General features: G+C 39.5%; 3 protein-coding genes across 3 annotated transcripts; 1 reads left to right on the forward strand and 2 right to left on the reverse strand.

Moving 5' to 3' along the window:
* Positions 1-10251: 10251 nt before the first annotated feature.
* mcl1b (MCL1 apoptosis regulator, BCL2 family member b) lies at positions 10252-12872 on the reverse strand. The gene is made up of 3 exons (XM_053326294.1): positions 12267-12872; positions 11335-11585; positions 10252-11156 (listed from the first exon to the last, which is right to left on the reverse strand). The coding sequence occupies exons 1-3, from the start codon at positions 12727-12729 to the stop codon at positions 11040-11042; spliced, it is 831 nt and encodes a 276-aa protein (XP_053182269.1). The 5' UTR covers positions 12730-12872; the 3' UTR covers positions 10252-11039.
* Positions 12873-19205: 6333 nt separating this feature from the next.
* Positions 19206-31790, reverse strand: ensab (endosulfine alpha b). Its single transcript, XM_053326302.1, has 3 exons — positions 31610-31790; positions 25725-25847; positions 19206-19984 (listed from the first exon to the last, which is right to left on the reverse strand). Exons 1-3 carry the CDS (start codon positions 31664-31666, stop codon positions 19814-19816), a joined length of 351 nt encoding a protein of 116 aa, XP_053182277.1. The 5' UTR covers positions 31667-31790; the 3' UTR covers positions 19206-19813.
* A 785-nt stretch (positions 31791-32575) lies between these two features.
* hormad1 (HORMA domain containing 1) lies at positions 32576-48031 on the forward strand. The gene is made up of 15 exons (XM_053327655.1): positions 32576-32608; positions 33924-34068; positions 34241-34304; positions 37143-37179; positions 37313-37333; positions 37446-37472; positions 37576-37643; positions 38729-38880; positions 39622-39779; positions 42590-42658; positions 43534-43594; positions 44540-44592; positions 45489-45572; positions 46455-46508; positions 47930-48031. Exons 1-15 carry the CDS (start codon positions 32576-32578, stop codon positions 48029-48031), a joined length of 1128 nt encoding a protein of 375 aa, XP_053183630.1.
* The last annotated feature ends 24058 nt before the right edge of the window (positions 48032-72089 follow it).

Raw genomic sequence — 72089 nt, forward strand, 5'->3', positions numbered from 1 at the left:
CATATTTAAGAGTTAAAGAACATTTTTCTAGTCCTGTGAAAACCTTTATATGGATGAGTTTATATAATATACTTTAATTAAGAAGGTGTTTTCGATTTTACTGTTTCACTATTGTTTCTTTCATCTTATTTTAGTTTCGGGTTTTAGTGTCTACGGTGCTAGGAAACCCCCTGAATTCCTACACACACACACACACACACACACACACACACACACACACACACACACACACACACTCTTATGAAATGTACAAAAATATTATGTCAATTTGTGAAATGGTAAAGAAAGGAAAAGAAATTGCGGAAAAAGACTCACATTTTTTTGTCAAATAATGGATTGTGTAATTTCAGATTTTACGCTCTTGCTATAAGCCAACTTTCTGTCACTTCATTCATGCTCACATTAAGTCCATTGACCGTAACTGGCTATGAATAGAAAACTAGACCAGGAAGAGGGAAATGAAAATCTTTAGACATCAACTCATCAGAACAAATGGTGCCCAGGAACTAAGAAGCCCAGTGTAGTATAGCCTCTATGTCTACAGGCACATTCCTGCTTGTGTTTCCACCTTTCCTGTAAAAACGATGAGTAAGCTGTGTAGGGGTAGACAACACGTATTCACGCTGCCTTTTAATCAAGATGAGACTGAAAACCAATGCACATTTACTCTGTGAAGGCTATCCACAGGTTGCAGCAGCCTTAAGGCTTGTGTCTAGCCCAATCAGTGACACTCAGTATAGCAAAGTCCACCACCAACACTTCAATCAATCAATCAATCTCAATCAATCAATCTTTATTTGTATAGCGCCAAATCACAACAAAGTTATCTCAAGGCACTTTACACATAGAGCAGGTTCTAAACCGAACTCTTCAGGTTTTAACTTTAAAGAGACCCAACATTCCCACATGAGCAACAGTAGCAAGAAAAAAACTCCCTTTTAACAGGAAGAACCCTCAGAACCAGACTCAGAGTGGGAGAACATCTTCCTCGACCGGTTGGGGTTGAGAGGAGAGAGAGGAAGGATAGAAGAAAGAAGCACTTGTCAACACTATCAGAAAGTAGTAACAGCAAGACAACTACTTTTTAGGGGACAGAAACTAAAGTTGGACCCTTGATTCTCTGATAATGGTAGAAACATGGGTAACGTTCCTGGTTTTCCTGGCTTGTAAAGCTCCTGCAGAAAAAGACTCCAACTCTCTGATCAGTCTTGTTGATGCCAAGTCATCACATTCACTCCTCACACTGCTCTGATATGTGCATGATCGCCTAAAAATGTGTGGTTTTGCTTGGGTTGCCACTTTCAACTTGAAACACTGGAAGATTCACAGTCATCATTCATTTCCTGAGCGTCTGTGTTCACTTTTTATTGCTGACCAAGCGCTGATCCAAGCTTCAGATCAGAGAAGAAGAAGAAGAGGGGGGGTATGTAATTAGATGAGGTCATCTATTGAACTTCTCCTCCAGTCTTCCTCCAGCTAAAACAAGGATTTCAACACACTCATCCATTCAGCCGCTGCAGTGCCAACAAAACTTGTGACTAAAAGATGCATGACTCCACGACTGCCGTGGCTAACTGATAATCGGTCATATGAATTACGGCACAGCCACGTGCTGAGCTTCTCCAAATGACCGCATAAACGGATGACTGTCAGCAGCACTGTTGTTTGTTTAGTTGGGTTTTTTTTAAATAAGAGGAAAACACAATGTCGTCCATTCAACTGGGTTCAATAGCTTTCGCACACAGATTGTTGTGAGGAATGTTTCAGCCTGCAGACGCCAACAAACCATCATCATCAATGCTCGGCAAACATTTGGTCTCTAACACAAAAGGTGAAGACGGGCGGGGGGTTGGGAGTTAGGGGGGGCAGACAGGCTGTAACTGACACTGACCATTTGACCCTCCACCTTACCTGCTGCTTTAACCAGACATAACAACAACATCACACCTAGGAGCATCTGGGTCAAACAAGCCTGGGCCTGTCCATGCTTGACCCTGAAACACCACCAAGTAGGAAAAGAGACGCCAACGCTGAAGTTTCGGTGCCTCTGCAAACACGATGCAGAAGGGGCTGCGGGGGCCATATGCCTTCCGTCACAGTTCATATAGGTTCAGTGACTAAAAAAGGAAGTGGGTGACCTACTTCTCATGTGTTTGTCACCCAGTTTCACAGTTCTCTAGCAACTGCGTCACCAACAAAAAGAGCACAGTGGTTATATTAGCATCATTACTTTGGTTGCCGGGCACTCACACTGCATTTGCGTTTTCAGATCCTTTTTAAATATCAAATGAGAAAAATGAGAAGAGATGCTCGTCATTGGCAGAGAGCAGGTTAAAGGAAGGAAATCAGTATAGTGCAAAAAAAAAACCCTGGTTACTGTAAAGCAGGCGGTTATGCTATATGCACCTGGCAAGTGATGAGACGGCACAATTCAGTGTCGCCAGTTAACCTACATGTTTTTTTGGGCGTGTGGGAGGATGCCAGAGAGAACCCACGCATGCACGATGGAGAACATGCAAACCTCACAGAGAAAAAGGTCGAACCTATAGAAGCTTCTTGTTCCTGAAACATCTTTTTTTTAAATTTTGCTGCTGGAGCATTTAGACAGTGTGCTGCATTGTTAGATTTGACAGTAAGGCTTTTTCTGTGGTGCAAAAGTCTGCCATTCAACTGACTTAAGACTTAAAGTTTTGGTTTCAGTATGATTCTGACTTTGGCCATCATCACAGCTGTGAGCGATGATGTTACCCTCATCCTCGCCAAACTGCTGGTACACTGATACATTCTCTGTTTGAGGTCTTCGTCATGCACATGTGCAAAGTGCTAACGTGCCAAAATCCTGTTGGAAAGCAAAAAAAAAAGAAAAAGAAAAACAGCCAAGGAATCAAGTTTCTTCAGCCAAAGTTTAGCTGCAGTAAACAGGGCTGTCTTATTCCCTAATCCATATTACTATAAACCCAGATTACACTGTAATACAACACATTTAAGAAATCATGCTACTACAGAAACAGTCATAGACTAGACAAAAACTTAATTGAAGAGTCCATTTACATGTTTTTTCTATTGCTTTCCCCTCACATTTAATAATCTTGGCTTGATCAATTTTATTATCCAAAAAAAAGGAAATTAGAGCGAGCACAAAATTGAACATACACACAAAAATATGTTGAACCTTTAGATTCCTCCGCACAAAGCTGCAGAAGAAGCTTCTGACTTTGACTCTTCCGATTCCATCACAGACACCTTTTCAATTGTTTCTGAACTGGATCAAACCCTAAAAACCTTCTGCTCGATTCCAGCTGCAAAGTAGATCCAAAGAATTAAAACAAGCACAAATGTACAATGGATGAATACACAGCCATTCATACGGTTTGTATTGGGCTCCCTTTGACTCTATGTAAAAGAGTAAAGGAGTGTCTTCTCTGCGGTTAGTTTATGTTTTGCTTCAGCATTTTGATTCTCATCCAACAAACTGGAATAGACAGTAAAGAAGAAGAACAAACAGGAGGAATGAAGAAGGAAAAGATCGGCATGTTGAATCTTGATCGGGTGGAAAAAATAACTGAGCCTGTGCCAATTCAGGAGTGTCTGTATACATCAACTGTGGCTCAGTATTTATTCTTGGACTGAATGTCCTGTGCTACTTCCTTCTTCTATATAGACCAAGTTAGGAATTTTTTCTGGGAACATCACGCCCTCCTTTCAACACAGAATGCTTTCCTTGTTACTAAACTGCTCTTTCCTGTGTGAATAAAACAAAACATGGAAAGCCTCCAATGACCTAATGTGGGGTCAATGACCTGCTGTAAAGTACACAGTGTACTGAGAAGGAGCAGCAGACGGTTACAGCAACTTCTGCTTGAGCAAAGAAGTTGCACGTAGATGTCAGAGTGATTTGACGTAGAGTAGGAGTAGATACACAAACATATTCATGCATATTGATTAAAACTGTGGCATCACAACAGAGGAAGAAGAACAGGTAAAGTTGTTTAGATAAAGTGAATTAAAGATGTATTTCAAGTCGTTTCAATTATTTTTATATATATATATATATATATATATATATATATAAAAAAACACCATTTGCCACCTTTAATCTCACAGATAATCACAAGAATCTATGAATAAATGTTTCCTTTATGTTTCAGAGTTCAACTTTTGCACAGATATCAGACATCCTTTTTATAAATAATGATAAAATAATCCTTGCACAGAGGTCTGCAAAGAAGAGTCAAAGAACATTTCTAGGTGGGGGCTGAATCCCAAACATGCACAATTTTCTCAGGAATGTTTGACAGTAATTAGTTTTTTCCTGTAAATTGAATTTCTCAGCATGCTGGACAATGAAAGGGTCCAATCTGCAGATGACATCATCGATAGCACTCGTGTTTTGTCCGTATCGTCTCAGGTTTTAGTAAAGCTTTTGGTTTATGTCGGAAAATAAATGAACTGTTGCGTAGAGGAGCAGTAACCATAAAAACATAGACACCTTAAATGAGCTACTATATATTTTTATGTTATATAGGTCAGTATTTCTCATTTACGACCACATTTTAAACACACACAGGCTGAATGACACCAACACTTTATGAGAGTCAGGAGCTGCAGGATGCTGTAAGAGATGATAGTGGGGCAGCTTAAGTACGTCACCGCCACTTCCAACACACAGCTGTCTATTAATACTGCTCTGCGGTCATCAGTCAGACATCAGAGTGTCAAAAGACGGGATGACTCCGCTCAGAGAGGAACACGACCTGTCACCCAATGGATTACATTTGATCTGTGATAAGTGTCTACAAACCACGGAGAGCTTAATGTCCAGAGTTCAGACCTTGGGGTTGATGAATTGGAAGCTCTCAGATATATGATCTATGACTGTCTTTAAAACTTTACTCTTCTGAAGCTGAGGCTCCTGAATCTATGTGAACAATCACTAAACAACACACAGAGTCTGGTATTTAGTGAGTAATTAATGAAAAGGTCAAAGCAGAAATGTCTTTGCAATGACACTTTCTTTTGTAAATTATTGCCAATCAATCTCTGTGATTCATTAATTAATCATTAGTTTATAAAATGCACACTGCAATGAGAGCTTTCACTATCTGATGTTTTACCCTTTTCCATAACTTCTTTAATAATAAAGTAGTTTCTTTAAGTAGCATAGATGAAAAAGATGAACAGCTGATCTGTTTTAGTGCTTTTTGATGACAGATGTGCACACTATAACATTTACAGACTTGTGAACATCGATTTTCAAGAAGCTTGACTTGATATTAAAGTTGATATGTTTACATCTCGACTTAGATGCACCTCTAATGCACATCTAATCATCACAGTTATGACTCACACTAGAAACTGAGACCAAGCTTCCAACAAACCACAAGTAGTTGTTTTATTTCTAAAAATCATATAAAAGATCTCTGATGAGCAGAAAAGCTTAAATGCACCATTTGCTCAGACTTTAAAGCTGAAAGGAAAAAAAAGGGGAAGACAAAAACCAAAAAAAAAAACCCTGACACTAAGCAACAAGCAATGTTTGGGAAGTGTAGTGCAGAAAACATTGCAGCAATAAGTTGCCTGGAATCAAACACTGAGGCAACATGATGATAATAAAAAAAAATAAAAAAAACCCTCATTTGCAGAAAGGCCTTGAGACACATTTAGATACGTGTGGGTTTTTTCTCTGGAGGCTCTACTGATAGGAGGAAAGAGCCAAACAACCTCTGTGCACATTATTATAAACAGGTTCTGCAGAGTAGGCTCACATAATTAAAGAGTATCTAAAGCTCAAAATAAGAATACAAGTCTCTAATTCTTTGCCAGTGAAGCAGCTCTGAACACTCTTGTGATGTTTTGTGCTGCAAAAAAAGAACTAAATGTGCAAGCTCTTGCTCAACTTTTAAACTTTATATCTAGTATCCCTCCAAAAAACACACAGTCACTGTCAAAACTGCGTAAAAATGGGCCTATCTTAATATCTCAAGAGCTTCAATTCTCAGTATTTGCAGCGTCTAACAAGTAACTCCGCGGCAAAGTAGTTCTGTTAAAGATAAACTTGTGCGTCAGCTGACTTCCCAGAAACTGTTGCTTTTTTTAAAGTGAAGGGGGCGGGCTGTTGCTACGGGGAAGTGGAGAGGCTCATGAACCAATGCTCTGACTGTCTGGGGAGGCCGTTCCTCAAAGCTCAAGTTACTAAATGGTAAATAAAAAACTGCAGCAGACCGGTTTGTATGGGAAGGTCCTGTGTGGAGAAACAGTTGAGTGCAGAGAAATGGTGAAATGGGAGTTTATCTTATTGTAAAACTGTCTTTCAACTCTTTCAGGGCAGGTTTGGTTTGGGATTTCTCAAATGGGTGTCAAGGTATTACTTCCTCATTGGTTACAACCCTAAAAAAAAAGTCTGCAGAGAAAAGACTTTGCATATAAAATCATAAAGAGAGGCCCTCAGTATGTTACCTAAAGTATAGTCCTGAATAATACTTGTTAGTTTCTTCTGGGTTGGGCAGTCAGTGGAAACTAATTAATACTCCCTTTCTTCTGTAATGTTAAGTATGTGTGGACAATAGTTTCACAACCACTCCTTAAAAACTATCCCATGATAGGAATGTGTACCTGCAGAAGCTCTCACAGAGTAGAGTCCAACACTTAACACATATTTAAGTCTTACCAGCTAGAAAATGGTGAAAACTTGCAGCATATTGTAAAAAAAGGAAATTAAAAAAAAAAAAACATACTAGTGAGCTCTGCAGTTTTCTGACATACTTAATCAAGTAGTTTCTCTTCACTGTGAATGATAGAAACAACCACAATGAGACGCCCTGAAAAATATGCTGTGTTAATAGCTGTGTTGACATATCTCAAACCGCACTTCGGTTTCGCTTTGACGCATTTCGCAGGCTTAAACATTGACGAATTTGAGGTACTTTACATGTTATACTTCAATTTAAAAAAAAAAAAAAACGAAGTCTAGCTAAAGCCTAGTTATGATTATCCTTCCAGTGTTGTGCCACACACACTCATTTAAGGTCCATGTTTGGTAACCTGATCTTCATCTGTTAGGTTTGCACTCAAGTTTCACATCATTCTACTGTTATTTGCATATTTCGACACATTGAACCATAATAGACTCAAACTGCCATTAATAGACAAGGTAGCACTAATGATTTACTTTAATACTATTATTAGGTAGAGAGGATACTGTATGCATATTGTTTAATGTAATGCCCTGGTAAGCTGGTAACTAGCATCAAGGCTGTTCAAAGACTTGGTGTGCTTTACAGATCAGCCCCAAGACACTGCTGCATCGTCTGTTTTCTACCCTACCCCCCCCCCCCCCCCCTCCTCCCCTCAATCCACTTGAGTATAGTGCAAACCGCTCTATGAAATTGCCTCAGCCTCAATTCCCCATTGTACAGCAGCCCTGTTCTTCACAATGAACCGTGCAGTGAGTAACCAGGGTGGTGGCTACCATCACTAGACGCAGGAGAGGAATATTAAAAAAAAAAACAAAAGAGGTCTGCTGTGGATCATCACCATGGAGAGACTCTACTCGATTTCCTCCTAAGACCTGGGATGAGTGTGTTGTGCTGTTTGTCCTGTAACCCGAGACAACGGGGAGGATCTGAACAAACAAGGGCACAGCTAGCTACTCATCATGACCAAAGGATTCCCTCCTGCTTCAGGACTGAGTCATTTAGGGGGTTTAGATGGCATTTTCTAAATTATGGGTGTAGAAGTATTTCTGAATCATGTAGACTAGCCGGCACCAACCCTCAGATCTACTACCCTGCATGTTTTTGGGGTATCTCCCCACGCTAAACACACCTGATTCTAATAAGAAACTCGATATATGAGCCCAGCAGGTGTGCTAGCGTGGGAAAATACCTAAAAACATGAAGGACAACGGGGACCGCCAGGGGCAGGGTTGGGGACTACTGGTCTACGTAAACTTTACATCCAACTAGAATGTGAATGATTGATTTCACCGATTGATGCAGAAACGCAGAAGACGAGGGTCGTGCAGTGTCACTAGGTGGAGTCTCTTGCTCTTTAATTAGTTTGGGTTACAGGTGCGTTTGGCGACCGTCCCACTATAGTTGTATAAACAGATGCACCACCCTTCCTTCCAAGTTGTAAAAAGCTCACTGTGTGCCTTAATCTGCTGACACTGTCCAGTTGATGAGCTCCTAAAAAAGATAAAGTTGTAAAAATTTGGCGCTTTGGAGTTTGGCGCTAATGCTAAAGTAGCATCTTGAATGGAAAGCAGCGCTGCAATGCTAACATCCAGGACTAATAACGAATTTCCGAACAAAATCAACACAGAAGTGATGAACTGTCCAAGCGACACTCTCCTTCTCTGAGTATAAGAGCATCTTTAGTGGCAGCAGTAAAGTTGGAGCGCCAGTACTTGTGGGTCTGTTGCAGCTACAGTGACCAACACACCCTAAACCTCCATCATGCAGATTATTTTATATAAAACCAGTCAAGTAGAAGCAGAGTAGAGGGTTCTGGCACCTACTTCTAAATAAAAAAGGCTAAAAAAGTCATATCTCCAGTAACATTTGTTGTATATTGAACAATTTTATTGTTAGAGCAATGCATTGTGGGCTTGCAGACTTCATTGGGTTCAACCTCCAACAATAAAGATGTTTATGTACTACAAATGTAGCTGGAGCTTTGGACTTTACGGACAGTCACACTGATGTCTGTCTTTAGAGAGGGGGGAGGGGGAGGAAGGGGTAACCTGTGTTATTTAGTATTGTATTGAATGTTACAGCAATTTTGATTAAAAGTTAGTCATATACAGCCACTGGTCTCTTTATTAGGTTCACCTGTGCACTCTAATTCAATCCAATACAACAGCTCTGCTTTAAATGCTACTTTTATAAAGTTTATACATTATCAATGGAGGTGATAAATCTGCTTAATGTTTATTATTGAGATCATACTAAGCTGTGGTGGAGTACTGAAATGCATTATATTGACTGGTAATCCTATTTTGCCCCTCTCATGCATGTTAATAGGGTGGACAAAATATTAGGAACACCAGTCAATATAATGCACCCTAGTACTCTACCATCACTTAGTATGACCTCAATAATAAACAAAGTAGATTTATCACCTCATTGATAATGTATGAACATCATAAATGTAGAATTATAGAGCAGAGCTGCTGCATTGGATTTAATTAAGATTGCACAGATGAACCTAATGAAGAAGCCAGTGACTGCATGTCCACACATCTAGTCTGATGCAAGTATGTCTTCTAATGAAGCTAGAAGTTGTGCAACAGTTTGCTGTGTTGCATACTTCTCTCATTTACTCTGACCAGTTGTTGAATAGACAGCAACATACTGTCCTTTTGTGTCATTTAATTTGACATTAAACTAATTTGTTGTTTATTTAATCTGTTTTTTGTGTCAAACATGGGTTATATGTGTGGTTTAGATGGTTTTATAATGCAAAACTGTCCAGTGTATAGGATCAATTGTTACTAATTACAAGATAATTGTTTGTTACCACTATAGCCACATATAGATTAAAAAGGTGCAACCCTACAAGCAACAGTTTCCCAGAACAGGGTGGAGTTGTGGTCTTAGTGGACAACAACCATATCAGAGATGTACGTGGGTTGTAAAGAGTTAACACCTAACAGAATTACTGTAAATAGATTATGCAACAGTTTAATATCCAATCAAAAGCACACCATGTATGATTTTTGTCACCAGTTTCTAAGGCAGCCAAAAAAGTTCCAACCCAGGAAATAGACATTTGTTATGCAATATAGAGGATGTTGTGAACTGTTTACCCCAGTTTCACAATCTTAAAGTTGAGGCGCTGCTGCAGCACGTAGCGAAGATGTGCACCAGCTCTTTGCAGCAGATAACACCACCACCATTGCAACTCGCAAGAGAAAAAAAAATTGCGGCTAGGCTACAGCTGAGTGCTCAAGTTATGATGGAGGCGCTATCACCGCCTCATCAAACTTCTAGGAAACGGCTGCCATTGCTCTATCTTGGGTTATGGTGTGAATAAACATCAAAGAGGTTTTGACATGTGTACAGGAGGTAAAATTAGTGTAGAAAGAAAGTAAGTTAGAGGAAGAGTGAGAAAGAGAGATAGAGAGGGAGGGATGATTCATTGCAGCACAAGAGAAGCAGTATAGGTGTAAATGTAGGCTGTGTTTTAAGCTTTTTCAGTGTCCCCCTCCCCCCCCCTCCCCCTCCCAAACAGAATGAGGCATCAAAAATGTCAATCAAAAATGAACTGCGCATTCTTTTATTAACTAAAACTCAGGATATCTTAGCTTACATCTGGATCTGAACTATCATCATTGTCTGCAGTCTCATACCAGTATCATTGTTAGCGGTTAGTACAGCTCTCTGAGACCAAGACCATCTGCATCATATTTCCATTCAGTCCCCTCTTCCAGACTCAAACTTTCCAGGCTGCTGATAAGCGAAACGTCCTGTTATGTTCTTGTTCCTGTTTCCCCCAGCGCAGATCCAACATTTCCATAATGAGGAAGTAGGGCTACACAGATGCAAATCCACACCAGTCCTCTAGTGTCCATACAAAGCCTCCACTAAAGGATTGTGAATGGGTGTCATTACTGCTTGATAATGGGGACAAAATGCAGCCTCCACCCCCCTCCTCCATCCAGAAAGGTATGATATATAGTTAGATCAACATGTAAACATAATCAGCCGAACATTAAGCTACAAATGAGAGATAGTTCCCCCATAACCATTACTACCCTAAAGCATTTATTTTACATTTAACAATAGAAAAATAAAATTTCTTTGTAATTTAAATAGAACTTAATCGTGTAAGGAGTTTGTTATTTAAAGCAAAGTCTTTCCATTTAGCATTTAGAACTTGGAAGGAGGGAGGCTGGGGAAAAAAAAAAAAAAAAAAAAAAAGGAACCCCTGGTGTACTCTCCTTAGTCCAGACAAGACGTGAAGAACGCAAAAGATATTGTCCACTTATGTCTTGTTCACGTTTTAAAAAGGAAAAAAAGGTCTTGAGTCCAACTTATTCACCTGATCAACAGGGCCAACGTTGCCCCGATACCAGCAAATCCGGCAAAGGCCATGAGTGTGTTCCTCACTGTAGACTCTGGGTCTGCTACCCGAAAGAATTCTACAAAGCCATCCTGGAGAAAGAAAAGGATTAGATTAGAAATCTGACGGTGACGCACAAGGGCAAAGTCGCTTGTTCATTGTACACGCAGACTTTTCTTGCTACATGAGACCAGGTTATGCAATCAGGTACTTTGTTGGTTTTTCTAAAACAACTACATCCTGTCATTCAGTCGTTCAACAAAAACTTACCCAGGCATTGTTTTTGATTAACCAATCCCTCTGATCAGTCAGCAGATACATGGAGATCTCCTCTGCAACCAGCTCCACACAGTTCTCCCTGCCCTTCTCCTTCAAGTACTGACATACGACGGCCCCGAAGGCCACCAGGCTGGCAACCCTGCCCCAGTTGGTGGTCCTGTCTGCGAAGAGGCTAGTGGCTACAGCACTCACGAACCTCATGTCATCGTCCCTGTCATCCAGTGACAGTTTGTTTATCATACCTTTAAAAACAAAAACGAGAAAATCTGGGTTAGACACTTGTTTTTTTTTTTTTTTGGTGCATTTAAGATTAACATTTCAGACAGTACAGACTCTTTTAAAAACAGGCTTTCTACCTTTAGCCATCAGACTTTATAATGATATTGTATTTCCTCCTCTTAAAATAATTTTCTTGCATATATCATTTTTTTTTAACTTAGGATTTTTGTATATTTGCTCTTATTTATGTATGAGCTACATGTACTACTGTATGGATACATGCATTTCTTTCCTATGGGGATGGATAAACTATATCTATAAAACATTTTTATTCAAACTCTTATTTTCTCTATTACGTGTTAAAACACTGAAGCATTTCAGAGATTCACCTTGCACAGATTAACTTAATAGCATTATAATCATTGTTATTCATTAAACAGATTGCTTACCTACTATATAGTTAAATCTAGCATGAATACAAGTATTGTATTGGTAATTATTGTGAGAATAAAATGGCTCCTACAGTCCCCAAAAGCAGTAGTTCTCAAACATGGTGTCTGTGGTGAGGAGTGTAATACAGTTAAAACACAGCTTGTAGTAGTTGAGGCTGTACAAATGCTAAAGCAGTAGCTATATTAGCTTTTCCACACACACACACACACACACACACACACACACACGTATATACAAGAACAGACACCTACCATTATATGCATATCTGTGTTTCTCCAATACATCTTCCACGACTCTTTTCATTGTGGACAGAGGCTTGCTTTCACTCCACCTTGGTTTTGAAAGTCCGGTATAGTCTCTGAGGAAATGTTTAATGAGTTGCCTGGTGTCAATTTCCAGCGCTTCGTCTTCTGCAGGGCATCCAGAGACGTCGGGGTCGCTGTCTGACTGCAGCTCCGGCGAGCACGGCAAAGATCCGTCTTCAATGTCGCTGCTTCCCTCCCGCAGGGTAGTAGTTTTTGTTGCATAGCCATTTCTGTTTTTCGGGTTTACCACGAGTGAAGTCGGTCGCTGTTTCGCAGTGATATTAGTGCTTACAATCCCGTTGTGTGAGTCGATGGTTGGGGCCCTGAGCACGGAGCCCTCCACGACTCCATTTTGAGCGAATAATAAGCTGGCCATCGCGGTCCCTTTCGCTTTGTTGACAATATTCATTTCGTTTCTGATTTTTTTTTTAAGAATTACGTCTAATAATTTCTTCGGCAAACTCTAGACGATTTTAAAGCTAGCCTGTGTATGTTAAAACAAAAAAAAAGCTAGCCTTGGCAATGTAGCGATTACACGTCCTCCATGACCGTTTGAAGAGGAACGGAAACACTCGCACGTAGGCAATGCCTTTATATTGAAACTTGTGCGTGACGCGTCACGGCACGTACGCACACGTCACTCTTACGTACTTTCCCCAAACAGCCTTGGTTCAAATTGTGCTCATTTGTTGTTTTGGTTAGTTTGAAAGATATTTGAACAAAAACACAAAAGATGTACCACTATTATAATCATAATAATGATGATGATGATGCTCAAAAGATGGAGCAGCAGGGTTTAAAATGATTGTGATTGATAGATGGATTTTCTTTTGTATTTTTCCATTACATAGAAAATGAATATATACACTATATGTGTAGTTTAAGGGGGAAATATTATAGTTATAAAGGAAATAGAGGCACAATAAAGATAAAGATGAATGATCTTAATAACATCACCATTAAAGGCTATAATAATACTACATTTATATATTTATACTTATTTAAATGATAGTCATATTTATTGTGATTGATATATGGATTATTTTTGTACTTTTCCATGACATACAAAGTGAATATGTATATATATAGTTTAAGGGGGAGGGGTTTCCTTCCTGATTGGAAATAGTATATTTATAAAGAAAATAGAGGCATACTCGGAAGCATTAATGATATTAATAACATCATCCTTAAAGGCTATAATAAAAATACATTTATATACAGTACCAGTCAAAAGTTTGGACACACTTTCCCTTTCACATCAATGAGAAAGTGTGTCCAAACTTTTGACTGGTACAGTATATACTACTATTTTCAGTTCAATTGTGCAATATCACCTTAAAATGGTTTAGGAGGTGCCATTATTATAATAATAATGATGATGATGGTGATGATGGAGCTCAAACCATGAAGCAGCAGGGGTTAAAATAATTGTGATTGATATGTGGATTATTTTTTTGTATTTTTCCATGACATAGAAAGTGAATATGTTGTTTAAGGGGGAAATATGATAGCTAGAAAATAGAAATAGAAATAGAAATAGTAAATAGAGGCATACTTGGAAGCATTACTGATATTAATAACATCTCCATTAAAGGCTATAATAATACTACTTTATATACTATTTTCAAGTTCACCTTCAATTGATTTAGTGCTAGTTTCTCTTGTATGTCCTTTCTTTGACTGTTTTTACTTTTTATATTTTTATAGGCTTTTATGTTTTAATTATTTTTATTACTTTTTTTTCTTCTGCTTTACTGATTGTATGTTTTTATTGCCTTTGTTTTTTTAATGTTTGCATGTTTTTTATGGCGTTTTTCATATTCTGTGAATTTGATTTCATATTATTAGAATTATTTCATTATATTTTTTACTACTATTGTTTTTATTGATTTTTGACTTATTATTTATTGCTCTTTATGCTCTTTCATTGACACTTTTCTATTTTTACTGTCTACTTTGCTTCTGCAATAATATCAATTTCCCCATTACTAATGACTAATTAAGGAATATCTTATCATTTATAATTATTATGATGAAAATAACATGCTATTACTATATCTTAAATTGTTCAATCTAACATTTCTATCTAATATTACAGTTTGAACCTGTTTTAACTATGATATTATATATTCAGCAAAAGTGCAGTTGTGTTGTGCAGCTGTTATGGTGCATTAATCAAAGTTTTATTATTTTTAACTTTGATCTCAGTTATAGCTACTGATCCTGTGTTAATACAAAGACTGTAGACTGCACTGAAATGCAAGTTATTTACTGCAGTAAATGAAAGATGATATATTTGTATAGCTGTTCCTGTCCCACACCCTGTCCTAGATAACACTGTTGTTATATAAGGCTATATTGACACATTTCATGAAGTTTAATAACAGCAGGGTTTTTTTTGTCATACCAGTCTATGAGACATTTTGACATGTGGTACAATTCCACAACAGGAAAATATTACCCTCTTTTTTCTTTTTTTGTCTGGAAGTTACTACAACTTTCTATCCACATGTCTGAATTGAATGACAGTGCTGCCACCTGGTGGTTAGATGGAGGTACTACTCTTCCAGCATCTTCTTTATTGTTTACTCACAAGTTTTAAAAGATGCATTCACATTTTTTTCTCCAAGTGGTGTGTTAAACCAGCAGTCAGGTGTCCATATGAACAGTGAAAGAGGTTTTCCTCGCTGTAATCATTCCTCCTGTTCATACTGACTATTAAAAGATCTTCAAATGTGCTTTCAATGGGAGTGACAGAAGCAAAAATACGTTAATCATTTAAAAGTAGATTTGAAGCTTATATGAGGCTTCAGCAGGTTGAGTTAGTCATATCAAGTGATATCTGACACATTTACAGTCTTTTTAGCATCAAATTCCCTCTTAGTGTTTCCTGTTGAGCTGTGATGGAAGTATAGTAACATAAAGACTTTGGCACTAAAAAGACTGAAACGTTGAAACAAAGATGATGACGTTTTGACTCATTTGGACGCTGAAGCTTCATATTAACCCTCCTGTTGTCCTTGAGTCAAGGAAGGAAGTGAGGAAGAAGGAGGGAAGGAAAGGAGGGAGGAAGGAAGGAAGGGAAGAAGGGAAGGACAGAGGAAAGAAGTAAGGAAGGGAATAAAGTAGGAGGGAGGAAGGAAGGAGGGAAGGAAGGAAGGAAGGGAAGAAGGGAAGGACAGAGGAAAGAAGTAAGGAAGGGAGGAGGGAAGGAAAGGAAAGAAGGAAGGGAGGAAAGAGAGAAGGAGGGAGGGAGGAAGGACAGACGGAAGGAAGGAAGGGAGGAAAGAAGGAACAGTCAAAACAGACGGGTCAATTTGACCCAGGAGGACGACAGGAAGGTTAACTTTAGATGGATTGTGGATTGTGTCGTTTACTGAGGGATCTAATAGTCAGTATGAACAGGAGGAATCATTACAGCAAGAAAAACACACTTTATGTTAATGTGGGCTCCCGACTGTTGTTTTAAGGCAGACTTAAAAACTGAAAACCTGTTCTTTAAAGCCTTTAACGCCTCAACATGGGACCTTTTCTCTTCCTTACAACTAGAACAGAGACCCGAGCTCAAGAAAAACAACAAAATAAATCTTATTAATGTAAAAGTTTATTTCAAATACTGACAAAAATCCTCTCACCTACTCCCACAGAACTGAAACATTCTCCTGTACTTTCTGAAATCTTAAAATCATTCCTGTGTTCTCCAGTCATCCTCTTTTATCATGTAAACCCTTTTTTTATTTATTTATTTTTCTTGGAAGCAAGGGTGCCTCTGATTTTTCCCTGCAGTTATCTTGGGCCAAGAATGAAATATATACTAATCATGAAATAAGAGAACACAAGAAGAAGAAGAAAAAAAACAAAACAAAAGAGAAACATTTACTTTGCAAAACAACAAGAAAACAGATAAAGGTAAAAGCAGCACAAAAAGTACTTCAGAGCACACAGCCTGTCATTTCTTTATACATTCTGGCACGTGTTTATCATAGCTGAACGAGAGACACCCTGTGTATTGGGTTTGAAACATACCCTATTTTCTCTCGTTGAACTGCTCCGTGCAAAGCCAGACATCAAGTAGCATTCAAGAACTCCTGTCCACTGTTGTTTCATAAAACATGTTGTAGCTTATTCACCCAAATCTTTTTTTTTTTCTTCTTTTACATCTTAAAGCTGGAGACTGTCGGCTTTTAAAACTCAACATGAGGCTAAATGGTCTGTTCTTGGCATTCAAAGTGATATAAAGGCTTCCAGACTTTTCTATTAAGCTCTGTCCAGACCAAAAAAACAAAACAAAAACTGGATTCAATTCAACAACAACACACCCTCACAATTTTAACGGTAGAATTTTGCATGAGCGTTTTAAGTTTACCACAGTCTGAAAATGGATCGTCTTTGCCACAGGAGCTTTAGGACTCTGAAACGGAGATACTTGGGGAGAAGGAAGTCAAGACTGGTAGAATCAGAGGACAGGTGTTCTTTACAGGGTATCATCTCTTAGATTTGTCTTTGAATCAGCAGCATTTACACATATTTTCATATGATACAGATTCACATAGCCTCTGCAATACACTAAGATACAGCAGAAGTAGTGTTAAACTCAAAAAGGAGAGAGGAACCATTGACTCAGAAATAGCTCAGGCTATGAAAGAGTGAAAGCAGGTGGGAAACAACACAGAAATCCCTTCCTGTTTAAGTCTATTTACAATGGCTGGAACAGAGAAAAAAGCAGTGCATTCATACATCACCATAACAAGCACATACGTACAGGTCAGTTCTCTTTCACCCACTGCAAATTTGACACATTTTAAAGTCTCAATGAAAAACGAGTGAGGTTGAGTATGTGATGGTGCATGCACCCTATCACCTAGCCTACGTGGTGGTGGAGTGTGCATTCGTGAAGGTTCCCTGAAGCAGTTTTATACAAGGAGGCTGATTCTCAGTGAGCGCTGGTATCCAGTTTAGACTCATGAGTGTGCGGACTGCATGCGTGACTTATCAACAGATCTGACTCGTTGATAACTCATTGACCCCTTTCAAAGGTTGAACCACCTAAACAGGTGGGACTCGAGTGCAGAGCACACGCTCACACTTTGCCCTCATATGTGTTATAAAATCTCTCCCTGCTTTGCCAAGTGTTGGAGTGAGTGTATCCTGCAGGCACACAGTGTCCCACTTTAGGCCCGTGATGACAATCTTGGGAGCTGGGCTGACACCTGTGGTTATCAGGTTGCCTGGTGTTTACCCTCTGACACCCCTGAGATCAAAGATCAGTCTGTGTAGTGTGTCAGTACGGGAAGAAAAAAAAACAAAAAACATTGTTCTACAGGGCACTGAGGGTAGATGTAGGCCTTTACTCCAGATATGGTTTTAGGGATGTAAAGCAGTATAATTTCCTTACTTGAGTTAGTGTTTCACAATGTGAGTTGCCTAAGTTGGCAAAAATCAAGGAACCTGCTTAGTTTCACTGTGAGAAACATTTTAAAGTGTTAAAACGTGAAGAAAACAGTCTCCCAAGAAAAAAGACTAAATCAACATCCTTTTTTTTTGCCGTAACAAGCAGCTTGAACAAGTCATTCTTTTGGTCGGTCCCAAATATCTCAGAAACTAATTTTTTTTACTGCACACGTGCCATTGTGAGACAAAACTATAAAGGCTACGACGACGGTTACTTTTGTCTTTTCGGTGTGACTTATGTGATGGGATAAAGCAGCCGTGCTATGGCGGCCGCATTACTGTTCGTATCTCCATGACATCCAAACAGAGCGCGCGCCAGACTGGCTTTTGGCTGCCTCATCTGATCACAATGCCGAGCCAGATGATTACATGGTAACAGTCACATTGGAAAGACATGTGTATCCACTGTCTGAGCCTGATAGCTGCAGTGTGAATTTAGCTCGATTGGTAAAAGCGTTGAATTTCCATGCCAGAAATCCCACGGTGTAATCCCAAATGAGTTGATGGAGCACTACCATTTCTCTCAGGCATGCTAGCTGGTCTGGTCTTCAAAGCGCTGAGCTTATCAGGAATTACGTGCTTGTTTGAGTATTATTTACAGAAGCATACACTCTATTGCAGGCTGCTTCAACCCCCCCCCCCCACACACACACACATCTTTTAGCTTCATAGTAAACACACGTCTTGATGCAACTCAACAGCAACCAAACTAAGACTGAAGACAGATTGGCAGACTTCCCAGCCTTTAAAAATAATACGAGGATATACTCAGCTGGCTCTTGCCCTGGGCTGCAAACAGGAGTGTGTGTACATGGATTGTCAGGACAGCAAAGGGAAAGGAAATAAGAAGTGTGACTGTGGACATTTTGGAGCTTTGTGTGTGTGTGTGTTTGTTTTGACACTTCCTATCACCACTAAAGCAGACGTCCCACTCCTGTTTAAAAAAAAAAAAAAAAAAAATCTGTTTGTTACATGTTACAATCATGCAGCGTATCAAGAGAGAACAGGAGCAAAAAGGGAGTCAAGAATTAAAGCAACATGAGCAGAGAGAGAGAGAGAGAGAGAGAGAGAGAGAGAGAGAGAGAGAGAGAGAGAGAGAGAGAGAGAGAGAGAGAGAGAGAGAGAGAGAGAGAGAGAGAGAGAGAGAGAGAGAGAGAGAGAGAGAGAGAAGAAGAAGAAGAAGAAGTGGCATTTCAAATTCCCGTTTGGCTGAGCTGCAGCAGATGACCTCGTGTTTTTTTGTTTGCCGAAATGTGACCGAAGGCTGAGATGAAAGGAAGCCTCCCAATCCCCCAAAACGTGGTCTCAGTGTCAGTCAACACTAGAGACCTCTTTAAAAGTCAGGCAGCAGCCCATCACAGATTTGGTATGCAAGCAAATATTCACATACATCTTTCCAAAACCCGCCCTCCCCTCCTCCCCCCGAAGCCGAAGCCTGCAACCAGCGTCGATAAGGGAACGTAAAGATCAGAAGAACTCGCTGCGATCATGGTTCCTAACTCCCTTATACACACATTATTTTGGTGTCATTCAAGATGCATAACAAACAAAAAAACAAAAAAAACCCCAAACATACTATACAGAATACAAAGTGCATTAACTCACCCCATCCAACCCTTTTTGCCCAATGACACACACCTACTGTGATGCATCTCGGAAACACCGGAAAACCAAGACATGAGGGGGAGGCGGTAGAGCAAGAGTGCGCAGAGGGGGGCAGAGCTGTGCGTGGTGAGAGGGCAGAAAAAGGCGGGCGACCTCGCACTAGAAGAGAGGGGGGGCCGCTTAAACCTCCTTTCCCTCCCACCCCCCCGCCCCACCCACATACAAGCAAATGGAGTTTCAAACTTATACAACTCTGCCCGATATGTTAAAGCCAAGTGGTGCCTGGGGGATGAAAACGGGGGGGAAGGGAGAAGAAGAAGGGAGGGGTGGACATATTGGGAACATGGGCGAGGAGGAGGAGGAGGAGGAGGAAGAGGAGGAGGAAGGACGTTTGCCGGGAGCCCCAGGGAGTGAGGGTGCTTCTGAGACGATGAAGGCTAGCCGGCTAGCTTGCTGGTCACCAAGGAGGACTTCCTCTGCGGCAGGTCTTGTGGCGTGGGAATGTGATCGCCTGTCACCAGGTTCTTGTCGGGCCCCGCCACAGGAAGCTGCTTGTTCTTCATCTTGGCTTTGGCCATGTTGTAGTCGCCCGAGTCGAAGTACTTTTGCTGTGAAATGGTAAAAAGGAGAAAGAGGAAAAAGTGATTTCTATTGAGCAAAAACAAATAAGCGGTTTTCATCAAGAGACATTGTGGATTTCAAATAAAAACAATACTCAACACTAAAATGCCCAGATCTACTATGTAAAGACTTATCTGCTCCCTCAGCTGTTCCACCTGTTCATACTGGCCTTCAAAATAAAATCCTAATATAAGAAATGAAAGACAAACTCCTCCGTCTGCCAAAGTTAATAAGAGTCTTCAGAAGTGTCAATAAGGCTTGTTTCATGTTTTTTTGCATCAGGCACAACAAACACCTGAAAAACTGCAGCTGGCACACAGATCCAGCATGTGCATCTTTGACCCTGTTCAGCGCTAAATACCAAACTCAAACCACTTACCGAGATTGCCTCTGTAGTGTAAACATTAATGTGTCCTGATGGCCAAGAATGTAACAGGAAAATACGTCATCAGTGTTTCCCACAACATATTGAGAGACTATTGAGAGGCTTTTCCACTACAGTTCCAACACTACTCAGCTTGACTCTACTCTGTTTTGTATGCTTTTCCATTAGGGACAGTACCCGGTACTAGAGCTGGGCCATATGGACAAAATCAAATAACATAATATTTTAGACCAAATACCTCCATATCGTTATTATAACAATATTATAGAGATGACTGTTGATGCTTTAACTAAATATTTACACTATGAAATGTTTGATAAATAATCATCAGTAATGTGGATATAATGAGAAAGTGGGTAAAAGGTAAAGAACAGCTAGAACAGTCTGTTAAGTTCAGAAAATTACATATTTTACTGTAATGCAGCTTTAAAACCAGGAAAAGACAACTCTGATGATATATCACGATTTCGATAATTTCAATATATTGCCCAGCTCTACCTGGTACCTGCTACTTTTTTAGTATCTGCTCTGCTGAGGTTCCAAGCGAGCCCAGCTGATACTAAAAATGTGCTGGCCACTGATTGGTCAGAAGAGTCATTAGCCCCCTGACACAAGAATCAAACCCGGCATTTTTAAATACCATTGGAGGGGAAATGAATTAAGCCGAATGTACAAGAAATGCAGCAGTTTAATAAAAATCGTTTAAATAATTGTGATTTCAATTTTGACCCAAATAATCGTGATTATGATTTTTTTCCACAATCAAGCAGCCCTAGATAGTACCTGGTACCTGCTACTTTTTTAGTATCTGCTCTGCTGGGGTTCCAAGCGAGCCGAGCCGATACTAAATGTGACGTCATCAGACTGCCGGCCACTGATTGGTCAGAAGCCGTCCCACACAAGAATCAAACCTGGCATTTTTAAATACCGGCAACAGTGTTACAACCATACGGCTCAATGTTGTTGCTTTGTGTGAGACAGAAAGCCTCATACAGCAACAAGTACACCATCACCTCCATGTCCTCCATTGTTTATGTGTTTGTGTCGCCTATAAAACGAAGTCACAGCAGTTTGGTGCAGCATTGCTATGATGACCCCACCCACATTGAGGAGGAACTATGAAGTACTGGAAAAGATCGTTCCTGGTACCAAACCGAACCGAGTAGAGCCGAGTAGTGCAAGAAAAGTGCCATTAAGCTCAATATAAAGTCCATTTAGCATTTAGCCTAGACTTAAACTCTGGTGCTCGTCTAGATTGATGTAATAACTGTGAGCTGTGACGTAAACAGCTGCTCAGCTCGAGACACATAACGGAGAACAAGTGTGAACAGCAAATGTGTCTCAGCTGTCCACTTGTGATCGGATCGAGACGCTTGTTAAGGACGGGTGTAAAACAGGGTCTTTTATAAAAAGATAAGGAGAAGAGGAGGAAAGTACCCAACACCAACACAAAATGAAAGTGAATTGTTTTATAGTCATTTTGTTCTTTCCATTTTATTGTATTTGTTTTGATGTGACTTTTTTTTAACATTATTTTATTATCATTCTGTAGCTTTTATTTCTTGTCTTTTTTTAACCTAGTTTTAGTCCAGCTTTTATTAAACTTAATCTTTTATTTTGTATTTTTTATCTATTTTAACCTTTTTTATACCCGTAACTTTCAATAAACCCTTTCTCTTTTTCTCTCTTATTCTACTTAATTATTTATTATTTATTTATTTTATTAACATCTTTTTACTAAAGCATTTTGCTAAGTGTCTTTTATATGTTATCTTTTAACCTTTTCTTTTTATTTTATTTTCTACTCTGTAGCACTTTGAGATTGCTGAAATGTAAAGTGCATTTTCTCTTGCGTGCATTGGTCTCAATTTCTTCCTTTTAATTTGATTTTTGTCTTTTTATTCCCTTTCTTTATGTTGTCACTTGTTCTGTCTTATTATCAGCTTATCAACCAACTAACTGTAAAGCACATTGAACTACACTAGCTTATATGAAAGGTGCTATATAAATAAAAAATAAGAGTTTGACTGATCAGATCCTTTCTTCACTATATTCTACTTCTGTATATTTCTCTTATATATGAGTGAACATTTGTGTGTGAATGTGAAAGATAGTTTGGCTGCGCTGGTGAAAGGCGACTCTCTGAACTCTGACATCCTGCAGCAACCAGATGCACAAACGATGAGTACGCACCAAAGTTTCCCACACATCTAAAAACAGCGTGTGCACACCTCTCACATTCAGACCAGACATGTGTGCAGACATGTTTCACCAGAGCCAGACGTGACTTAGATCAAAAAAAAAAAAGGTGGAGACGGAAAAACAAGGTGAAAGAGAAGACCTGAATATAATGAAACATTGTTTGTTTGTAAGGTGATAAACAAATGTGAAAGCTGAGTGATTGTTATGTGGTCTAGACAGCAGCCTGTAAAACTTAAAAGGAGCATTCATAAACTTAGTATGGAGGAGAGATGATCTACAGGTTTCTCTTTAGTCCAATCAAGTTGCTGTATTTTAAATTTACGCTCTTTTTAGTTTAAAATTCCCTATTATAATAATATATATGTGTGTGTGTTGATATACTCAGCTCACATGAACAAGACAAGATTTTAATTTTGAATTTTTTTTCAAAATAAATGTCACTTCAGTTCAACTTTCTAATCTATCTATAAATTGATAATTTGGGTATTTATGGAAAGAACAACCATAAATACCAAAATTATATACAATCACAAATACCAAAAAATTAATTACGAAGAACGGAAACGAATGGAAACTATTCTAAGTATATAAATACAAATGAAATAATGAATCAAATGATCAAAACGTTTTAACATATCAATAATAAAGAACATATAAATAAAAGTAAATTGCACAAATCTTATCACACACATCCACAAGACTATGCCTTTTCAACTAACCACCACCATAGTGCTGGGCGGTATACCGGTTCACACTGGATACAGGTGTATATTTTCATTATGATATGAATTTTTAATGTACCGCCATACAGGAGTATTTCAGTGTTGCACGTCTTTCTGCTCAACAAACAGCAGAAGATGTTTGCCTGCCGAGCGGGTTACCATGACGATAGTTCACGCATCACATCCTGGTTTTTAATAATTAGTCAGTAAACTCAGCATCGTCTGACGCAGGCTGGAAACTCTGCACTTTTATTTACAGTTAAAACATTTCACGTGTGTTTCAGCTTCTGTCAAACTAACGGTGCTGCGGCGGCTTCCTGTCTAAGCTTTCAAAATAAAACTTTTGTTATTGTGCGCTTCTCATTATTATTAACAAACAAAGTTGGGGCTGTAAATTACGGGAGATTCCCGGGAGAAAAATGGGAGAGCCGCGGGAGATGAGTCTAAAATACGGGAGAAACGGGAATGCTGGCAGCTCTGATGTTACTAATATTCACTCATCATGACAGTAAAATAGTCCATCCTAAGTCAAACTACTGCAGTAGAGTAGTAGTTCCTCTCTCAACCAGTAGATTCCAGAAGATTTTGTGAACAGCTGATTATGCATGAAAAAAAAATATCGTCATATACCGTGAAACCGCTTTTATTTTGAAAAATACCGTGATATACCTTTTTGGTCATACCACCTAGCACTACACCACCACCTCAAAAACCAAAAGGTGTAAAAGAAACCCAGACACTTTTTACATCCTCTCTCTCTGCTCGCTGATGTTCATTCAGGGAGTTATCTTGTGATAGAAGAGCTTCAGCCTGCCTCGTCTACTCCTACTCCTAGTCAGTGATTTCCCAGAATGACTTTCAATATAATCTCTGGTGGCACAACTTCTCTGTAGCATCTACGCAGTTGTTGTAGGAGGAGAGAGAGCAACAGTTTTTTTCCAGCGTGGGAAAAAGTGAGAGAGCGAGAGAATGACGCCTTTGTGTGTGTGTGTGTGTGTGTGTGTGTGTGTGTGTGATCTGCCCTGCTGTTCAAACTACTAATAAAAATATATTCCATCCAACAGGCTGCTACAGATGTGGATGTGTTGGTTTCATGGGGCAGGAGAGAAAATGATTGTTTTCCTTTCCTTCGATGGATTCAGCTTGTCAAGATTGTTGACTGATGAAGAAAATGGCAGCTCTACATACAAGCTGCTGCTCTGTGAGGAACCTCATACTTTCCTACTACTCGTACTAACTCTGACGTCATTTGAAGTATGTAGTGTGTTTCAACTGTAGTATGTGATTTAGAGTATGTGAGAAGTTCCTGGATGGTTTACTAGATTCTCCAGAAATGCAGAGTGTGCATCAAGAGCTGACTACTCACACTCAAATTACCCAAGATGCAACGCAACTTCTGAAAAAAACCCAAAATACAAACATCAGTTAGCTACAGCGCGGGTATGTTCGCTTCCTGTTTTCAAAATAAGCACCAATTCTATCGTTATGGTTTTCTTAATAGTAAAAGGCAACAGGTGTTTTATTTTATGAAAATGACAGGAAGTGTGTTACTCGATACGCCTAACTTGAGTGGCTCGAGTTATTTGGACAAATTAGCGTCACATTGTGGATCTAAAGGGCTACTTTACTTTCTTCCTAAAAAGGTTAGAAATGTGGATAAAGTGGTTTATTTACAGAGTTAGTGCTAAAATAAAATCAGCTTCAGCCTGATGATTTCAGCTCGGGTAGAAACCAAATGCATTGTGGTTATTGTGTAGTTTACTTGTGTAAACGGTCTGCTTACTATCTGGTCCTTTAGTGTGTAGGATGGAAGTATGTAGTATAGAAGTATGTAGTATGAGGTTTCGAACACAGCCGTCTATCAAGTGACGATGATGCATTAAACTGACCACAGCATAGAAATCAGCAGCTCAATATAGTTAAAAATACTTCAATATTTAAAAACCTCACACCAACTCCTGTATGAGCAGCTAAGTGTCAAGAATGACAGGTTTCAATTATGTCTTTGATAGAGCTGCAACGACTGTTTTTCTTTGTCACATATGACAGTAAACTGTATTATATATATATAACTGTACTATATTTGGGTTTTGAGCAGTTAAATGAATAAAGTGATCAACATGTATAAGTTATTCTTAAGTCTTTTAAGCAAAATGCCTCAAATTTCCTCCATTAAATCTTCTTATTTCTGGAGCTCCAACGATTCCTCAAGCTACAGAAAATTAGTCGGCACCTATTTATTTTGAATAGAGGAATGTTAAATAGCCATTTAGTGCTTTTTTGAGGGGGAAAACGCCTGAATATCTGAATATCTGATGCTTTTCTGTGTCGTACATGATAATAAACTGATTGATTTTGGGCTGGGTTTTTTTGGACATTTGATCACCAGTTGCAGTCCAACTAATCGCGGCCACCTACCCCTTTCTGTAGTCTCTTCATGAGGAAGTCTGAGCCTCCAGGTTTCTGGCCCAGGCTGGGATACTTCGCCTTCAGCTTGGCCTCCTCCGCCTTCACCGGGTTTGCATTCTTCTCCTGGGAGTCCTGCAGAGACAAGAAGAGACGCACATAAATACTCAGGAGGACGATTCAAAAAGTCTCAGCTGAAACATGCTCAGAGACCTTTTCAGATTAAGCACAACTGGAACAGCTGGTTTATGTGACAGGTTGTCATTTATAGTTCAACCTTACGACTCAGAAAAAATGTTGCTGCTTCTACAAAACAAACACTAAGAATTCCTGCAGTAAAGTAAAGTCTGCGTGCAGCACAGAGTCGGCTTCACTCTTCAAAAACAGTCAAACTCATGAAAAGCTCTGCTGTGTAAGGGGCTACAAACGATGACAATGAACCTGATCCTTGGTGACGGTATGAGTCACAGCATGAACTTCAGTCTCTCAGAGGCTGTAATTTGTGCAAGCTTTGGTAAGAGCAGAGAGCCAAATCTAATTCAACCTCTGTGGACATTTCTTTCTTTTTTTTTTAAGAGCTCAAAACACACATTTACTGCAAAGCTTTCAGTTAATCTGTGTTTTATCTTATATTTTACACTTGTTTTTATTTTGTTTCCCCTTTTAAATGTATTTTAATTTATTTGTATATGTTTCAATGTTTCTATGATTTAAATGTATTTTATTTTTAACCCATGCTATTTATTTTAACTTGCTGTACTTGTTTGCCTTTGTTTTAATTGATTTAAATGTAAAGCACTTTGAGCTGCATTTTAAGTATAAATAAAGTTATTATTATTATTTTTAGTTATTAATGAAGTGGCACAACATCAGTTAAAGCTAAAACTAGCAGGAATAAACTCTGACCCTCAGAAGTCTACAAGTCCTCTTCAGTAAATCATTTCATGTGTTCAACTATTGCTGCAATGTGAGAAAAAGAAAATCCACATTTAAAAACATTTAAGCACAATTTGAGGTCACATAACCCTGAGAGTTTCCTTTAAGCCTGACCTTAAACCAGAGCGTGGTTAATTGTTGAATTACACGTTGGCACATGCTGCCCTTTTCAGTTCATGTGGACATAACAAACCTTGTTTTCTGCTTCCTTTCGGGGTCATGCTGCCATAAATAACAACGTTTACAGTAAATCTCATGATCCCCTGTTTTCTGTTGTGAATTCATTAGTTATTATTATGTGTTGTTTTTTTTGCGGAGAGAAAAATCAGAGAATTACGGTTAAGAAACGATTACTTCACAACACTTTCCAGGTCTTACGACACCAAGGAGGGGTTATGGGGATTTTGTGTGTAGACAATAAGAGCATTGTGTGTATATATATGTTGCTGCTCCTGACCAGGGTTATTATAGTTCACCAAAACTAAGACTAAAACTAGCAATGAAAAAATAATTTAGTTGAACTGAAATTAAAATAAAAAATACAATTAAAAAATAACCCCAAAAACTAAATAAAAACTACAATGAACAATGTAAAACTAACTAAAACTAAATTGAATATACTTGTAGTATGACCTACTGATAGATGAGAGTAAATGTATAGTGATGAGGACCTATGGGAACATTTGTGGGATAAAACTAAAAAGGGAAAATCCCACAAATTTGAAAAGTTCATCTTCGTGGTTAAAGCATGAAATTAAAAAGGACTTGATGATAAACCATATTTTCAGCTTCTACAAGTCAAGGCTTTCTCTTAATACCTGAAAAACTAAGATTAAATAAAAACTAAATTGAAGCTACTAAATCACTTGTTGAATGAACTAAAACTAAACTGAAATAAAAAAGCAAACTGAAAAACTAAAGAAAATTTTAAAACTATAATAACCTTGCTGCTGACTAACACTTCCAACCAAACTGGTCCAACAAGAGTCATTAGAGTACATGTCAGGTGGATATTAAGGTCAGTAATGTAGGTTAGCAGGACACACCTTGTTTGTGTAGTGTGAATCATGGGGTTTGACGGTTGGCATGGTAACGGTAGCTAAGGAAACAGTCAGAGCACGCACACACGGAAAAAATCATAATCACGATTATTTGGGTCAAAATTTAAATCGCGATTATTAAAACGATTTTAACTTTAGAAACATGCTGCATTTATTGTCCATTTGGTTTAAATAATTTTCTCTCCCAGCAGCAGCCTTTTATCTGCTGCTTAACGCAACACACAGCAGAAAATGTGCAGAGATATTAGAGCTGAGTGAGTTACCATGACGATAGTTCACCCATCACTTCCAGGTTTTTAATAATTAGTCAGTAAACTCAGCATCGTCTGACGCAGGCTGGAAACTCTGCACTTTTACTTACAGTTAAAACATTTCACGTGTGTTTCAGCTTCTGTTAAACTAACGGTGCTGCAGCGGCTTCCTGTCTAAGCTTTTCAAAATAAAACCTTTGTTATTGAGCGCTATCTCATTATTATTAAAAATCGTTTCCCCTCGATTTTATTACTTTTGAGATCGTTTGACCCCTAAATCGTAATCATTGTCAAATTTCGATTAATTGAGCAGCCTTGACACACACACACACACACACACACACACACACACACACACACACACACACACACACACACACACACACACACACACGCAGGACAACAGATCAACTCCACCGGCTTTTTTTCTTCTGCACTCACTTCACGTCTACCTGAAGCAAACAGCACACGAGATAGGGCACTCAGCCTGCAAAAGCTTGCTGGGCCAGGGATAAAATGTGACTCAGGACACAGAAGCCGATGAACAGATTCCCTCAGGAGGAGGAGGAGGAGGAGGAGGAGAGGGAGGGAGGGAGGAGGGAGGGGGGGCGGACGTGTGGCACTGAGTGTGCTGATTCACTTGGGCCCATGACGAGAAATTTATGAGCTACTATATTCGGCCCCCGATGCAGAGAAACTGCAGAATCAAACATCACGGACTTTGAGCGGCCCTCTAAAACTGTTTAAACTGTTGTGCTGTGAAATCCCCCGTTGAGTTAGGGCTGGATGATGTATAGTTATTGTGTTTATATCTAGATATGAACCTGAAAGATATTTATATCGTAAAAAGCAACGATATAGACGATATCAAATGTCAGTCCAAAGACTTCATTTTCACTGTTGTTACATTTAAAATATTGTTAAAGCATTGTTTGCAAAGTAGAGGCTGCAGAAAAATGTTATATATTATTATTATTATTATTATGCTAAATTTTCACTGTTGCTAAACTATAAATTTCAAACAACAGTCGTATTGAATGCGAGATATCTGGCTTTAATATCCAGATACTGTTATTTCCCCATATCTTGCAGCCCTACTTTGAGTATCTTTAAAGATTGACTTATTTCTTCTACACGATTGAACGATATAGATCCTGTATCTGCTTGTTCTGGTGAGTCACTGAATCTGTATCTCAACTAAAGCTGATAAAAGACTCAACTATCACTATTCAAGTTAAATATTCCCACAAATCGTCATCACATGTACAAACTTTACGATGGGGGTTTGAGCAGTGGGTGTGAGATACAGATATTTTCATTATAGATTAAGCTGCTCGATTAAACGTTTAGTTGCTTGGTCCATAAGTCGATCACCATTTTCCTAAAGCCAGCTATGATGTCCTCAAATGTCTCATTTAGTCCACAATACAAAGTTATTCAGTTTACTGTCACAGTAGACTAAACAAACAGGGAAACATTCACATTGGAGAGGCTGGAATCAGAGACTATTTTTTCCCTTAAATCAATTATCAAAATAGTTGGCGATTAATATAAAAGAGTGGGCAACTAATTGATTAATCATAGCAGTGTTGTTAAAGCACCATTCACTGCAGTATGTGTGCATGTTCATGTTCAAGCATAGTCACAAACAGGTTAGACAACAGAGGCCTGGACTTTGTGAATCTCAACCTGCTGAGCAGCCATAGTTGGATTATACATATATTAATCTATTGACTATCTTTACATTTATCATAAAACAGTAACAACTATACAAAGCTGCTACTGAAGCAGACTTCTCCCCAAATTCTCTCTATAAGAAATACTTGAGAACACCAACAGACAATAGCCTCAGTTTGCCTGTAATATCAGTATTTTACACCATTATTCATTTCAACCGTGCAATATATATGTATTTATATTTATATTTATACTTTAAAGTCCATGCAATAACAATAACTCAGCTATATCATCACTCACCATCATTATTACTCTGGTACATAATAGTAAAAATATAGTAAATAAGTAATAACATTATCTTCTTATAGCTTGTGTACTTGCTTATTATTTATTATTATTTATTGTTTGTACTGATGCTGCATGTGGGATTAATAAAGGAATATCTTATTCTGCCTTTAAAGCACTGACACAGTGTGATGAACATCAGCTGCACTGTTGCTCATATTTAAGAGGATATTGTTATTTATATTAAAACCAGTTTTGTTGATACTGTGACATTTCCTGTTTATTATACTCCTAACTTTGCCTTGCTGCTTGTAATGCTATTTCAGCAGGGTTAGAAGGCAGAAACACATTTGAAGGCCCTTCAAAGTTGACGAAAACAAAGCATTCCCAGTATGTGTGCATGTTCATGTTTAAGCACAGACACCAACAGGTTTGTCAACTTTGTAAATCTCAACCTGCTTGCCAACGTTGAATAATGTAGTTATTACTCATTGATTATCATTAAGGTGGATTTCTCATATGAAACAGTAACAACTTGTATATTTAAATGAACTTATATAAAGCTGCTATTGACCCAAATTCTCTCTAAAGTACTCCAGCTCCAGTTTACATTAATAGCAGCTTTCTTACAATATATTTATATTTATATCTGTATTTATTATTTTTCACATCGCAAACTGTTTATCCTGTGCAATGTTATTTGTATTCTGGTCACTTTACTTTTAGTACTTATTTTTACTTCTGGTGCTTGTTTTAGCTTGGTTGACTTAACCCTTGTTTGTTTATTTATTGTATATGTGTATGTTTAAGGATTTCTGTTTGTTGTGGATACCCATTTTTTTCTTTTCTGTAGTGTATATTAATATTACACATCTCTCTGCTTCTGTTTAGCTGCTGTTACATTTCCCCATTGTGGGATTAATAAAGTACAATCTAATCTAATCTAATCTTCTTTGTTGTGATAATTTATTGTGCTCCTATCCTTGCTACTTGTGATGCCATTCAAGCAGTAGAAACAAATTGTGCAGGCTCTTCCAAGTTGACAAAGATATTGCAGTATTTGTCACCTGCTTTATTTTTTTGGGGTGGTGGATAATGCATTATTGAGTGTTGAAGCATGAGCACATCCTTGCTGTTGTTATGGCAGGGTGAGTGTGTGTGAGTGTGAGTGTGTGTGTGTGTGTGTGTGTGTGGAAATGCGGAAGCTCTGTCACTTCACTGCAGTTGTTGTCACTGTGAGGACAAGAGCAGGGAGTCTGAGCCTTATAAGTGGCATCCAGAGCTAAGACAGTGTTTTATTGTAGCATTGCAGGTTGTTTTCATGCTTCAGAGAGCATGCATGGGAAGTTATGTCTTTATCTGGAGGCTGTGGGCCCTCTGTGGCACATTTTGACAGACCAATGAGGCCCTTGCTGTTGAGCACTCCTCAGCCAATGACACAATGCAAAAGAGAGGAGCACAAAACAAAGTCTCTGTAAGGTAGTACAGCTATGATAAAGCAATATATTTAACACATGCATGAGCTGCTTATGGTGTTTAAAGTCTTCCAGTGCTCCTCCTATCCTCCTCCTGTCTAGCTGCACTGCTGAGCATAACACTGCAAAACACTTCCACTTGTGCTAGCTGATGGTTAGCCACCTTACAGCTACAGCTACAGCTAAGTTAGCCAACAACATTAAAAACCCACCTGCTTTTCGTCCTCGTAGTCCACCTGAGTGTCCGAGTCCAGGTTTTCTGACGACATTGTGTGTGAGTGTGATGCACAGACGGGTGCCCCTGTTGGCCCCAGAGAGCTCAGACAGATTAATGTATATATATATGTATACAAAGGCACCGACTAATGTACCTGTGCTGAGTCTAATCCTTCCTTTTTCTGAACACGACTGCTCCCCAACAAAAATGGCGTAACGAGATGTGACATCACCGCTAAGGGGGGAGGAGGGGCGTGTTCGAACGCGTGACTGACGTGTACAGTAACCAATAGCGGAGTAGGAACGGTTAACGACGAGCCAATGGGATGTCAGTGAAGGCGCAGCTCTCTCCGTGATTGACAGCTCCGTTTGCCCAATGATTTGACAAAATGGAGACTTGGGGCCCACACTGCATCAACATAAATCACTTCAATAACATAAACAGGTGTATAATCGATACAACATGCTGGTTAAAATTTACTATTCAATGTGTTAAATTGATTATTGAACACACCACGTGTAAACAGCCAATCACGTCGTTAGAATTATACGTTAGAACCTCAGAACGAGCTCCCTCCTCTGTGATTGGCTACCTGTCGTTGACGCTGTTGCTGCCTGTCAATCAAACAATTCGCGGGAATCTGTTGCTACATTAACTTGGATTATTTTATTGCTTGTACTGTATATTTCTACTAAAATACAAGTTTATCTTTGTCATGTAAGTACATTATCGTTATCATCAACAGGCTAAATTATCAATAATGTGAAGAGATAGCTTAATATCAATGTGACATAGACTTTTAGCGAGCATAAATGGATGGAAAACAGGATAATTAGCTAATTTCGTAAACCAGCTTGTTGTAATTTAATGTAATTAACAATATGGAAAGTCAATCTCACCATTTTCATCCTCTTCTTGTAATTTCTCTCTTTGTTTTTTGCAGCTTTTCTCACCCAAAGCAATGGCATGTGTACAGCAAGTGAGAAATTCACAGGTAAAATTAATCAAACTTGATTAAGACACAAATAAATAATGATCTACATTCACTTAGTGTGTGATCTGCAAACACCATCAATGCTTTTTTGTTAATGCAAGTTTCCTCTCTGATCATAACAGTAGTGAAAAGCAACTACATTAAGTATATTTAATCATGTAAAGTGGATTAGGATAGTGTGTATTTATATGTATTTTTAAAGCTATAACTAGTTCATGCTGACAACTGTAAATTATATTGTTTAACATTACACGTGAACATACCGGCTACTAGTTTTTTAATCTATTTAATGTAGAAAGCAAAAAAACAAAAAAAAACACATAAACAAAATTAAAAGACCAAACATCTCTCCACATTGACCAACTACAACATTAAATCACCACTTAGACATTAATTAGGGACCATTATGAGTACTTATACATTTTATATTGTGGGTTTATTTGACTTCTACTTTTACTTACATTTACATACAATTTTGAATGCATGACTTTAACTTGGGATCTTTACATTGTGGTACTTTTACTTCTACTTAAGTAAAGGACCTGAGTTCTTCTCCCACCTAATATGTTGATGTTATTTATTTGGGTTGCAACTAACTTAACTATTTTCATTATCGATTCATCTGCCAATTATTTTATTAAATAGTTTTGTCTATAAACCGTCTAAAAATAATGATATACCCATTCTAATTTCATTGAGCCTAATCTGATGTCTTTAAATGTCCAAAAACACCCAAAGAAAAGGTTGAAATTCACACATTTGTGAAGCCACAACCATAAAATTGTGGACATATTCCTTTAAAATATGACCTAAACCATTATTTGATTATCAAAAATAGTTGCTGATTAACTTTCTGTTGATTGAGCTCTACTTTTTACCAAAGTGTGACAGTAATTCACACTTTGTCTAACTCTGTCTCTCACCTTCAAATAAATTGTACTATCCTATCCTCAATTTGTACTGTAAATCATTAGGAGCTTTGAGACCATTTTACATATATATATATATATATATATATATGTATAAGGTCTTGTAAGGACTCGTCTAATATGTTATAATATGTCTTTAATATGTTAACACTTGGTTTTAAGGGTCAGTTTCCTAAAAATCTCATTAAAATCAGACATAATCCAAACTTTGAAAGGGTGATCCATGCTGTTATCTCATTATTAATATTCTGCTTATATGTTTTATTTAGAGATGTAATATGTTATAGCCTCACTCCTTCAAAATGCACCTGTTGACTGTCTCAGTTAGCTGTAGTGAAGCATGCATTCAGCTCACACTCTGTGATTAATTTATCTCACACATGCAGGATACTCAGCTGTTGCCGAATCAGGTTCTCACGGAGCAGCAGTCCTTGGTTGTTATAAAGAAGCTTCTGGCCATCGCTGTATCCGGCATCACATACCTCCGCGGTCTTTTCCCGGAGAAAGCCTACGGGAGCAAATATGTTGAAGGTTTGATCACATATTGAAACGTTAATTTTTCCTGTGTCTGCATAATCACTGCCAAAAGTCTGGTATACTAGTGAAACAAGCCACAGCTAACAATTTACCTACTTTTGTTAAATTCAAACTATCAATATATATGCACTAAAGAGATTCTTACCTTTCTTTTGTTTTGCCACAGAGCAGAAAGTGATGATCCTCAGAGAAGAGCGCAGCTGTCCTGGTGCCAGTCAGATTGTTCAGTGGTAAAAAAGATTCAATTTTGCACTCACACACTGGATAAATGATCAGATTTATAGAACAATAGCTATTTAATGACCCTCTATTTTTAACATAATTAGACAATACAGGATTTTAAGATGAAGCATAAAATAGATTGGGCTGGAAGACAAATAACTTAATGTAAATGGGTCTAAATGGGAGTTTTTTTGTGTCCATGTGGTTTAGTCAAATTTAAAGGGTTAAAATGTGAAAATAAACGTATGAATAACTTGCACACTTCCTTTTTTTGTGGACTCAGCATCAAATTTCTGCTTTTAATCCATTTTGAGAGAATATATTAGAGGATTATGGCAAAAATGTCTAAGTGATGTAACCATAAAAACTTTGTACCAAATAATTCAGCTTGATTAAAAACAGTAAATAGTCAATAAAACAGCATATCAACTAGTTTGGCATGATCTTACATTATAACTTTTATATTAAATAAAGCTAATGGAATACTATTGTTCTAAATATTACATTTCATCTGGAGAATCATGGAGATCAGGAAACATTTACACTCATTATTAGTATAAGTCCACTTAAATACACTGTAGGTGGATAAAATATTCTTTTGTGGTTACACCATTTGACATTTTCAGGAGCATTCAGTCTTACTTTTGGTTAAACAAATGGTGCAAATGTCATTTCAAATGATATAAAACCAACAAAAATACTAAATGTACATTTTAACGAGCTGGCTGGCGAGCTATCTAAGAAACAGGCAACAGTTTGTGCAGATAGGTGACCATAAATCTGACTTCATGAATATTACATGTGGGGTACCACAGGGTTCAATATTAGGTCCGAAATTATTCATATTATATATCAATGATATATGTAGAGTCTCGCAGGCACTGAAATTTGTTTTGTTTGCAGACGACACAAACATTTTTTGTTCCGGTGAGAATTTGCAGCAGACTTTAGAGACAATCACAATTGAGATAATTAAACTAAAACTATGGTTTGACAAAAATAAATTATCATTAAATCTAAGCAAAACAAAGATCATGTTGTTTGGGAGACACAAGAAAGATTGTAATGTAGAATTGATAATAGACAATACTAAAATAGAAAGAGTACAGGAAATTAAATTCCTTGGTGTGATTTTGGATAATAAAGTCTGCTGGAAACCTCATGTTGGCTACATACAAGCAAAACTGGCAAAGTCCGCTGCAATTCTGTGGAAAACTAAACATATCCTGGATTATAAATCGTTGCACACTCTATATTACTCATTATTTTTGCCATATCTGACTTATTGTGTCGAAGTTTGGGGAAACACCTACAAAACCACTCTGCAGCCGATATGTACAATACAGAAAAGAGCATTAAGGACAATAAACAAAGCAGGATACAGAGATCACACAAACCCACTATTCATAAAATCACATATGCTGAAATTTTTGGATCTGGTCAAATTCAGAACGGCACAAATAATGTACAAAGCGAGAAATAACCTATTGCCAAAAAATATACAAGGAATGTTTAGTGAAAGGGAGGGGGGATATAATCTAAGGGGAGACCTAAATTTAAAAAAACCAAAGGTCCGAACAAATATGAAAAGCATGTGCGTATCGAGCTGTGGGGTGACTTTGTGGAACAGTCTGGAGACAGAAATAAAACAAAGTGCAAATATAAATCTGTTTAAAAAAAGGTACAAAGAAATATTTTTAAACAAGTACATGGAAGAGGAAGTCTGCTAACGGAGGACAATGAGGGATGAGGTACAGGGATGGAGGTGTTTAAGTGACTCAGGTGCACGTTGTTTGTATGTGTGTGTATGTATTTATGTTTGTACATAAGTATGTCTATCTATGTATGTTTGTGTACATGTGTGGATGTGGATGTAAATATGGGGATGTGTATATATGTGTGTATGTGTGTACATGTATGTATGTATGTATGTATGTGGGTATTTTTGGTGGAGGAGGTTAAGAAATGTGGCAATGATTGATGGTGTTGATAACAGTGGGTATGGATGTGAATGTTGACATTGCATATGGTGTTGGTAGGAAATTATAGGATTTTGTGAAAGGGTGATTTGATGGGGAACTGGCAAGCACTGATTTGAGAGGTGGGGGTGGGATTCAATAAGTTTTGACTTCTTCCCACTCCCTTTCGAATGTTGTGGACAGTGCATTATATTTTCTGTCGGGTGTAGGTTCGCTATTTTTGGTGAGAACACTGTGCTTTCATTTTTTATGTGCTGTTTTTGTTTTGTTTTTTGTCACGCATTCGAAATAAAAAATAATCTAATCTAATCTAATCTAAAAACAAACCTGATGCTGCTTTTTAAAGATATTTTGATCTTTGGTCTCATCTTGGTAACCCTTATTTGTCACTGACCCAAATAAACTGTTTTTATGTGTAATATGTTGCAGGGTGAACAGATACCATACAAAGAAGAAGAAAGAAACAAAACTCAGAAGCTCTGAGTCATAACTGTAAAAATGGAGACCTCTGAAAAGTCAAATTTAAGCTTTATAATGATAATTACTCTCAGAAGTAAAAAGGTCAAAATTAATTATATGAGTGTGACTTAAATCGAAAAGGGTTTCCGATCATCATCTCCAGCCTACAGTACATCACATTGTATCACACACACACACACACACACACACACACACACACACACACACACACATACAGACGGAGCCTTAAATGCCAGAACAGTTGGCTTCACTGTACGACGATGAGTCACTGCTCAGTCATCCCCCGTTAATCGTTATATAACACGATGGAGGGATTTTAGAGAGTATGTTCACTTTTAATTAAATGTGTGTTGTTTATTTATTTATTTATTTTTTTAATTCCTAAAGGATGCAGGGATGCTTTGAGGCCATCCAGAAGAAATATGTAAGTCACATTCAACCATCTCTCCATCTGTCAGAAGACTTCTTATATCTGTTTGAGTCATATTTTTGATTTATGACTCATCATAACTAATGTGGTAAATATATCTCACCCCCCCCCCCCCCAACATCATCAGCTGCGGACAGTTATCATGTCTGTGAGTATTTTTTTTAACCATTTGATGTTTTTAAATGTTGAATTATGATAAAAAAACATAAAGATGATAGCTGTAATTAATTCAGAAATGTTATTTTTTGTCATTTTTTTAGATTTACACCGACCCAGAAAATCCTCAGGTAACGCTCAACTCTATCTCTAGTATTTAATTATGTTTGATAACTTAATTATAATACGGATATCGAGCACTTTTTTATGTGTATGTCTTTTCTTTCCTCTCAGAAAGTGACTGAATTCTACCAGTTTAAGATCCAGTATACTTCAAAAGGAGCACAGATGGATTTTGAAAGGTGAGTTTAAGACGTTGAGTCTCACAATAACAAAATAACTCTGAATATCAGCGCAGGAAACAAAACTAACGAAACTACAAGTATGACTCACCTCTATATGTGTTGGTTTAACAACTTGATTTTCCGTCTTAATGTGACTCAGTCTTTGATTTCTGATGTGCAGCTTTAATTGATGCATTATATATATATGGAACGATTTTTATAAACTGAATTTCTAAATGTAAATGAAGAAAAACACTAAAAGCGAAGATGCTGATATATCTTTGGAAACTTCTTGAGTATATTCGAATAAAGTTAATAATAGTTATAGTTTAGAGTCGAGCTTAACTATGAATGAGTGTGTATGATGGACAAAACTACAAAACAGCATTTAACATGTGGAGTGTTAAAAGTCAGAGTAGTTTACACAGAATTCAACAATAACTTATAATAATAATAATATATTTTACCAGTTTATGGGTCAGTGACAAATAAGTATTAGCAGGATAAGCAATTCCAAATATCTTAAAAAAATGTTTTAAAAGCAGCATCAGGTTTATTAAAATGTACATTTTATGTAATTTTTGTTGGTTTTTTATCATTTGAAATGACATTTGCATCATTTTTTTAACTAAAAGTAAGACTGACTGCTCCTGAAAATGTCAGATGGTGTAACCACAAAAGAATATTTTATCACCTACAGTGTATTTAAGTGGACTTATTCTAATAATGAGTGTAAATGTTTCCTGATCTCCATGATTCTCCAGATGAAATGTAATATTTAGAACAATAGTATTCCATTAGCTTTATTTAATATAAAAGTTATAATGTAAGATCATGCCAAACTAGTTGATATGCTGTTTTATTGACTATTTACTGTTTTTAAGCAAGTTGAATTGGTTTTATGGTTACACCACTTAGACGTTTTTACCATAATCCTCTAATATATTCTCTCTAAATGGATTAAAAGCAGAAATGTGATGCTGGGTCCACAAAAAAGGAAGTGTGCAAGTTATTCATACGTTTATTTTCACATTTTAACCCTTTACATTTTTTGCAGCACTGGGTTGATGTTTTTTTCTCATCCTGTTTTCTTTTTTTGTCAGCAACACCGACAACAAGGTGTCAACGATGTCATGCGGCAACACCAAGAAGGCGAGCATCCTGTTGGTGAGGAAACTCTACACGCTGATGCAGAACCTCGGCCCTCTGCCCGACAACGTCTGCCTCAACATGAAGCTGGCTTACTATGACGACGGTAACGCACATTAGTTCATATTTAAATGTCAAATCAGTTGCAAAAGGAGAATTTGTAACTATACATGCAAACATACTGACAAATTAAAAAGTGTTCTTGTATTTTTAATAGTTGGGAGGAAGGGAGGGAGGAAGGAAGGGGAGGAGGGAAAGGAGGGAGGGAGGAAGGGAGGAAGGAAAGGAGAGCGGGAGGAAGGACGGAACAAAGGAAGGAAAGGAGGGAAGGAGGAAGAAGGAAGGAAAGGAAGGAAGGGAGGAAGAAGGGAGGGAGGGAGGAAGGAAGGAAAGGAGGGAGGAAGGGAGGAAAGGAGGGATGAAGGGATGAAGGAAGGAAGGAAAGGAGGGAGGGAGGAAGGACGGAACAAAGGAAGGAAAGGAGGGAGGGAGGAAGAAGGAAGGAAAGGAGGGGGTGAGGAAGGAAGGAAGGGAAGAAGGAACAAACAAAAGGAGGGAGGAAGGAACGGAGGAAAGGAAAGGAAAGAAGGAAGGGAAGTAGGAAAGGAAGGAAAGAAGGACAGTGGAAAGAAGGAAGGAGGCAGGAAGGAAGGACAGAAGGAAGGAACAGTCGAAACAGACAGGGTCAATTTGACCTGGGATCTTATCTTATGCAGTTTGCCAGTTGATGTAAAAATATTAAAATTGCTGGTCAGGCTCCAAAAACAAAAAACAAAAGAAAGGAAAGATCCGCCTTATATAAACTGTCTCATTTCATCATTCTCTCTCTGTGTTTGTCGTCTGTCAGTCACTCCTCAGGATTATCAGCCGCCGGGTTTCAAGGAGGCGGACGGAGACACCATGGAGTTTGAGAAGGAGCCTGTCAAACTCACCATGGGAGAAGTGATGACGCCCTTCCACACGGTGAAGCTGGACATGGCGACGGAGAGACAGAGACTGGAGCAGGTGAAGAGAGGCAGGGAGGGCTAGGGTTCAACATCATTACAGATCCGCCCCACTTTTATGGAGTTAGAGTTGTTTCATAATGTTGTGTGTGTGCAGATCGACAATCTGTGTGTAAATGTGTAATCTGTAAATATAAACACCTTCCACAAATACAAAAAAAAGATTTGTATACTCACAAAAATATTTTGCAAATATAAAATGGATCTGCAAATACACAAACAAATTCCACAAATATAAAAAATACATTAAATTAATTTACAAATAAATGAAAAGCATTTGTGAACTCAGTTTTTATTTGTGAATCGAAAAAACATTTGTGGATCTCAGTTCTACGCTTGTGGATTTGCTTTTTACACACACTGAGTTTTGAAACAAACTTTCCGCCGGTCCGAACGAAAATCCACTCGTATCACTCGGCTATTTTCGGATAGCAAGCGATCGCCTACTGGTGACGTCATTTCCGCATATCAAAGTAAGAGCACGCAGTCTTTCTATGTGCTTTTTAAAATATTTATCAGCGATAAGTGACGTGCATTCATGGTTTCATGTTAATGTCATACAGTGATTATTAGTGTGTGTTTATTTGTTCTATGTATATTATCTAGCACACACTTTCATATACATTTCTGTTTGAGTATGAAAGGCACCAGGATGCTTGTGGGCAACGTTCAGCTCTCTAAAGCGGTGGCTTGGCTGCTTCTTCAGTAAGCAGTTATCAGCCACCTCATCCTTTATATTTTTCATGTATTCTTTCAGATGGGTAAAAGTCACAACGCACTTCATCTTATTAGTAGTGTACTCTTACTAATGTAGTTTTAATGTCTATGTATAAGCATTCATGTTGCGGGCTGGGAGAACGAACAGGGTGCAGGATTTTATACATTGCAAATATGATTAAGATGCATTGTAAATAGACCAGAAGTCATAACAATCCAACCTGTAAAGAGGATCCCTGTAGTAGATGCTGGTGACTGACATCAACCTTTCAATACTAGTGTAATCAGTAGAAAATTATGGGTTTTAAGATTTAGACATTTTCAGCACAGCATTTAAAAGACAATTTTTATCATTAAACAATAATAAAAATAATAATAATAATATATTTTACATTTGTATTCATTCTCTCTTATGAATAGCTGTGTTTATTTTTTATTATTGTTTAACGATAAAAATTGTCTGAACATTGCCCACAAGCATCCTGGTGCCTTTCATACTCAAACAGAAATGTATATGAAAGTGTGTGCTAGATAATATACATAGAACAAATAAACACACACTAATAATCACTGTATGACATTAACATGAAACCATGAATGCACGTCACTTATCGCTGATAAACATTTTAAAAAGCTCATAGAAAGACTGCGTGCCCTTACTTTGATATGCGGAAATGACGTCACCAGTAGGCGATCGCTTGCTATCCGAAAATAGCCGAGTGATACGAGTGGATTTTCGTTCGGACCGGCGGAAAGTTTGTTTCAAAACTCAGTGTGTGTAAAAAGCAAATCCACAAGCGTAGAACTGAGATCCACAAATGTTTTTTCGATTCACAAATAAAAACTGAGTTCACAAATGCTTTTCATTTATTTGTAAATTAATTTAATGTATTTTTTATATTTGTGGAATTTGTTTGTGTATTTGCAGATCCATTTTATATTTGCAAAATATTTTTGTGAATATACAAATCTTTTTTTTGTATTTGTGGAAGGTGTTTATATTTACAGATTACACATTTACACACAGATTGTCGATCTGCACACACACAACATTATGAAACAACTCTAACTCCATAGTCCTTCCTCCCTTCCTTCCTTCCTTCCTGCCTTCCTTCCTTCCTTCCTCTCTTTCTTCTGTCTGTCCTTCCTTCTTTCCTTCCGTCCTTCTTTCCATCTGTCCGTCCTTCCTTCCTTACTTCCCCACTTCCTTCTGTCTGTCTTATCTTCCTTCCAGTCTAAATAGCAACTAAATAAATACTTTTGCATTTATGCCTTTTTATTCACAGTCACAAGAGTCAAACTTCCTCCCTGACACAAGAAAGAAAAGCCTTGAACAATAAATGATCGGCTAAGACTTAAACATGTCCTAAACCAGGGAGGTCAAACATGAGGCCCGCGGACCAGGGCTGTCCCGCTTAGGGGTCTGATCGGCCCCACTTTCCTTCCTGTGTTCTTTTCCTTCCTTCCATCTGCCCTTCCTCCCTTCTTTCCTTCCTTCCTACCTTCCTTTTTTCCTTTCTTTCTTCCTTTCTATCCTTCTTTCCATCTGTCCTTCCTCCCTTCATTCCTTCCTTCCTTCCTTCCTTCCTTCCTTCCTTCCTTCTTTCCTTTCTTCCTTCTTTCCATCGGTCCTTCCTTCTTTCCTTTCTCCCTTCCTTCCTTCCTTCCTTCCTTCTTTCTTTTCTTCCTTCCCTCCTTCCTTCTTTCCTTTCTTCCTTCCCTCCTTCCTTCTTTCCTTTCTTCATTTCTTCCTTTCTTCATTCCTTCCTTCCATCTGTCCTTCCTCCCTTTCTTCCTTCCTTCCTTTCTTCCATTTGTCCTTTCTCCCTTCCTTCCTTCCTTCTTTCTTTTCTTCCTTCCCTCCTTCCTTCTTTCCTTTCTTCCTCCCCTCCTTCCTTCTTTCCTTCCTTCTTTCCTTTCTTCCTTCCCTCCTTCCTTCTTTCCTTTCTTCCTCCCCTCCTTCCTTCTTTCCTTTCTTCATTCCTTCATTCCTTACTTTCTTCCTTCCTTCCATCTGTCCTTCCTCCCTTCCTTCCTTCCTTCCTTCCTTCCTTTTGATTGACGGTTATGGATGTTGTTGTTAAATGTGTGCAGGTGGAGGGAAGCATTAACGAGATGGAGAAATGGGTCCTAAGAATGGAGGAGGAAGGAGTTCTGTCTCAGGTCAGCACACAAACAACTCAAACAAGAAAATAAATAAATAAATACAAATAAGAGAGAATTGAAGAGATAAAACAAAAGTAAAAAATTCAAACTAAAAGAGATAAAGTTAAAGTAGTTTTTATCTCTTTTAGTTCATTTTAAATCTTGTGTTTTGTCTCTTTAATCTACTTGAACCTATTTTTTTAACTCTAACTTTGTTCTTATTCTCTTATTTTTATTTATCTATTTATTTTCTTATTTATTTGACATTTTTTAACATTTTTATCATTCTTATTTTCTCTTGCATGCATCAGTTTAATTTTTTCTCTTTATTTCTTTGTAATTTCTTGTATTTTTTTATTCCCTCATTGTTTTTATTCCTCTTTTTTATTTTATCATTTCATTTATCTTATTATTATCAGCTGTGAAGCACTTTGAACTTCATTAACCTGGATAAAAAGGTTTTGTATATATAAAGTTTGATTGATAAAGACATGAAGCTCACTCACATTCAGCACAAAGCAAAGTAATCATTTATTTAAGATAAAGATATTCTTTTATTAGTCAGTTAGTTAGTAAACATAGAAGAGCATCAATAAGACAGAATAAAGAACAATAAATAAGTACGAAAAACAATAATATTAAGTCAAAAGTAAAATTAATGAGATTATCAAAATATAAAGTTTATAAGTTTATAAAGTCCAGTTACAGGCATACATGTGTTTATAATTATAAATGAATAAATTATTATTATCAATTATTCATTTAAAAAAAAAGACATTATTTACAGACGACAGTACATTTCTCCACAACATATGAATTAAGAAAAGTTTGTTGTTGTTGTTGTTTTGTGTGTGTTGACGTTAAATAAGATGTGTTTATTTTTAAATCTTTAGAGTCATGTGATTGAAGACGTGGAGAATCCTGATAACAGGAACACAGACTTGGACAACACCGGTAATTCAATTTAAAGTGATTTCAAGTTTTTACACGATTCATTTTCAGTATTTAACCATCCTGTCGTCTGTTTTGACTATTCCTTCTTTCCTCCCTTCCTCCCTTCCTTCCTTCTTTCCTCCCTTCCTCCCTTCATTCCTTCTTTCCTCCCTTCTTTCCTTCCTTCCTCCCTTCCGTCCTTCTTTCCTTCCTTCCTTTCTTCCTTCCTTCCTTCTGTCTGTCCTTCCTCCCTCCCTCCTTCTCTCTTTCTTTTCTTCCCTCATTCCTTCCTTCCTTTCTTCCTTCCTTTCCTTCCTCCCTCCCTCCTTTTCTCTCCCTGTCCTCCCCCCTACCTTCCTTCCTTCCTTCTTTCCTCTGTCCTTCTTTACTTCCTTCCTTTCCTTCCTCCCTTCCTTCTTTCCTCCTTTCCTTCCTTCCTTCTGTCCTTCTTTCCTCCCTCCTTCTTTCCTTACCTCCTTCCTTCCTTCCTCCCTTCCTCCCTCCCTCCTTCTCTCTTCCTTTCCTCCCCCTACCTTCTTCCCTTCCTTCCCCCCTTCCTTCTTCCCTTTCCTCCCTCCTACCTTCCTTCCTCCCTCCCTCCCTTCCTTCTTCCTCCCATCCTTTCTCCTTTCTTTCCTTCTTCTTCCCTTCCTTCCTTGACTCGAGAACAACAGGAGGGTTAACTTAACTTAATTATGTAAAATAACTGCAGGTTTTTCATTCTTAAATGTGTTAAACGTCACTAAAAGTTAACTAAAGGCCTCATTTGGGGTTTAATACTTTTAAAATTTACATTTTGATGTCTTTCATTAAAAACATGGCTTCTTAAAAAGCCCCAAACTGTCATATTATACTCACAGAGACATTCATGATCCTGAAAAAATAAACATACTTGAGGAGGAACTAACACTTAATGAGATTCAATGAGTATTTTTCTTTCTTTCTTCTTCTTTTAATACATTTCAGAGATCCAGATGAGCGTTCATGAGAAGATCGAGACTTGTGAAGAAGTCAAAGAGGTAAGTAGCTGCATTTATCTCAACGCAGCTGCAGGAAGGTAAGATTTACATTCATAGATTCACTCGTTCAATAGATTCATCCTCGTTAAATGGGAATCGGTGGCGAGGAATCGAAACTTAAAGGCAAATGTGTCCTGTGGAAGTTGGAAAAACAGAAGCAGCAAGAAAAGAATCATTTTTATTAACCCTCCTGTTGTCCTCAGGTCAAGGAAGGACAGGAGGAAGGGAGGGAGGAAAGAAGGAAGGAAGGAAGGAGGAAAGGAAGGAAGGAGTATAGGAAGGAAGGAAAGGAAGGAAGGAAAGGAATAAGGAGGGAGGGAGGAAAAGAGGAAGGAAGTAAGAAGAGAAGGAAGGAAGGAAGGAAGGAAGGAAGAAAAGGAAAGGAGTAAGGAGGGAGGGAGGAATAAAGGAAGGAAGGAAAAGAGTAAGGAAGGAAGGGAGGAAGGAAGGAAAGGAGTAAGGAGGGAGGGAGGAAAAGAGGAAGGAAGTTTGGAAGGAAGGAGGGGAGGAGGAATGAAGGAAAGAAGGAAGGAAGGGAGGAGGAAGGAAGGAAGGAAGGAAAGAAAGAAGGAACAGTCAAAAGAGATGGGGTCAATTTGACCCGGGAGGACGACAGGAGGGTTAAGAAGTTGAAGATGAAGGTTTTTATCTGCCATTTTTCATTCACGGCTGTTAGGGTCGCTTCTTTTTAGGCAAATCTTTAAGAAAAAAGTGTTTCAAATGAACTTGAGGGCAGTCTGGGTTACTTTTAACGTGACGGCACAAAGATCTAACACAAGGCACCGCAAGTTATTCAAAAGGCAGAAGGAGTGTCGGCCGTTTCGTAAACATGAGACAAAGAGCCACTCAGGCAGCACTTATGGTCGGAGGCTTTACGGCCCATCTGTCCCTCTCAGATGGACACTCTGGTGAAGAGGACCTCTGACATGGAGGTCGGCCTGAAGAGGACCAGGAGTGGAAGGATCATCAAGTCCACTACGGTTAGTCGGCCACTCCAAACACACACAGCTACCGGTTATCTGCTCCTTACTGTTAGAGCTAGACGAGCTGAACGAGCATGTTTTATAATGAACTGATCTGACAGTTACAGTTTCTACCACTGAGTAATAGATAATCCTCTTTTTAGTTTACAGTTTTTCAACTTAAATGTAAGAAAAGTTTATTTTATTAATCAACTGATATAACTGGTCATAATTAAATATAACTCTGGTTATTTTATCCTTTACATACTGACTTATAATTACCGTAGTCTAATGGCCCAGTATTTTTGTAATACTGTGGGTCACATTAGGAAAAGTCTGGCTAAAAAGATAATACAATACTATCTAAATAAACACTCTGTGTAAATAATCTGCAATTATATTAATGTGTAATATGCATAAATTCCTGATATTATAGCTGCTATCTATCTATCTATCTATCTATCTATTTATCTATCTATCTATCTCTATATATATATCTCTTTCTTTCTCTCTCTCCTTCACTATCTCTCTCTCTATCTCACTATCTCTCTCTCTCTCTCACTATCTCCCTTACTATCTCTCACTCTCTTACTCTCTCTCTCTCTATCTCACTATCTCTCTCCCTCTCTCTCTCTCTCTCTATCTCTCTCACTCTCTATCTCTCTCTCTCTCTCTCTCTCTCTCTCTCTCTCTCTCTCTCTCTCTCTCTCTCTCTCTCTATCTATCTGTCTAGTAGTAGATTTTTAAATTATAATCACGACAACATTCAGAAACTCATTAGCAAAGAAACAAATAAAGTGAAGCTCTCTAGTCAATGTCTTTTTCTCTGTGTGTGTGTGTGTGTGTGTGTGTGTGTGTGTGTGTGTGCGCGTGTGTGTGCGTGTGCGTGTGTACGAGCAGGAGACAAACCTGACTGTGAGCAACAAGAAGGCGACGGCTAAGAAGGACAAAGAGGTGAGTAAAATCCGTCCGGCAGCGTTAACACACTCTGATCTCACTGCCTTTATTTTATCAGTAATGCACCTGTCACTGTCACACATAACGTTAGAGCCTCAGTACGAGCCTGCTAACCTCCGATCACTTCATCAAAACACACATATACACACCAAGACTGGGAAGTGTGTTAATTATAATGATGATTTAAACCAGGAGGAGTCTAGCAGAAAAGTCATCAAATTATCCAATAAAAAACACTTTTAACGCTATTCTCGCTTAGTTTCACCTTTTTTTTCACAGTTAATTCACCTCAGTAGGCTTAGATATATGTTTATCAATATCTCTTAACCAGGGTCACCCTCACATTTATAAGACGAGGCTGCAAAAAAAATGTTCTATCTAACGATCTATTGTGAACGAGCTTTTTTTCAGTGATGAGCATCAATAAAACTAAACTGTGTTCCAGGTTCAAACACAAAACACAAGCACCAGAATAAACAAACCTAATAAGACATTTGACCCATTTTTCTTTCATTCTTCTTTGTAAATCGATTTATACCTTCCTGTCGTCCTCCCGGGTCAAATTGACCCCGTCTGTTTTGACTGTTCCTTCTTTCTTCTCTTCCTTCCTTCTCTCCTTCCTTCCTCCCTCCTTCCCTCCCTCCTTTCCTTCCTTCCCTCTTTCCCTCCTTCCTCTTTCCTTTCCTTCCTTGCTTCCTCCCTCCTTTCCTTCCTTCTTCCGTCCTTCCTCCCTCCTTTCCTTCTTTATTCCTTCCCGCCTTCCTCCCTCCTTTCCTTCCTTCCTTGCTTCCTCCCATCTTTCCTTACTTCTTCCATCCTTCCTCCCTCTTTCCTCCCTCCTTTCCTTCCTTCTTCCTTCCTCCCTCCTTCCTTCCTTCCTTATTCCTTCCCACCTTCCTCTCTCCTTTCCTTCCTTTCTTCCTCCTCGCTCCCTTCCTTCCTTGACTTGAGGACAACAGGAGGGTTAAGTACAGTGACAATAAAAAGGCATTTTTTAAAATCTCTCTCTTTTATCTCACTTGGAGATTAAATTAGGTTATATGTGTTTCCTTTAATCTAAAATGAGTTAGACAACCTCTGAACAATAAATGATTTACTGTGCGTGTTAAAAATGATTATAACTCAATTTTGATTTTGGGGGAAAAACAAAATGCAACAACACTCTGAAACAAAACAGCTCAAACATCTTCTCGGCAGATATAAGATGAATTTTGAAGTGGAAAATGCGTAGGAACCTTTTTGTTGTTTCACACATGAGTCAGAACTGCTGATCACTTTGGTTTCAGAGTGGGATGTTTTTGCCTGTCAGTAAACGCTTAAAACACAATGTGCTTCACTTGACTTGACATGTGTGTGTGTGTGTGTGTGTGTGTGTGTGTGTGTGTGTGTGTGTGTGTGTGTGTGTGTCTTTTTTTCAGATTTCTCAGTATGACATCCCCAACAGTCAGGAAACGCCGTCTACGTCTTCATCTGTGTGTCGGAAGAAACGCAAATTCAGCGAACCCAAAGAGCGCTACTGACCTCACACCTCCACTAACGCTAACAAAGGCAAGCGGCAAACTGCTGTGTAGATGTTTTGTTTTTTTATTTTCAACTTTCTGTACAAGTTATATTGTTCGAAAATGTTGTTTTTTTTTAAAAAATGTGCCACTACAGTTGAATAGTCATAATATTACTTCATTAAATAGTTTCAGTTGTTTTTTACTGGTTATGTTTGTTTTGATGCAGAATTGCAAAGTTGAATAAAATGCATCCATCTCTGTTTTCAATGAGGCGTCACTCTCTTTTTTGATTATTAAGTCAAATGTATTTATAATGTGCTCTTTAACACCCTCGCAGTATGTTTCAGGTCAAATGTTGAACCTCAGATCTGTTTAGAAAGCATCAATAGTCGATGTGACTGATCAATAAATGTGATTAAACCTTTGATTCATGTTTCAGAGAGCAGAGAGAGTGAATGTTATAGCGTTTACACCACTAAACAGCTCCTATCACACAATATCATGTCCTATTTTACCTCAGACATGAAAATATAATGATTTAAATGTCCCTTTTTGGTAGTTTTGAGTCTATTTAGTCAATCCATCTCTAAGTTACCATGGTAACTAGATGGCAGCTGTCACTCAAACACTAACTGTAGATTGATTTTAGTCATTTTTTCATCTCTTTTTGGTAGTTTTTAGGTTTCTTTAGTCAATTTGTGTCTCTTTTTAGGTATTTTAATGTCTGTTTTTTTGTATTTTGTAGGTGTCTTAAGTCAATTTGTGTGTCTTTTGAGTCATGTTTGCATCTCTTTAAATGTTATTTTATATGTAAAGGTAAAATGAGCAGAGCTTAATGGAGCTGTGGGGTTTATTGAGCCATCAGTCTTCACTGCTACATCATAAAAAGAAATCCTCATAACTACTATCTTATTAAAACTATTAACTATTCATTTCACTAAAACACATGGCAATAGATACAGGTTAAAACTTTGTAGCACCTATTTTAATTTCTGGGCATTTTGGGCTACTTAAGTCGTCAAATTTCAGTGTAAAAGACATTTAGGGTGTTTTAACAACAGTCAAAATAAGTCAAATTTGCCCCAAACAGGATTTAAAGGGTTAAAAAGCAACAAACAGCAGCTCTCTTGGACCAAGCAGGTCAGGACTTGTTTCTGCTTTCATGTCATTATTTTAATTATTCGTCATTAATCCTCCAGGTATGCAGATGATGGTGATATTTGCTTTGCTCCTAATAAGATGACTTTGATAGAAAATTACTATTTGATGCACAGATGAAAGAAAATGTCCAGTTCTGCTCGAGTGGAGAAACTCTTAAATTATTCACCCCAAATTTCACATTTCATTAAAAAAAGGGGATAGCCTATGTCTGTTTAAGTTACATACTGTTCATATTCTGACTCACATTATTAGCTTTAGCATTAATAAACATGTTTGATTAACCCTCCTGTTGTCCTCGAGTCAAGGGAGGAAGGGAGGAAGGAAAGGAGGGAGGGAAGGAAGGAAGGAAAGGAGGGAGGGAAGGAAGGGAGGGAGGGAAGGAAGGAGGGAAGGAAAGAAGGGAGGAAAGAAGGAAGGTAGGGGAGGAAAGAAAGAAGGAAGGCAGGGAAGGAAGAAAGAAAGGAAAGAAGGGAGGAAAAGATAAGGCCCGCCGAGGGGTGCGATCTGGCCCACTTGCCATCTAGTGCTCTTTTCCTTTCTTCCACCTGTCCATCCTACCTTCCTTAATTCCTTTCTTTGTTTGTTCCTTCTGTCCTTCCTTCTATCCTTCCTTCCTTCCTTCCTTTCTTCCTTCTGTCCTTCCTTCCATTTGTCCTTCCTTCCTTTCTTCCTTCTGTCCTTCCTTCCTTTCTTCCTTCTGTCCTTCCTTCCATCTGTTCTTCCTTCCTTTCTTCCTTCTGTCCTTCCTTCCATCTGTCCTTCCTTCCTTTCTTCCTTCTGTCCTTTCTTCCATCTGTTCTGCCTTCCTTTCTTCCTTCTGTCCTTCCTTCCATCTGTCCTTCCTTCCTTTCTTCCTTTCTCGCTTCCTTCCTTCTGTCTGTCCGTCCTTCACTGTCTCTCTTTCCTACCTTTCTTCCCTCTTTCATTTTGTCTGTCTTTCCTTCCTTCCCTTCTTATTTCCTTCCTTTCTTCCTTCCTTCCCTTCCTCCATCTTTTTAATGATCCGGCCCACATGAGATCAAATTGGTGTGTATATGGCCCTTGAATGAAAATGAGTTTGACACCTCTGGTTTAGAGCCTTAAAGTCACTTATAGAAATACTATGAGGATGTTATTCTTCATATTTTTATTAGCTTGTATAAATGTGCTGAATAGAAGCAAGAAAACAACATAATTGATGCTTTTGGTTAATTCTACTAAAAACTATGATACCTAGGCGATATGACAGGTCTGCTGCATGTTTCTTAGTTTTTATATCATTTGCGTGTGTGATTTAGATTTTCTCTTCTTTTTTTTAGCGGCCTTGTGGTTGTGAAATAAAGCGACTCGATAAATGCACATCTCTGGAGGCGTTACAGTCATAACACTTGACATCTGCTGCCCTCAAGACGCCATCAGACACCTGTGCTTGTTTTCTTTTCTCTTTTTTTTTTTCTTCTTCTTCTTCTTTTTTTTTATGGTGTGGAAACAGTAAAATGTGGTCGTCTGCTGCAGTTTAAAGATTTAACAGTTTCAGTTTCCTGTCTGTCTGTCAAAACCTACTGCCTCCACCTGCGTCTTGAAAAAAAACAAAAACAACTCTCCCATCTTTGAATAGACCCCCAAATGCCACCATTTGCATGTGAGGTGCCTTAAATGAAGCTGTTAAGTGAAAGTGGATTATATCTGTACACAGTGACCTTTGGGCCCAGATAAGGGCCCATCAGCAGCCTCCCGCCTGGCAAGCTGTGTGTTTTTAATCTCCTATTGTTTTTCCCAGAGAGAGGGACATTTGCTGATAGACTGCCTTAACCCACTGCAGATCAATACTGCAGGAAGCCTTTGTGATGCATATCCAAGCAGCCCCTCCTCTCCGTGTCTGGAGCAGGCCAGAGGGTGAGGAGGAGGAAGGGAGGGGGGGGGTGATGGTGAAGAAGAGACTCCGTCAAATCAGCCCCTCACTTCCTAACACAGGCATTGTCTTTGCCACAACATTTATTTCATTGTCTCTGTCTGTGTCTGTGTAGTTTATGAGTATTTTTTTTTGTGATATCAGAGAAGCTGAATGAGTGAGGAAATCCACAGCGGACGATATCCACACATCAACGCATTTGACGCCCTTTATGAGCTGTGAAATGAATCAGGGTTTCCTCACCTCGTAGCCCGACTCCACCGGCATTTGTCAACACTTTTTTATTATTTTGACAGCAGGGGGTTCTCTGGGTATTGATAAATGATTAAATGCATTGACGGTAAAGGCACCTTTGCAGATCTAGTGGTAGTATTGTAGAGAACTAATATCTCTGCTATAGATATTACAACAGCACCCAAAAGGATAAAATGCATCCGATGGAAATGAAAAATAAAAATAAATGTACACTGAAAAACAAATGAAGTGAGAAACAAGCATTATGTGGGATCCCAAAGAGCGAAACCCTCGGAGATCAGACACCCATCACATGAATATAACTTTCAATCACAAATTAGCTGAGAATGAAAAAACAACATCAGAGACCAGTGTTCCCATCGAGCACGTTCCAAATATCACACGATAAAGGGTGAAAGGGAATCTAAATTGCAATTTTTATTTCACCTCCACCGTCAATCCTTCATTCGGATCCTGGGACTCTACATCATTTCTGTACACACACGTCTCCCAGAAATGAATTCTGAAATTAAATTCAGGGACACACGTCCAGCGGCCAGTGTTAACAGATCAATCAGCTGGTCAAACAGCAGGAGGGGCCCGCCGGACGCCTCCGCAGACCAATCAGAAATCTGGGTTCGGCCTGTCTGAGTCGATAACTCAGGTCCAGGGCCGCCTGTGTACGGTCAAGGCAAGACACCCTGACAGACTGATGGACAGACAGCCGCAGTCCATCCCAGGGCTCCATATAGATTAAAGCCAGCTTCTGTGAGCATATAGTCGCTGTGCGGTGATTGTGCCTGCAGGGCCTATAGGCCCCAAGGGGGGGTTGGGCTTTACAGCAGTAGGGGGAGGAGCGAGCGATGGAGTGGACGTCCAGCTCAGGGACCGCGGCCCCTCTGACCTTGCCAGAAGGGCAGCAAATGTTTCCGAGCTGATTAGCGCTTCCCCAGCAGAGTATCCCGCTCACTGTTTGGCCCTTTGGAATCAGGTAGTGGGCAGAGGCGTTGGAGCAAATCCAGGAAATATGTCATTCATGTTTTCTGAGACAAAAAAAAAAAATACTGTGGTGAAAGCGAAGAGGAAGATAATCCAATTGTTTTAACATTCTTGTGCTGTTTCACATACTTACTTTAAAAAGCAATACATGTGTGTTACCAGGAGTCAAAACTAAGCACTTTAAGACTGTATAAGTCACATTTTAGTTACTTTTACTGTAGTTTTTTACCGTTCATGTTACTTTATATTTTTACTTTACTGCATTTCCAATGAATATTAAAAGCTGATCAACTTATACAATATGATGGATTGATGATATGATACAGTTAGCTGACCAGTTTCCTATAATATACAATAATAAAACACTGAAACAGTCCAGTCTGCATGATTACTTTTGTTGATGCACCACCTTTAATACTGTACATGAGACATAAAAGGCATTAAAACAAGATACAGAAGAAACACACCATGAAAAAGACACATATACGTTTATATGATATAAACAGTATAAATAGGATGTTTTTAATGAGTTAAATAGAAATATAGAAAATAAAAATAGTTGAATGACATATGAGGATAATACAAATACAGTGCCCTGAAAAGTATGCATAAATGATTATAAATGGTTATAATTCAATGGCAAACAGAAAAGTTTTAAGCCTTAAAGAATTGAAAGGTGGTGCCAACGTTTAGACCTCATAATACTTAATTTAAATGTAGTAGTATTGCTCCTTTTATCTAAGTTAAGGATCTAAATAATCCTTCCACCACAGTATGTTTACACAGAGATAAAGAGCCTCATTGTAGCAGCAGTGGATGATTTTATAAAAAGGGGAAAAGAAATATCATGAACCACCACAAGGGGGCGATAATCAGCCATGAAATAAACTGGAAGAATGAGGCCTTGTTTAAATAACTCCTGCTCCTTGTGTCATGACAGGGAAAAAAAAGCTGCTTCTTCTTCTTCCTCCTCCTCATGCATGCCTTAATCAGCTCGTACAGTTGGCCTCCTCACTGTACACTATTTAAAAAGCATGCGATCCTACTAAACAGCCAACACAAGGCTATTCAACTTTGTCTTTTGAGAGACACTGCGGCGGGAGTCAACAGTATTGATCCGAATGAGGAATGATGAAAGGAGGGGATGCTGAGAGCAGGTGGTAGTGGGCCAGCAGATTCAGGGATTTAGCCGCTCACCGGGTATGTAGACTATGGTCAGCGCTGCCGAGCGGCGAGGGGGACCAATACCTACTCGAAACAGATGCTCAAAGCAATGGGATGTGTCCCCATTGTGATCAGAGTGGACAGCTGAATTGTTTACCACCAAAGGGCCCTTTTCTTTCGGCGGCAGGCCCCGCTTCACAATGGGGGCCCCCACCTTACTGACACACTGAGGATTTCTGCAGGGGGAAGCTGTGGAGGAGTGAGGGGCAGTAGGGGAGGAGGAAGAGGGGGGGGGGGGGGTAGTGCGTGTGCATCAAGGGTTAGGGGGTGTATAGGGTGAGCCTCTGTCCGTACCCCCTTTTTTCTCTCTCTGTGCTCAGATGGACCTCTCTACAACACCCCCCCCCCCCCCCCCCCTCCCTTCCCTTCTTCTTCCTCGTATCTCCTCCACAAAGCCCCCCTAAAGCTACCGGAGGGCAGGGGTTTAAATGTCACGCTTGGCCATCAGAGCGCCCAGCCCCCGGCTCGTGTCTCCTGGGGGAAGCACGCCAAGAGACATGGGGGAAAGGGAGAGAGAGAGAGGAAAGCTGAGGGGAGGGAGAAACTTGCCCTTGCCCTATTGTCCATTACGATAGGCATGAGCTGCTAACTGACTCCAAATCAAGTGTATCCTCTCGCCACGCGCCCTAGCCTTGTCCTGCTCTTGCTCAAACACAAAAGGGCCTCTGTGTTTTTATTTTTTCCAACCATTCATAGGTGAATAGCAGCTTTGGTCATGGTATGTTTGACAGAGCAGCTTTAACAGAAAAAAAAGAAGGGTTATGCTGAGTCTAAATTCAGCTGGCCACCGAGCTGAATGATAAACACGCCAAAGATGCGTCCACATTGCACTCCGCTGAGCTCTTACATGGCAAAAATCAATGGGGGAACTTTTTTTTGCATTCAGTCATATATATAAGAGGGACTTCAAAAACCAAAAAGCAGGGTAGAAGATCGGGGGGTGGGGGGTGGTGGATGAGGTGTGAGGTGACAAAGTGTCAAGCTGAAGTACAAGTACAGCACGAAATATATATACGAGCTGCTGGCCAACTTTATCCCCAGCCCAAGGTCCTGGCCCATACTTTACGCACCTACAAGATTGAGTGTTTTATGTATCTATTTGTTCTAAATAGTGGCACACTTGACCTTGGGGTAAGATGTGTGTGCTTGCCGCTCGGCCCGGGAATCATCCCTCCTGTCAGGCTCTTGGAGGGAGTAACCTTGAACCGCCAAGGCGCAGGCGTAGCTGAGTGCACAAACTCATTTAACTCCTGGGTTTGTTATCGACATGCTGTAATCGTTAACATTATGGATGATGAATAACTACTGACTGGCCCGGGTATACCTGCGCAATACGTTGCCGTGCCATGCAGACTCCGACTCCAGCAGCCACCGGCTCATATACAGTACACACACTCATGATGGCAGACACGGCCAACTGATGGTCAGGTGAATGGAGGGGCCACATCACTTAGACTTGTTTTTCCACCCAATCACAGCGACAACTCATCAAGAGTGCCAGCAAAGCACACTGAGGTGCTTAAGGACATAGATCACTTCTGTGCTTTACGCCTTTTTTTTTTAGCACACATACCTCTATGTGTATAGGAGCACTTAACCTCTAGCATCAGATGTTGAGGCATCTGCAGTGGATTTTTTTTTACTGTGACCTGTTATTGATCCTAGTAAATGGGTGAATTTACCGTAGTTTCTTAAAAAACACACACACACACACACACAGAAAATGGACAGAGAAATTATTACGGTCATCACTGCCTGAGCTTGAGGCATGAATTTAAAATGTTAGGGTTTTTAAACACTAAAGCAAGTGAATTAGTATTCATGAAGTAATTTGTTGAGGGAGACTGAACTAAAATATTGGGGACATTTCTCATGTCCTCCAATTTTGTTTGTTATAGAAAGCTTAAGGCAACTTTCCCTTTATGGGGGTTTCATTGTAGCCCTTTTTCGACCACATAGTCCCCAAAGGCTAAACTTCTTAACTCAACAACAAATATGGGACTTTTTTATACTTTCATGTTTCCATTTCTACTGCACCTAAAGGGACGTCTTAGATTAGGTAAACGAGTCAGATACTGGATCGAGTTTTAGAGGTTGTTGTCGTGGAAACATTTTAACTAGATGGTCTTGACCCTATCAGTGTCTTCAACATTAAACACAGGAAATACTCCCAACAGAAGTGAATTTGTGTCATCCTGATTCTTCACATTCCTCTGCTGGCACTATTGCATTACATCAAATTAATGATGAAATAAGAAACAAAATAAAGTTAGGAAATGAAGGAATGATAGTTTAACACTTAAGAATCTCAATGTGGTCTCATTATATATTGCATTATGACTCTGATTCATAAGGTTAAATGTTGATGTCCGATAGATGAGTGGAAATATATGAGTTTACCTAATGCCAACAGAGCTATGACTACTTTGATACATCTCAGTTTCACAGTAAGAAGTAGATTTAGAAAAAAAACATTTTATTGCCCTTTAAATGATGTGTTCATGTTGCAGTTTGTGTCTTAATAACGCTCGAGTCACTGCCTTGTTATACATGTCTTTAAAATCTCAGTTTACTATAAAAATGGTGGAACTGGAAGCGTTTTATGAGGCGGTAATAAATGTGATATATATGATCGAATCATGCCTTTAAACTTTCTTCTTAAGTTGCACAGACATTGTGATGAGTCGTTAGATGATTGTCTTGCAGTATTTCACATATGACAGAATCACCTGTACAGTAAAACCATTGTTCTTTGTCTGAGTGATATCTCAGGGTGAGTGATGTCATTTCCAACCTTTATGATTACTATACTATAAGTTAGTTTTGGTGCAAACTCGATGAAATGGGAAATAGTGTAACCTTTTATAATCAATGTTGATGCAAAGCCTTAAGCTAACTAATAAAGCAATTCTTGAAATATGAAAAAGAGCGTTTTTTTGATATACAGGTCACTGAAGTTTTGCAGCCTTTTCAAAAGTTTCACAGATGTTTGCAATGTATGCCGTACATACATTTCATATACAATAACTCAGAGTTTTCACACCAGGTCTTCGGATTGACCACAAACTGCCGGAGGGGAGAAGAAAAAGTTTGGTAGATTCTCCTTTCTCTCTCCTTCCATCTGACGGCCTTGGGAGTTTGACTTTTGCCCTGCCAGTCTTTTCCTCCTCTCCGGGCTTTGAGGGCTTTTCATCTAGCCAAGGTGCAAGGGCAGCCACTTCTCTCCTCTCCCAGCCCCTTCCTCCTATCCACATAAAAAAAATGCGGATTTCCATTTCAGCTGTAGCACACGAGATTAGCAGCTCCACCACCCCAAGGCTGGCTTAAGACAGGAGGGCAGACATCCAGCAGTGTTGGTGGGATGCATGCGGGGGAGAAGATCCCCCAAAGACTTGTTTGAGGCCGCTACAGATTCTATGGATGAATCCTCAAAACACACATGAGGTTCTTTAACATAAGCTTTGTGAAGTGTCAATTTGTTTTGAGCTTGTTTGGAGCTGTGAGACCATCGAGCTTGATGGCCGCACATGTAGACATCTCTGGGAAAATCTATCTACTGTGCATACAGGTTATTGTTGGAGAAGGCTATTACAGGTGGGGATTTTTTGTGTTTGTTTTCTTCACTTTATAAAATATACCACGATATACTTTAAAGTTTAAATCATTGAGATGGTAAATTTGGGTGAGATGGCTCTGTGACATCAAGTTAAACCTCTTCAACCTCAAGACTTTTATTCCTTTTATTTCCAGGCTTATGGCACAATCACTACACTATATGCCATAAATTGTTTTTGGAGGAAAGGTTAGGTGTTTTTGGAAAATTGTTATTGTAAAAAAGATGAAAAAGAATAACAGAATAAGGGTCCAGAGGGTACAAGGAGTTACATTTCTGTATAAAACTTTATTTTTCTTTTTAATTGTATAAATGGAGGCTATCACTTCTTCCTCTAACCTCTTCTGAATGAACTGGTGTCAGAAAACAAAAGCTGCATAAAACCACAAATCTAAAAAAAAAAAAAATGGATGAAGTGCTTTTTGTTTAAATGTCATGTACCTTTCCATTCAGTGGTATCTGGTTTTATCTCATTTTCCCAGATTCTGAAGATATCCATTTCTGAGATGTCTGCTTCCACTCCAGTGCGATGGAGGAGAATCCAATTATTTGTGGTGCTCAATGCAGTGAAAAATTACATTTTTAAAAATTAATCAGCAACATCTTTTTCCACACTCTTGAGTCCCTGTTACTCCGGATAATCCACAGAACATGCTGTCAACAGTTTTTTTTTCCATTTCACTTTCTTTGGTAGAAATTAGTTGGAATAAAAAGAAGGACAATGTTTCATGGAAGATATGCTGCAGTATTTTTTTTATGTTTTAAGCAGCAGAAACTGAAAATCTTAGACTTAAATATCTCAAAATAAAACCAAACTATCTGGATTACTACCACTTGGAATAATTGAGACAATATACTTGAATTCAGGAGTCATTTCTTGGATCTATATCTCTCTCCCTGGACAATGTTTCAGGACAATGTTTCACAGAAGTTTCACGGATGCTGCAGTCTTTTTTTTAATGTTTTAAGCAGCAGAAACTAGATGAAAATCTCAGACAAATATCTTAAAATGTCACCAAATAAAACCAAACTATCTGTATTACTACCGCTTGGAATAATTCAGACAATATACTTGAATTCAGGAGTCATTTTTTGGATTTATTTCTCTCTCCCTGAATATAATACACCATTCTACTCTGCGATTATAAGCAAACTTTCTATTATTTTGAAAAACTGCAGTGGCCCATATTAGTGAAACCACACTGGTTACACAGCAGGCCATTTGACCGCAAACCTCCAACAAACCCATCAAACAGATCAGGCATCCAGTGGCAATAGCACCCTTTACAACTGACCCGTAACATGTGGCCCAACTACAACTAAATTGTGGCTGAATTATTGATACAGTGGCGTCGGCCGCTTTGCAAGTGGGGGCATGAAAGGGAGCCAACATGGGAATGGTCTGCTAATTTTATATGGGAGCCTCAGGGCACATTCCTCCCAGTGAAGACCAAACATATTGACATATGTGTGTAGGGGGGAGAGACTGTATATAATATGAGTCTAGTGCTGAAGGAGAAAAATGGACAATGTGACTCTCCAAACAGACTCGACCTCAGTTTATACACATGTTGTATCCTCCTGTTTTTCTGCTGTAAATATGGCTCAATAATCTGAGTGTGAGCCTTGAGATGCTGCATGTATGGAGAACTTGGCAGGTCTGAGTAAACATTTATGCAATATCTTTTTTTTCTCTTTTGCTCTCCTGCTTTTTTTCTTTTTTTTTTTTTTTTAGAGTGCTGCCCTGGTATCATTACAGCTAAACTGTCTGTTTCACATTCATTTGTCAGTGTAACATCAATACTGTATGGAGAAATGGTGAGATGAATTGTGATGAATGGGATCAAGTCATTTAGACGGGTAGAGTGAGAGAGAGAGGGGGGGGGGGGGGGTGGAGGCTTTTTGTAGCTAAGCCAAGGTTGTTGACCATCAGTGAGCTGGCCAGCTAATTTCTCCAGAAGTGTCCAAAAGCCTTTGTGTCCTCACCGCACTTTTATTTCATCCTCTCTTGGAATTGTGATGACCGTGCCTCGGGGCGACAGAGACACCTTGAGGAGTGCCCACCTTTAAATCCGGTGCTCCATGACTCCAACCATGACCCCTCGCTGGAGGGATCCCTCAGGCGAGATTTAAACGAGCTCCCCCAGGTCCACAGCGGCTCCTCTATTCCCTGTCACGTTTTTAAAGGCGTGAATTGGCCCTTTCTGATGGGTGATTGTAAAATGTATTTGAATAAAAGGAGAGTAGTTTAAATAAATAGGTATAAAAACTTACATATAGGAGTAAATGTGGCGTGACATGTGTGTGTAAACAGTGTGCCAGAGAGAAGAAGAAGGCTGATTTTGGAGTGATTGTGACAGAAAGAAAGAGGAAATGCCGTAGGCCCCTGTAACCCCATTTTCCTTTTATTTCTCTCTGTCTGACTTTCTTTCTTTCTTTCTTTCATCTTCATCTATTAAATAAAAGGGAATCCCAACAGTGTTGAAAATATAAAAACACCTTTAGTGTATTTACATGTCAGCAGTCTCCAGGCATTTTTCTTTTAATTGTTTCTTAAATCATCTTTTTTTTTCTTTTTTCTTTTTTTTCTTTAAACGCTATCGCTTACAATTTTACAATTCTTTTCTCTCCCTCTCTTTTTTGCTATTATGGAGGACGAATGGCGAGAAAAGCATACAATATACAGGCTATTGATCCACGCCCATCACTGCAGAAAAAAAGTCGGTTCAGGGAGTGGGGGAACGGAGGGGGACTGGACACAGCGATCGATAACCTACTCTATCAGCCGTTTCCATGGCAACCGGCCGAGCAAGGACAGAGGGCTGCCATGCATTTTGCACCTGTCTATTTCATATACCTATTGTTATAATGAAAGTGTCAGGGAAACGAATGCAAAGGTGACGCAGGGCTCCAGCCCAGCGTCAACTTCCACAATTAAAGAAATTACATAAAGGTTAATAGCTCGCTGGGAAAAAAAGAGATGAAAAATGGGAGATGAGGGTGGGTGGAGGGGGTGGGAGGGGGGTGTTATAGGAGGATTTCAGTGACCTCCTCGTTTCCCTCGTGGGTTGAAGGACGCTGGAAGGCAAACTGGGCTGCAGCAAACTGGGCTGCGGCAAGTCGGGCACGCAAATCCGGGTGCCTGCCTGAGTGCTGGGTTATTTACAGAAAAACATGCACAGATGACAGTTTGAAATCGGCAGTTGTTTCGTGACACTGGAGATGGGGGAGTAGGGGCCTGGTTGACCCCAATTTGGAGGTCAAGCAAGCATGATCAATGTGCTGCCCATTAGCTCACCGTGTGCAACTGTAGGCGCACGAACAGAGAAATATATATAACAGGGTAGAAACAGCGAAGGAGTGAGGAATGAAGCCGGGCAAAGAGAGGGAGGGAGGGAGGGAGTGGCGCTGTTGGTCGAGGTTAGCCCAAGCTTTCTTAAGATCAAAACCCAGCAGGCCGAGCCAGACAGACTGTCAGGAGAACTTGACACCCAGACGATCACTGAATCTCCGTCTGTCTGACTGTGGTGGGCATTGAACTTCTAACCCTCTTTTGAAGCAGAGGCTCTTTGGCTCCAGAGCTGTGGCGCTGGGCTGGGTCGGTCCTAAGTGAAGGGGATGGATATCATGATCTGGGGGCCTGTGTTGATCATGTGCTGTATTGATCGCCAATCGAAACTACTGCTGAAAACGCAGGATTGAGAGAGAGAGAGAGAGAGAGAGAGAGAGAGAGACAGAGAGTGGGAGGGGACGCAATCAGCTGTGGCTTCTCGCTATGGTCGGTGGCCGTGTATCAGGCTGCTGCGGTTGCCGACATTGCTGCAGAGGAGGAAATGGCGGTTTTCGGAGAGTGTCGTACAGTACGAGTACAAGCATTGAGCTTACAGGCGTTTTGAGGGTTTCACTCCGTGCTGATGTATTGCGGTGTATTCTCATTGCTGCAGCACTTACAATCACATTAACTGACACCCACAAATCATGATGGATGCGCTCGAATGGCAGCCGGGTGAAACTCAAACATGAATGCAGCCTGTCTGCAGCGAGCGTCGAGCAGCAGTTGTCCTCCGGCACCAGAGGCACTCTCTATGTTTTGTGAGCTGTGACAGCAAGCTATTGACGGGCACGTGGCTCTGCAGTGTTGTTCAGGGGCCACTGGCCGCCACACTGACCTTTGACACCTCATCCATGCACCGGCCTTCATTGTTAGGGCAGGAGGAGGAAGAAAGAGGAGCAGGAGGAAGAGTGAGTGAAGGCGAGGGGGGGGGTAGATAGATGACCCTTGGGCTCCTTGCAGTTGGGTTCTCCCTCCCCCACTGCCTCACCCCTCCCATCCCAACACCTCCATTCACCCCCCCCCCACCCCCTTCCCTCACCCCTCCTCCCCCACACACACTCCACCTTATGCCGATCAATGACAGTTTCATGTGGCTTCTCTGGGCCTGCAGTGACGTGTGTCCTATTGATTTATCGACATTACTCCAGGCAAGCGAACCCAGAAGCCCCTTCTCTCAGTAGGCAGCCAGGCTCCAGCGCAGCAGAGGCATACCTCCCCCTGTGCCGGGTGGGCCCATGCCAAGTCATCCAACTGTACCATGCTCTCTGGAAGCAGCAGCACATTAGCTGCACACAACCGAACAGTATTTTCCTGTGGATGCATGTCTGCATATGTCACTGAGAATGCTTTTAAGCTTCAACCCCTCCTCTTTGCCCATCTAGTTTCACCCTGTCCCCCCTCTTCTCTCCCGCACTCTATTGGACATGTAATGGGGACAATGAGTGAGACACCCCAGCACTCACAAATACATTTACTGTCGCCTCTGATTTCCAGAGGCAACTGTTCCACTTTTATGGTTAAAAGGTTCTTTTCTTTCGTCCGTGTCAATGTCATGCCTCTGTGACCATGGCTCATCCTTGTGGCTATTGCTCTCATCTGCCCCTTTTCCTCTCTTTTTTTCTGGGTGGGGGGCAAATGAGACCAGCCCATCCTTTTACACACTGCCCCCACCCCCTCAGGCTCTCCTGTGTCCAGTGAAAGGCCGGTAGTGGATTCAGGGAGAGGAGGAGAGAAGGGCAGCTGGACACTCCCCGTGGCCTGGCTAGTCGCTCATGTGGGGGTCGTAGAGGGGGGGGGGGGGGGGGGGGTAGGGGGGTCCAACACCATTAGGATAGGACTGCTGCGATGGCAGCTGGCCCTAAAAAAGGAGAAGGAGAAGGGGGGTCAAGGGAGTCTCAGAGATCAGTGACCTGGCCACAGAGTCCAGCTGGGGGGTCATTTCACGGCCCACCTCCAGCCACGTGCTGGATGACCATCTGGGGATCTGGCACAAACCCCGTAACAGAGGTAGCATCATCTTCTTAGTTGCAGGGACGGGCAACAACAAAAGTCAAGAAATCTGTCAGCCTAATCTGGAGGTGGGAGGGGGCACTGCAGCTGCCTGTTGTTGTTTGGCATCAAGTGTGGTGCGCATCTGCTGTTTAATGCAATGCAGTGCAGCGCTCGCACCTCACATGCTCTAATCTTTTTTGATTTATTGCAGATATATACGCACTCTCTCCCCTTACACCACACAAAAACTTAGTGATGTTTATTTTCAGTTGTTTCTTCAAAGAGTCTTTTATTATAAAATGTCAGAATATGGTGAAGAATGAGCATCACAATGTCCCAGAGACTTTTTTTCATTGCTTTTTTTCTTTTTCATTTTTTTGCTTTTATCCTCCAAAACAGAACATATGTCAATTTAGAGTAAAATGAAACAATGAAAAGCATCATACTCTTACACCTGAAAGATAAAACTAGCAATTTTATTTTTTTATTAACAAATTTCTTCAATTTTCAGAATTGACTTTTCAGTTAATTGTTTCAACGCTGCCTTCTTCGGCTCTATATAATGAAAATGAGTGAATAAGGTTAATTGTAGTTTATATATCTGTTACAATGTGATGCAGAGGAGGAATCCAGGAAAGGTTAAAGGTGTTTTAAATAGAGTTTCTCCTCTAAAGGGGGGCGGAGCGGGGGTCACTCAGCAGCCCAGATGGACCACCAGATTCTCTTTTAGCTGAGCCGTTCAGTTTGATGGCTCTGATCGGAGAACAGATTAGCACTGGTTTGTTGTCAGTGGAAACCTCACCCCTCCTCCTCCTCCTCCTCCTCCTTCTCCTCTTCCTCTCTTTTCTCCTCCCATTCTTTCTTCCTCTTGCCCCCTCTGTCCTCCCCCATCCTTTCATCATCCTCTCCTTCTCCCTGAGCCTTCTGTCTTAAACTGTTTAAGGTGATCGAATTTTGCCCATCCTCCCAATATGGTCGGAGGGGATCAAAGGTTGCTGACCCCTGCTTGATTGTAAAGGTTGCGGAGGGGAACCTCCATAATAAATAGAGGTCCTGCTAAACAGATCCGACCCTCTAGATGTTTCTAATAGCTTAAAAAAGCTTTATTTTGGGGGGATCCTGTAATCCCTTTAACATTTATCATTGCTCTGCTAATGAAAGTGATCTTTGCGTTCTTGTCTGATAGGTTTCTAATCAGATTCACATAGACCCGTGTGGAAAAGATCCAAAGTATGAGCCAACGAAGGATTGGAGTGATGGAGTTATTGCTCTCAGAAACACTGGAGTGCTCCAATGTGCTGAAAGAAATTCATAAATGTGGTGGAGGGGTGGGATGGGCTGCAATAGTGCACTGGTGTAATCTTTGGTCAGCACTTCTTCATGGCCGATATCGTGATAGGAAAGAAATCCTCCTCTGAAATTTGATTAATTGCTGTCTCTCCGCCTCTCAATCCAAACATTGGTGGAAATGGAGGCCGGTTGACAGGACAGATACATCAGCCTCGAGAGCTGCAAGCCCCTGCCAAGCAGAGGCATTTCTTATCCTGTAACAGGATATCCACATACAGCGAGGTGTGGAAAAGTGAGAACTGCATCGTCTTCATTTGACCATAACAAGGGAGAGGGGGAGGAGAAGTGAATGGGGAAGGGAGTGAGAGGAAGAGAGGAGGAGGAGGAGGGGGGGGGGGGGTAGCAGCCAGCCAGCCAGGCAGGCAGCTCACTAGGTTGGGCCGAGGCGTATCGATTGATTTCCCAATAGCCTCTGGTCCATGAGCGGCGAACCCTGGCCCTGGTTGCTAGGTGACCACACCATCCAAGATGGAGAGCGGGGTGATGAAGGGTGACAGCAGCTCTGGGGGTCAGCGGGGCCACTGGTCATTCTGCAGCCCCTCTGGGACACTCCGGACATGCAGATAATGCAATGAAACTGGACCTCAGCTCGGCAGGAAGAGACCGGTGAGGCAGGAATACAGAAAGACAATATCAGAGACAGAGAGCGTCGTCCACCATCTTTGTTTCGCTCGGCTGTGATCAATGCGGAGTCTGCAAATCGCTTTTTAGCTCTACGTCTGTTTATGACCTACATTACAGCAGAATAAAATTGGAAAGGAGCTGTAAGATCAGTTTTATGGAGATCATGTGAGGTTTTAGGTTTCACATCGTTGAGTTTTTTTTCAAAGATTCATTTCCAGAAAGATATTTATGACACTCGAGCGATTTCACAAGGGCCGTTGACCATATATGAAAATATTGATTTGAAAAACAAAGCGCTATTCAAATACCCATTGTCCAGAACATATTGCCTAAATTTGAAGATGAAGGATGCTGTCTTTTTGACAATCACAGCAGAAGAAAAAAAACACGATGCAATTTACTGAAATGTACTGTTTACTAAATTGCAAAAAGGTTGAGAGATATATTGTTTCATTTCTGTTAAAAATAAAAATATGCTGCAATAAATTCAATAACAAGGAGTAAATCTGTTCCTGTATTCTCATTTTAATATTAAATATAGCGCCTAGGACATGAAATTAAAAGCTTTATGCCTTCACATTTATAAAGATGCACATTTTACAGCACATTAAAGTATGACTCATTAGATCAAGACCTCTCTCTCTCTCGCTCTCTCTCGCTCTCTCTCTCTCACACACACACACACACATATATATATATATATATATATATATATATATAATGTTTTTTTTACGCATACATTTTTCCGTTTTAACTGGTGATCAACTGGTGCAACCCTTCAATCTAAATGCAGAACACACGCTTCAGTACAAAAGAAAAATACGGTAAACATGAACTGGCCATAATCTATATCACATATTCCACAATGATACATGATACTGTAGCGCTTTTCTACATATCGATTGTTCCACTGTGCGAGTGAAAAATGATACAGAAGAAGAAGCAGGAGGAGGAGGAGGACGAGGAGGAGGAGGAGGAGGAAGAGAAGGAGAAGGGGAGGAGGGAGGGAGGGAGGAGGGGGGGTTGATATAAACTGGGAGACAAATGTAAAAGGATCTACATCACACTACACTATGAGAGAAGTTACCAGAAGGCAAAAAAGCAGAGCAGAAGGGGGTGGGAGGTGTGTGTGTATGTGTGTGTGTATATGTGTGTGTGTGTGTGTGTGTGTGTGTGTGTGTGTCGGGTTGAGGGTCATGGGGAGAAACCCATCCAGTCAGCCCTGAAAGGCCACCTTGCATTCTGGCTGTTGCCTGTGTTCTTCCTGTATGAAGGATTTCCCTTCATCCTGTGCCATGCCTCTTATGTCCTCCTCAGAAGGAGCCTGAGCGTTTTCATGTCTGTTGGAGTTCCATATCCTGAGGAGGGAGGACTTATGTGTCTCTGTGTGTGCGCGCTTGTGTATTTTCCTCCCTCCTATCTATTAATAATATTGGGGAGAGCGGGCGATAGAGCAATAGAGAAAGAGAGAGAGAGAGAGAGAGAGAGAGAGAGAGAGAGAGAGAGATAGAAGTGGATGTTTGCTTTGGTACAAGGCGAGATGTTTCTCTGTTTGCAGCCCTAAGCTGTGCGAGTATTCAGTTCTTAAATATTCCCTTCCCTTGTGACTCCAAACTATCTCTTGCCCTAAAGGAGCTGCATGGACCTCCCCGGCCAAATACCCTCATACCTTTACTAATAATAATAATAATAATGATAAAATAGTAATGCATTTAATTTGTGCAGCCAGTGTTTTCATTCATAGCAAAACTCAAAGTGCTGCAATATTAATAACATATAAAAACTAAATAGCAATGAGAGTCGAACAGAAAGGTTTCAGGCCTTTAAAAGCAGCCAATGTTTTCAGTTGGGAGGATTTAAGTTTTGGCAAAAAGAGCAAAAAAAAAAGTACAAACTGAATCCAAAAAATCTTTGAGTCGTTTTTCATTCTGATTTCAACTTTGAGAAGCAAATCAATTTGCTCGTCAGCTGTGAACAATTCCCCAAAATCAACTTTCCATCTTGGCCTATAATCTGAAAGAAAGTTGCCCTGTCATTTAATCTACTGCATCTCCTTATATATGTTGGCAGGAGTCTGTTTCGTTGGTCTCAGCCGCGACTAAATACTGCAACTCCACTTCTCTCTGGAACCACAACAGGGAATCCGCATTAACGCTGCGCCGTCCTCTTCTCATTGGCTTCCACTGCAGCAGAGAATTGATTTTAAAATTTGACTGTTTTCAAGGTAGTCAATAGCCCCCTTCTTACATCTGCGACCCTTTAAACCCTCAAATCTCCTTCTTTAGGTCTCTGAGGTCTTCTGGCTTAAAGCTGCTGGATGTTTTGCACTACAGCCTGAAATCAACAAGTCTTCCAAACTAAGCAATAAAATATGTTTGTTCCCCACCAGCTATTAGTCTGTGCATGTTAAAAGCATTTAAAAACCTGACTCATATGACTGTTTTCTGATCTGACCCTCACATACTGTTCATATTCTGACTCATAATTCGTCTCTACACTAATTCATATTCACAAATTCCCCTTCAGTCATTAATAAATGTTTGATTATTCCCTAATGAAGCTGTTGGAGAGTACGTAGCGTTTAATTATAGGAGAAAAAACACATTCACAATCACTATTTTATGGTCCAGGAGAACATTTTATAGAATATGAAGAATTTGGACATTTGCATATACAAAAATGTGTATTAGCTGCACAAAAATAAAATGCTTTTATTTTGGTATATTTGGGGTCACATTAGAAAAGTCCACCTTAAATAAATGTGTATATGATGTTTTTGCAGCTCTCAAATGTGCAAAATGTGTCAAATTTGATCCTGAACAGTATGTAAAGGAGGACTTTTCTAATGTGACCCCAAATATACCAAAATAAAAGCATTATATTTTTATTTTTGTGCAGCTAATACACATTTTGTATATGCAAATGTCCAAATTCTTCATATTCTATAAAATGTTCTCCTGGGCCATAAAATAGTGATTATGAATGTCATTTTTCCCCCCTATAGATAAACACTCTATGTACTCTCCAACAGCTTCATTAGGGAATAATCAAACATTTATTAATGACTGACGGGGAATTTGTGAATATGAATTAGTGTAGAGACGAATTATGAGTCAGAATATGAACAGTATGTGAGGTTTAAACCATGACAGATCAGAAAACAGTCATATAAGTCAGGTTTTTAAATGCTTTTAAAGAAACCAGTATTAACAGTATATCACCTATCATACCTGCAACATCATGCTACTTTCACTTCTCACCTTCAGAGAGACAACAGGTGTAATTTGCAGGTTCTTATCAGGATCTATTTAAGCTTCCAAACAAGCGACCAATGCTCTTGTTTTTCATTCAATGCTGCAAAGACAAACTCAAAGGTAATCAAGACTTTACGGCTCCTGGACTGTTAAACATATTCTCTGTTAGTATTAGCAGTGCCCTCGCAGTAGAACCCACACAGGTGCTGCTGCTTTTCCAAAAGGCCATAAACCCCAATATCACAGCTGTTGTTCTTACAGAGCAGATTTTTAACATTGCCGTTGAAGATTTTAAATCAGTTTGGTGAACTTTAGCAGGTTTTTATCCTCCCTATATGCTTTCTAAATAAACTAAATGACTAAATTAGCAGTGAGGGCCCTACCTAAGACAGTCCTCCAGCTGTGTATGTGTGTGTCACTCTGTGTATGTGTGTGTGTTTAGCAGCGGAGGCGAGCGAGGGGGAGGTGGATGGAGATGGTATCAATCGCCAAGCCAGGCCATTGAATGTATTGATTAGTTACCTTTCTTATTAACATGCTGATTAAAGAGAGAAGGGAGAGTGAGAGAGAGAGAGAGAGAGAGAGGGAGAGGGAGTGAAAGAGAGGCGGACGAGGTTGCACACACACACACACACTCCTCGCCTCGCCTCGGACGGATGGACGGAGAGGAGAGGAGAGGAGAGGAGGCAGCAGCCGCGGCCGAGGAAAAGAGGAAAAAGGATGCAGAGTGGATTTAACAGCCGAGCGAGGAAAAAGGAAAAATCAGGGAATAATTGGGAAGAGGAGGAGAGAGGGGAAGCAGCGAGGAGCGAGGAGCGGATCCAAGAGAAGAGGAGGAGGAGGATGATGATGATGAGGAAGAGGAGGAGGAGGAAGGGGGTGGTTGCAAGAAAGGGGAGGGGGGGGGGGGGGGGCTGACTGGAAAACCAAGGAAGGAAAAGAGAGAAAACCTTGCTGCCTTTGATCCCCCACCGAGTTACGCTGGCTGACTGGCTGGAGAGACTGACACACACTTTTCGGCTGTGAGACACACTCATTTACACCCACACACACTCAGGAGCACGCACACGCACACAAACACACACACACACACACACACACACACACTCACACATGCACTCACTTCATTCAAACACACACACACACACACACACACACATACACTCTGTGAAGCTGACAGGCCAAGGCGAAAGCATGCATTATCATAGCAGAAAATAGCTCAGGATGTGTGTGTGTGTGTGTGCTTAAGTGTTTTTGTGTGTGTGTGTGTGTTAGCGTTTGTGTGTGTGTGTGTGTGTGTGTGTGTGTGTGATCAATATGTAGATGCTTTTTAAATGGTATTTTTATCAGCGAGTGACCATGTTAAGCAGCGTGCGGTGAGGGATTTCTTAAGATGCACGCCAAGGTTTTCCGAGAAAGGCGTTGTTTATTCCGAGAGGGACCGGAAGGTGTGGAGGTCATGATGGATGGAGGGATGGGAGAGGAGAGGAAGAAGAGGAAGAAGAGGAGAGGAGAGGAGAGGGGGGGATAGGAGAGGAGGGGAGGGGAGGGGAAGGAAGAGGATGCAGACTTGTTTACTTGTGTGTTTGTGTTGAGTGTTATGAGTGGGTGTGTCTGCTTGTTTGCATGGAGGATGGAGGAAGAGGAGGAGGAGGAAGAGGAGGAGGAGGAGGAGGGGTTGGAGGATTTCTACCAGGCAGCAGAATCAGATCAGAAATTGACATATGCACGACGGTGGCTTATCTGGGAAAATTTGTTCAGTTTGCTGCGTAATTTAGTTGCAGAGCTCCTGCTGTGTTTGCTGTGGAGGACAGGAAGTAGAGGACAGGAAGTAGAGGACAGGAAGTAGAGGAAGTGAGCAAACCTGCAGGAAGAGGAAGAGGAAACACTACCGAGCCACCAAGGCCTCATCTCCTCCACTCTTACACTCATATGTCTTTTATTAATTTTTTGATTTTTTATCTTTCTATAACATTCAGCTCACTCTGCTCACACTTTACAGTCTTCAAATGATTTATAAACAGGAAGCTGGGTGTTATTTTTTAAACTTATTTACCTAAATACTTATTTTAAGCCTCATTTATTTAGATTTATTTTTTATTGGAAGTGAAGAGTTCAAGATGATGTCAAAAAGTGACTCATTTTCTGTTTTGGAAATACTGAATCTAACATTAATATACTGAATAATAATAATCATGTAACACCTTAAGTTTCACATAATATAATATATAACACATCTCATAAGAATAAGTTAAATATAATTAATACATCAATACTTTTTAAAGACCAATGAAGGTGCAATTAAATGCTAAATGAAGCTGTGATCATGCAGGAAATGTTGCACAGAGGAGATGACAGCTGATCTTTAAAAAACTTGGAGACAAATATAGAAAAAAAGCAGAAACTCTTCCTGCTGCATAACAGAGATAATAATTGCTGCAACTTTAAAAAAAAAAAAAAAAAAAAAGAGCTTGGAGATACAAAACAAAACTAAACTAAACTAACTAACTAAACAAAAACAAAGAAATAAAACTCAAGACAAGTTCAACTTATCGACCTTTGCTCCCCTTGAGCTCCATTTTGCATAAATTAAACAGTTTTTCCTTCATCCTCGCGCGGCTCGGGCCACCAGATAATTTCATTTGCATAAAGAATGTGGAGCCAATTACACTGGGACACATTTACATTTTATATGAAAAAATAGTTGTAGGGCAAATAGGAGGCTGTTTAAAATGCATGGATCAATACAGGCTGGCGCGCGCTCATGTGCCAAATGCGCGTTCACACAACAGACAATACAAACTCACTGACACATCCCTTCTTTATATAATCTTTATAATAATAAAATAAAATAGGTTTTTCATTTATATTAAATATACAAAATTGTATTTAAGTTATTGCAAAGAAAGTTATTAAAACTGAAGTAATAAAGCAAAACATATCTCTCAGCTATTTATTTTTTTTAAATATCATCCTCATCTAATGTTTGATTTTCTGCAGGTGGGAACACTTTTTAGTCCTTTTTTTTCTTTCTCCCCCTCCAGTACTTTTTTCCTACTGTAGCGCATTATTGGCTCATCTGCACAGGAGGCGAATCCAGTGAATTAAACGAGAGCATTTGCATTAATCCAAAAGATATGATCGATAATAACATTATTCACGCTGGCGAAGTCAAGTTCCACATCATGGAGTACACACACACACACACACACACACACACACACACACCATCATTACTTCGACTAAAACCTCCAAAATAATAGAGGAGAGAGAGAAAGGCAGAAATAGAGTGATTATCCCGCTTTTACATGATCAAAGTTTCCTGCAGCAGCTTGTACAGTATTTTTTTTATTTCTTGACATATAATGAAGGCACGGAGAGTGAAAAGGTGGATTTTTATTTAAAGTGTATTTATTTAATTTGGTGTAGTTATTTCACTAATTTAATGAAAGGCACATCTGTTGCTGAGCATGTTACGTCACTGTCAATCATATATGGGATTATTCACATATTATAACTGAGGCTTTTCTTATTTCTTTCCTTTTATTATTAATTTATGTTGTTGTAAAGCTAATATAAAGTGTGAATTTAAAAAAGAAAGATGTTAATAATAAGCAGTGTGATTATATCCAGGCAGAAATGTTTGTGTGTGTGTGTGTGTGTGTGTGTGTGTGTGTGTGTGTGTGTGTGTGTGTGTGTGTGTGTGTGTGTGTGTTTGAGCAGCAGGCCACACGCTGGTAATGCACATCAACTGTAGGCCTATAGCTGATATTTGCCTGCAGGTTATGTGTGTTTATATCCAGCTGTAAAAAACAAAACAAAAAAAGAACACACACACACACACACACACACACACACACAGAGAGAGAGAGTTTAGAAAGATCAATCTGAATCATGCTAATCATTATACATTTTTTTATGTTGCATAACACATCACAGCAGACTGATGAAAGAGCCTTTTTAACCTCGTAATCATCAATATTCATGTTACACTGACTGCAGGTTAATTTGCTCTTTGTGCGTCACTCAGCTCATATGTGGGTCAATACATGGAGGTTGTTATTTTTTAATTTTTCTACCATTATTATTATTATTATTATTATTATTATTATTATTATTATTATGTTTTATTATTATCTTTCTCTGTAGATTTAATCTGGTTCAAAATTAATCACTTATTGATTATTCCCATTGTGATCTGTGTAACGCCAGGTCTCGTGGTAATAATTGATTTTTATTGATTGGTTAAGGATGGGAGAGAAATAATAAATAAAGAAAGAAATAAAGAAAAGAAAAGAAAGGGAAAGGAAGTTGACAAGAAGAAGAAGAAAAAAAGGAAAAGAAAAGCAGCTCAGTGTCATTTAATGATACTGTGAAATGTTTCATTTGGACATTATATA

This window comes from Scomber japonicus, chromosome 10, assembly GCF_027409825.1.
Source record: "Scomber japonicus isolate fScoJap1 chromosome 10, fScoJap1.pri, whole genome shotgun sequence".
Lineage (NCBI taxonomy): Eukaryota > Metazoa > Chordata > Actinopteri > Scombriformes > Scombridae > Scomber > Scomber japonicus.

Bases quoted from the DNA above. Each gene is read 5' to 3' on its own strand.
- mcl1b (XM_053326294.1), bottom strand. From the start codon at position 12,729: ATGAATATTGTCAACAAAGCGAAAGGGACCGCGATGGCCAGCTTATTA. The intron at 11,586-12,266 runs GTAGGTGTCTGT...TTGTTTTTAAAG, and splicing joins ACACAGATATGCATATAATG to GTATGATAAACAAACTGTCA. The intron at 11,157-11,334 runs GTAAGTTTTTGT...TTCTTTCTCCAG, and splicing joins TAATCAAAAACAATGCCTGG to GATGGCTTTGTAGAATTCTT.
- ensab (XM_053326302.1), bottom strand. From the start codon at position 31,666: ATGTCGTCAGAAAACCTGGACTCGGACACTCAGGTGGACTACGAGGAC. The intron at 25,848-31,609 runs GTGGGTTTTTAA...TTGTCTCTGCAG, and splicing joins ACTACGAGGACGAAAAGCAG to GACTCCCAGGAGAAGAATGC. The intron at 19,985-25,724 runs GTAGGTGGCCGC...ACCATTTCACAG, and splicing joins TGAAGAGACTACAGAAAGGG to CAAAAGTACTTCGACTCGGG.
- hormad1 (XM_053327655.1), top strand. From the start codon at position 32,576: ATGGCATGTGTACAGCAAGTGAGAAATTCACAG. The intron at 34,069-34,240 runs GTTTGATCACAT...GTTTTGCCACAG, and splicing joins CGGGAGCAAATATGTTGAAG to AGCAGAAAGTGATGATCCTC. The intron at 37,473-37,575 runs GTAACGCTCAAC...CTTTCCTCTCAG, and splicing joins CCGACCCAGAAAATCCTCAG to AAAGTGACTGAATTCTACCA.